Below are 53,710 nucleotides of genomic sequence, written 5' to 3' on the forward strand. Positions count from 1 at the left end.
GACTTCCTATACATTATTTTTTTAGATTGTGGTAAAAAACACATAACAAAATTTATCTCCTTAACCCAATACACTACTTTTAATGATGATAAAATGTTATTAAACAAACACAGCACATTCCTCCATTGTTGGAAGTTTAGAATGTTTCAAATTTTTCACTGTTAACAATGACTCTGCAATTAAAATACTCGTAAGAAATATTTGTCCACATTTCAACTTATTTTCCTAGGCTAGATTTCTAAAGTAGAATTATAGGTCAAAGAACATGGTTATTCCAAAGCCCTTTATATATATATATATATTGCCAAATTACTTTGCCCTCCTATTATCACTCTATAAAATGTCCATTCCACCGCAGTCTTATTAGTATAACAGGCTGATAAAAATGGGGCCATTTTTTTTTTTAATGGCACTATTTTAATATCAATTTGGTTAAGGTCTCTGGAGTGAATTGTGAAACTAGATAACTGGTTTTGCAACCCTTTGCTGACTTCTAGCCAATAAATGGGGTTGGAGAGTCTGAGAGGAGTTAAAGATTAGAAGAGGATTCTGGAGAGTTTTTCATATATTATGAGTTCCATTTACTCTCAAGAAGGAAGGATCAGATGTATTCCCTCTTACAGATGATCATCTATAAGCCAAGGATAAGGGGCCTAGAACAGATCCTTCCTTCCCACCCCTCAAAAGGCACCAACCCTGCTAACACCTTAATATCGAACTTCAAGCCTCCAGAACTGTGAGCCAATACATTTCTGTTGGTTAGGCCACTCAGGTTGTAGCACTTTTTTACATTAGCCCTAGCAAAGTAATACACAACTAGTGCTGAGCATTGAAGCTTGATTATGAAATCTTGAAGTTCAGTATAGGAAGTGCAATCATCCTAGAGAAAACAGGAAAATCCAGTCCTAACAACTATTGCAACTTCCATTACAGAACAAGAGACTGGAAAAAAAAAAAAGATTTTATTTATTTATTTAGAGCATGAGCGGGAGGGGGTTGGCAGAGGGAGAGGGAGAAAGAATTTCAAGCAGATTCCACCTGAAGCCTGATTCAGGGCTCAACCTCAGGACCCTGAGATCATAACCTGAGCTGAAATCAAGAGTCAGATGCTCAACTGACTGAACTACTCAGGTGCCCCAGAACAAGGACTTTTATATATTTTTAAGCATATATTCATTGTTTTAATTTCCCTTCCACTATAATGTGTCATAAAGTTTAAATGATGATTTTTCTGCATCCCTAAATTCTAACTCCATAGCTTAACTTTTCAAGATCTTTGACAATATGATCTTAATCTAACTTTTCATGCTTTTATCTCACTGTCATTTTTCATAAACTACATGGCTCAGTCAAATTGGGACACCAATCCCAAAATAGGCCTGGATATTCTTGTCTTTGTTCTCTTCATCTCTCTATTTAGAATGGTCTTTCCATTCCTCATCATCACACATTGAAAAATCCAAAGTTAAAATCTTCCTTCAGTGCCCAATAGAAAGACCATCACTTCTAAGACTTTTTCTTTTCAATCTAAATATTTCTGAACTTCCATTGCATATTTTTTGTTTCACTGATTTTTATTTTAGTTATCTGGATTCAGGTAATAGCCTCTGATTGACTTTAAGTTTCTTAGGGCAAGAAGCAACTAGTACATGTCTCATTTGGGTTTCTTCTTCCAAAAGTGGAAACTGAGACAAGAGCTTTGTGTACAGGTCATTTGGAGAAGTAATGTCAGGGATCAAGAGTAAGGGAACTGGGAAGAATGAGGCAAGGAAGAAGATAAAAGCCAATCTCAGAGTGAGTAAATCTCAGTCCTACTGGGGACTCATTGAGGAATGGTGTAGAACATAACTCATTTGTTAACCCAAGAATAAAAGAAAGCAATATTTATCTAATGGCTCCCTTCCCTTAAGTGGTCAAGGATCTCCTTAGGGGATGTCTCTGCCACTTCCAGGTTTGTGCATATACCAGAATGGCTGAACGGGCTTCTATGAACATCACATGCAGGGGTATCATTGAAGCCACAGGGCATAAAGTGAGAGATATGTGGTGCAGCTATGACAAGATGCTATCTGATTATACCTTCCCAGAGCTGGCAGCTGGACTAAAAGGATAGACCGGGAGAATGATTGATGAGTATAAAAAAAATCTGATAAAATGATGCTAGGAAAATATATCTAATATAGCCCATTCCTTGCAATGTTCCAATCTGCTCATGCCCTGCTTATGCCCTGCTCATGTGTAATAGTTCCCAAAGACAAGAATGCTATGCATAAAAACAGTACACATGGACTATATTCCTCCTTCTGATCAAAAGAGCAAAGTCTCTTGTGCATGCTAGGTGTCAGGCAACTAGAATCTCAGCAAGATCTCCAGCCACAGAAAACCAGACTCAGAATTTCCATTTGGCCTGAGATGTAATTCAAGAACTCTTGGTTTGGGTTCCCCCAGGTGCAGACCCTGAGACAATTATTCAACTACAAGTAGTTTATTTCAGAAAACACCCTTAGAGGAATGAGGATATGATAAAAGTATAGAAAGGAAGGAATAGAGTATATAAGTATAAGAATAGTATAGTAGAGAATAAGTATAGAAAGGAAGCCAATGAAAAATACATTTATCAAGCTGTTTCCACCATGGAGAATTAGAATTCCATTCTACTGGGGAACTCAGGGATAGTGTAAAGCACACCTCAGATTTATCCCCAAAATGGGTGAGAAATTTGGGGCGTCTATCCAACAATTCTGTCCCTGATATTCATTGAGAGCTCCTTCCAAGAAAAATCTCCAGCACTTCTTGGGGCGCCTGGTGCCGCAGTTGGTTAAGAGTGTGACTCTTGGTTTCAGCTCAGGTTGTGATCTCAGGGTCCTGAGATCAAGCCCCATGTTGGGCTCCATGCTCAGCATAGAGTCTGCCTGAATTTCTCTCTCCCTCTCCCTCTGCCCCTTCCACTTGTGCTCTCTCTCTCTCTCTCTCAAATAAATAAATCTTTTTAAAAATCTCCAGAACTTCTAAATTGCCCTTTGTGTAAGCCAAGTAGGTTCTCATGGCCAGGAGAAAACCCTCCAGGCAAAGAGTGCAGCATTAGGAATAAGTGGCCTTCAACATGCAAGGACAAATGCTGAGTAAAAACAAGAAAGGCACCAATAGCTACAGATATCTGTTATAGAAACTAAAGTTATTTATTTATTTATTTATTCATTCATTCATTCATTCATTCATTCATTTATTCATTTGAGACACAGAGATACAGAGAGAGAGAGAGAGAGAAAGCATGAGCAGGGAGAAGCAGGCTCCTCACTGAGCCAAGAGCCCGATGTGGGGCTTGATCCCAGGACCCTGGGATCATGACCTGAGCCGAAGGCAGACGCTTAACCATCTGAGCCACCCAGGCACCCTAAAGTTATTTAAATAGGTACTTGTCTTGATTACATGATGCATTCAATGAATTCAGTCCTAGAAAAGAAAAAGATTAATTCCTCATGGGTTAGAAATTAACTACTTAAATAAAAATTATATCATTGTATTAATTTTTATTACCATATATAAATGGTGAACTGGAGAGCCTGAAAGTACACATTTTATCTACATCATATATTCAAAATGGCATTTAGATTTGTGTTGATGCAAAATAATCACTGTTGGAATCTCCAAAAGCAGCAACATTTTTCCAAAAGCGGCAAAGGAATTGTTTTAGATCTATGTGTGATCTATTTTTTTTGCTTGCTCCATCAATTTAATATTAATAGATGCTCTTAGGTTAGCCCAAAAAAGTCCATGTTTGCTCTTCTCCTTGGGCCATTCCAAGTAAGTCCTTTGTGCCATAAGATTTTTGAGCTTGTGATAGCTGCTAGGAATGGAATACTGTGGAATGGGTTCCAGCAAGATCAAGATTAAGTTATCAAAAGCTTCATGAAAGAGATTGTGGTGGGCAAAGTAGAGTTCATAATGGCACCACTCACTCTGGACAAAGTTGGGAGACAAAACAAAGATGGACTTGTAACTCCTCTCAATGCAGTTTATGATATTTTCCACAATGCTCTTGCCAGGAACAAAGTTTCTCTCATGGAGACAAATCCTTATATCTTCTTTTTCTAGGTTTGGTAGTAATTCATTCTTCACCCAGGCAGAATCATGCCCACTGTATGAAATAAAAGCATGGAACTGGAGGGTTCTTTGGAGTTCTTCTAAGGGTGTGTTCCTTGCCCTGTGCCGGGTCTGGGTCCACCGATACACCATCCTGAGATACCAGGGCAGATCAAAGTAGATACAGAGGGCAGTCACAGTAACAGTCAACACCAGCACAGTGACCCCAATGGTAACAAGCAGCAGAGTTGTGTTGCAGGATAACTGAGATATGTGAAAGTCCTTCAGTGGAGTTCCCTTATAGTTTTCTGGAGAGTCACACTTATAAGAATCAGGCCAACCCTCTACCACTTCACTTGATACTTGGCCTAGACTTTGGACAAATTCTCTTAGCTCACATGTACATTGGAATGGATTGTTCCCTGCTCTTATGGACCTAATCTTTTGGCAGCTCTGGAAGAAATCAGCCGATGGGTTGGAAATTGAATTAGAGTCAACAATCAGTACAGAAAGGCTGCTAAAAGCATCACAGTTAGGAAGGTGGGCTAAAGAATTGGAAGCAACATTGAGTTCTTGTAAAGCTTCTAGTTTCATGATTGATTTAGGAATGCTCCTTATTCTGTTATTGTGAAGATCAAGTACCTTGACCTTGGGAGGTAAACATCTGAAAACAGAGTCAGCAAGTATGTTTGAAGACATATTTAAACTTAATAAACTTTTAGTCCAAGCACAATTTCCTTCATTTTCATCATACCTCAGAGAATTCTGGCTAATATCCAATTGTTGTAGAGATTTCATTTCCTTGGTCATATTAACTATAATTGCAAATTCTTTTAATTGATTCATTCGTAAATTAAGTGTCTCCAGTTTAGTCAAGTTTCCACAATTTTTAAAAATCATGTCTGTTAAGAGATTATTAGAAAAATCCAAATACAGAAATGGGCTAATTTGGGATGGGCAAACCATGTGGATCATGTGTGTACCAAACACTGTTAAATTTTGGATGTTCATATTTGAAAAGAGTCCATAGATATAACTTTGTGGCAAAGTGAACACATCACTGACAACATGGTGTATCGATAAGGCCTTCAGTGAAGTGTTGGAATAATCAAAATATCTTATGGTAAGGTAATCTTGTAGTTTTACATTTGAAATTGAGAAATACTCTATGCTTGTATGCCAAACCAACTGGAGGATCGTAATGAAAAAATTCCAAGTTGTTTCAATGTTGTTTAAGGTAAGAGTTGATAACCTTGAATTCTTTTGAAGTTTTGACAGAACATTTTGGAAATAAGAACATCCATTATCATCTAGCACACATTTGATATTAGATAGTTCCAGACGCACTGCTGTGCTGACTGATACATCCAAAGTAAACTTGAATTCCTTTCTTCTGGGGAAAACAATGTGTAGACTTTCTGTGTTAAGGTTTCGAAGGCTCTCAGCATCTTCTTTTTCCCTGTAAGCATCTCCTAAGACTAGTAACACCTTACTTATATGCAAAGGAGCAATGGGAAACACGCTAGATTTTTGTAACTGTGTGGCACTTAATCCCAGAAATTCCAGGTGAGACATGTTGCCAAACTCTTTGCATATGGGCAGATCATCAAATGCATTAAACGAGAGGTCTAAGTGCGTAAGGTTCACAGTAGGATGGCAAGAAATCTTCCCCAACTCATTGTGGGACAAATCCAAGTATTCCAATTCCTGGTTGAATTTGAAAACACTGATATCAAGATGTTGAATTCTATTATAAGAAACTATTAAAATCCTCAGCTTTGATAATGATAGGATGTCAGAAGTCTGAAGCTCAGATATATAGTTTTGTGATATATCTAAGATTGTTGTTTTCAAGGATAGGTCTTTGGGAACATGAAAGAGACCTGTGTTTGATCTGTTAACTAGAAATTCACTTTCATCTGACAATTGGATTCTGATCTCAAATATTAACATGACGATTATGGCAAAATGGAAGATGCTAGAATTAGTTTTCATCATTTTGTAACACTAGACATTCCTAAGCGTTGTTGCTATTCCTCAGAGCATCTTGATACAGGTACAGATCCTTAAAAAAACAAAACAAAACAAAACACTGTAAATGACTGTATTAAACTAGGCATGGCTGACAAACATTTTTTCCTAGAGACTCATAAAATGAAGGCTGTGTTTTTGGAGTCACATAACTGAAACCAGGGAAATATACGTATTGATAAAAAATTATACTACCTCTAATCAAATAACTTTTAATATGGAAGGTGTAATGGGTTGAATGGTGGCTCCACCCAAAGGATATATCCACCTTCTAACCCTGTCCTAATCACCAGAAACTGTGAATATTACCTAATTTGGAAAAAGGGTTTTTGTAGAGATAATTAGGTTAAGGATCTGTAGATGAGGGGATCATCCTGGATTATCCAGCTGGTCTTTAAATCCAGTGACAAGTGTTCTCATAAAAGAAAGGCAGAGGGATATTTGATGGAGACAACAGAGACACAGAGAAGGCCATCTGAAGGAGGCAGAGACTGGAGCAGATACACCCACAAACCAAGGAATACTGATAGTACTGGAAGTTGGAAGAGATTTTAGGGAGAGTTTAGTGCTACCAACACCTTGATTTTAGACTTCTGGTCTCCAGAACCACGAGAGAATGAATTTCTTTTGTTTTTAGCCACCAAGTTTATGGTTACTTGTTATAGCAGCCACAGGATACTAATACAGATGGTTTTACTTATTTATGGAAAGTCCACTGACCCCAACCCTCCCGAGATCATATAGAACTCAAGCTAGGATTCACGGCTGGTGTATTTTTCTACCTTTGACATGCACCACCTCATGGCTTTCTTAAGAGTTCCTTTCCCATGGGGTTCAATTTGGACTCTTCTTGCATTACTTTCTATTACCTACACGTGGTTTCATGACTAACTTTGGTCTTATTCAAAAGGTAATTAGATCATGATAAAAGGTCTCTCAGAAAATCCATTTATTCATCCATTTATTTATTCAACCACTATTTATTGATAATCTACTGGCCATGTTTTAGAAACTAGAGATAAAACAGTGAACAAAATAAAGCCCTAATTCTCAAGGAGCTTATTATCTAGTGGGGAGATGGAAAATAAATGACTAAATGTAATTTCATGTAGTATTAAATATTATATAGAAAATTTAAGCAGAGGGGCACCTGGATGGCTCCATCGGTTGAGCACCCAACTCTTGGTTTTAGCTCAGGCTGTGGGACTGAGCCCCGTCTTGGGCTCTGTGCTGAGCATGGAACCTGCTTAAGAGTCTCTCCCTCTCCTCTCCGTCTGTCCACCCCAGCTTGCATGTGCTCTCTCAAAAAAAAAAAAAAAAAGAAAGAAAAATTGAGCAGAGTAAATGAATCAAGAATAATGGTAGGTATGTAACAGCAGTTGGTGGATTTTTTAGATTGATTGGTCAGAGAGGACTTTTCTGAGAAGTTGCCATTGTGGTGTAAACCAGAATGGAGTGAATGAGTAATCTATGGGAAGATCTGGGGGGAAAGCATTTCTGACAAAGAAAAAGGCAAGTACAAAAGTCCTGAGATGGGACTGAGGCTGGCTTATCTGAGGCATAGTAAGGTGGTCAATGTTAGTATGGAATGAATGAGGATGAGAGGAAGTAGAGCCAAGATTGTACAAGATGCAGATCATTGCAAGGAGTTGGGATTCTAGTTTGAGAGTCATGAGGGAATGGTGAGCACTGAAACGCTGCAAGGATAGTAGTTTCCTCCTCTTCAGAAAAATTTTGTTCATCCATCAAATATGTATTTATTCCCTATGAAGTGCTAGGCGTTATTCTAGGTTATGCTTATTGCACTAGTTATCAACCCACTGTAGCCCAGACCTATTTTGTTATCAAGATTCTAATGACACGGGAGACCAGAGGGAGTTGTGTTGGGATGAACCCTAGAGTGTGATCCACATCCCCCTAATCTGCCCCACCCAGACCCCTTCAGCTGGGGCTACATAGCTACATGGATCTTTCAGGGAAATTATTCAATCTCTTGGGTCTGCATTAGACAGGCAAACCATCAATATCAGCAAAGAGTCAAATTCCTCTTCACATATCCCCTCACATCTCTCAGTGGGCACAAAAGGACCTCAGTAATTAAAGTCCCAGAAAAAACTCTAAGTTGTAAAAATTCCTCAAGGTACATGTAGTATTTGGAGCACTGTTTGGACTTACCCTTTTGTAGAGGTATCCAGTGATGCCTTGGTTATTTTGATTTCTTCAAACATATGAGACGGCCCAGTATACCCCTTTCGTCACCATTCATGTAAACTCTGTGCAAGGAAAGGAACCCAGCCATTAAAATGCATGTTAAAAGGAAAGGTGGCATCCAAAAGACACATGAAAAGATGCTTAACACCACTAACCATCAATGAAATGCAAATCAAAACCATAATGAGATATCACTTTGCACGTGTCAGAATGGCTAATATAAAAAAGACAAAAAATAAGAAGTGTTGGCAAGGATGTGGAGAAAAGAGAACTGTTATACACTGTTGGTGGGAATGTACATTGGTGCAGCTACTGTGGAAAACAGTATGGAGTTTCCCCAAAGGATTAAAGGTAGAAATACCATATGATCCGGGGGCACCTGGGTGGCTCAGTTGGTTAAGTGTCTGCCTTTGGCTCAAGTCACAATCTCAGGGTCCTGAGAAGGAGCCCCACAATGGGCTCCATGTTCAGCAGGGAGTCTGCTTGTCCCTCTGCCCCTTCCCCTGCTCATTCTTTCCCTCTCTCCCTCTCTCTCTCCCTCCCTCTCTCTCTCTCTCCTTCCCCCCTCTCTCTCAAATAAATAAATAAAACCTTAAAAAAAAAAAAAGAAATACCATATGATCCAATAATCCACTACTGGGTATTTACCCAAAGAAAATGAAAACACTATTCGAAAAGATAAATGCAGTCCTATGTTTATTTCAGCATTATTTACAATAGCCAAGATATGGAAGCAACCCAAGTGTCCATTGATAGATGAATGGATAAAGAAGACACACACACACACACACACACACACGGAAAAATATATATACACAATGGAATATTACTCAGCCATTAAAAAGAATGAGATCTTGCCATTTACAACAACATGGATGGACCTAAAGGATATTATGCTAAGTAAAATAAGTCAAACAGAGAAAAACAAATACCATGTGATTTCACTTATATGTGAATCTAAAAAACAAAACAAAGAAAAAACAGAAATAGAATCATAAATACAGAGAATAAACTGGTGGTTGCCAAAGGGAACAGGGTTGGGAGGATGGGCAAAATAGCTGAAGGGGAATAAGAGATACCAACTTCCAGTTATAAAATAAATAAGTCACTGGGATGAAAAGTACAGCCTTAGAACTATAGTCAATAATATTGTAATAACATTTTATGGTGACAGATGGTAATTATACTTATGGTGAGCACAGTTTATTGTATAGAATTGCTGAATCACTAGGTTGTACACCTGAAATTAATATAACATTGTATGTCAACTATACTTAAGGTCTAAATTAAAAAAAAAAGTAAAGGTGGCATTTTTATGGCATTGGTTATATTTGGCTGAAAGACCCAGAAATTTCCCAATTTTTTTCTCTCCAGCTTCCTGAAAGAGCTACTCATACAAGTAAAAATACTTAAGTAAGAATCAAAATTATACCCAATTACTGTCTGGGCCAGTGCCCAATCTCTCAAAACAGAACCAGCTAGTAAAAGCTAGGTCAAAGTAAAAGTGGCTTGGATTTAAGGTTCACATGGGATTTCTTGTCTTATTCCTTAGCCTGAATCCAAATCTGGGGATCTTTCTAACTTCTGGCCAACTCTAGGGTTGAAGGTAAGCAGTGATCAGCATAATCAGGCATGGTTCAGGAGAGTGACAAGAGAGACAAGGAACAGAGACAGGGCCCCATGCATGGACATGAGTGCCTACTTAGCACACAGTGAACCCTCCACAAACAAGATGAAAAAAGTTGTCCTTCTTTTCTTAAAAAACTGCCTATCTCGAGCATTTACTGAAAGCACGGCTTCAGTTTTCTATCTAGCTAAATTAATTGACTTAAATAGCCTCTATTTTCCCAGCCTCCATTCTGTCCTTTATAATCGTCAATTTAAAGTACTCGGTTTATGAAACCACTTTTATTTCTGTGATTAAGAAGTGAAAGTATTGTACACATGAGGAATTGACTTTTGGGTACTTACGGGATCTTTAAATTTCATATACCAAACTTGCTAAATCAGCGAAAATCAATTTTTTTTTTAATCGAAGTCCTGATGGCCAGCACTGAATCTCCAAACTATTTTACTACCAAATAAAATAATTATTTGCTAACTTGGTTAGTAAAAGGAAGATTTATTCAAAAGTATAGAAGTATCTCTAGGTGTGTTTATGTCAATTTTAATGATTATGATAGAGTTGGCTTCACTTTATATGATACAATGCATCAATACATTTGAGTTGTCTTTAGAGATTGGTGTAATAAAATCAGGACTTTGACTTGACTTCATGAGTAAAATCCATACAATCAACCTGGCCTATTAAGTTCAATACCACGAATAGTAATTGTGAGTCTTCTCTACACAAGGCCAACTAGCTTTTAGGTTGAAAGGATCGGAACCAGTTCAAGAGTGTTTTGGCATTATTTCCTATGTGGTTTTGTAAACTTTTGCTTTTTATTGTAAAGATGTACTTATTTTCAATTCTTTTGATCAAATTGGGTGTAGCCTGGGAAACATTTTCAAAATCTACAGTTGCACCTGACTAGTAGCACCCAGAATAGTCTCAGTGGCTTGAGAAAACGGAAAAGAATATTTAGTGGGAACAGCCCAGAGGAAAAATTAAAATCAACCTGTCCATAAAAACAGAGAGGTTGTTCAGCAGCACTGCCTCCAGGAGTAATTTACCTACACCCGCATCTTCCTCAGCATTCTCACTGCAAAGGGAGAACTGGGAGCAATAGGTTGAAGACCAGTGCCACCTGAGACCAACAGCTAGTGGCTCTGTAAAAAAACCGTGAGACGTTGCGATCCAAATATTCCTCTCCCGACTCAGATACAGTTTCTGAATGCAAGCCATGCATGAGATGAGGTGTCATCCAAAGAAAAACAAATGACACACAAAGAAAAACAAACACACACACACACACACACACACACACACACAAACCCCTTTCTCTGAGTTAGGATGAGAAACTGAGGAACAAATGGTAGTTCAAACCACAGTAAGCACATATGAGCAATAATATATTTAGAAAAACACCCCAAACCCACAGTATGTCTTAATCATAGAGACTTTTGAGATTTTTGTGTCCAAAACAACTAGATAGACCATTTATTTTCTTTTATAGAATTAAAAAAAAAATGTTGCTTACCAACACAACCTGCCCGTCTGTCACGTTGGCAGTCTGTAGGAAATTTAAGTACTTCCTCAAACATTGATTTCACTAGTAATTACATTTAAATGTTAGGGGGTGGAGAGAAAAACTCTTTTATGCCATCTACTGAATCCCACTGAAATTACATACTACGTATAAACCTATTTTCTTCTATTCACATGTAGAATAGGGCCTGGCGGGTTGACTGATAGACCTGTATTTTTTTTTTTTTAAGATTTTATTTATTTTTGAGAGAGAATGAGAGAGAGAGTACATGAGAGTGTGGAGGGTTAGAGGGAGAAGCAGGCCCCTCGCCGAGCAGGGAGCCCAATGCGGAACTCGATCCCGGGACTCCAGGAGCATAACCTGAGCCGAAGGTAGTTGCTTAACCGACTGAGTCACCCAGGCGCCCTGTATTTAAACAGAATTTTTGTGGTTCTCTATTTCCCTATAGTCAGCTCACTCTTGTCGACTAACGAAATGAAGGAGGTGGTGTTAATAACCACAAATGATTATTGACTGAATTCAAAATGCGTATGGTTGCAGCTGTGCTGATTGATGGAGTACAGGTCCGGGTTTACATCAGGTGCTTTGCTTTTCATCTTGCCTCTTGATCAGTCCACTTTTAAAAGTGACTGAGAGAGGAAAGAGGAAGGGTTCAAGATCAAAGTTCTGCTCAAACTCATAAAGAGGGAAGATCATTCATGTGCTGATATAGAATGGATGCCAATCATGTCTTTTTCTTTAACAAATTGGTTTTCAGAGAAAACGTGTGCTCAGATTTTTTCCACTGATATTTTCAAACTTTCTTCAAAAAGTGATTTTTCAAAACTCCATGTGAAAAACATGCTATCTAATAATCTCTTTTGTCCAATCAGGTCTAAGACATCTCCTTCGGGTTAGTTACCTGCACACTCAAGGAATCCATCCTGACAGCTCCACTCTTTTAAAATAACAAAAAGCAACAATAACAGATGGGCAGACAAGGCTAAGAAATGCCCACTGTCTGCCTCAGAACGTGTCCCCAGCCTGGGACTCCATGATGTGCGGTCATAGACTGGATACAGTTTTTTGCTGTCATCAGCTTTTTCTTCCACAGTGAGCAAGGCCAACTTCCCTCTCACTGTCACTCTCTCTGTGTTTCCGCCTACCCCGTCACGATTCAGTAGGGGAAATGTGTCTATAAATATATTTCTGAAGCTGAAAGAATGAACCTCCTTCTCCTCCATGTCAACCATTTCTTCCCTCGGACCCCTAACAGGAAATGAGGGTCATCTTTGACTAAGGATTCAGCTTCTGGCTCCCAAAGATACTTGACTGTGAACCAGGTGCAGAGAGGGGGCACTTGAATATTCTACCGTCCTGTGCTTCCCCTCCAACTCCTCCCCACCACTCTGAGTTGCCCACCTGCCTCTTATTTTCCTCCCTCTTGTCATTGGATGAACTTGTAATCATGTCTACTTGTAATCATGCATGGATCCACATGTCCTTAAAAAAAACTTTAATTCTCAGAGAATATGGCTTCTTTGTAAAATTTTAAATATTTTACTTAACCTAATAGGTCCAAAATATTACTTCAACATGCAATCAATATAAAACATTACTAATGAGATCTTTTATATGTGCTTTATTCTAAGTCTTAAAAATCCAGTGTGTGTCTTATACCTACAGCACATCTCATTTGGACTACCCGCATTTCAGGTGCTCAATGGTCACACTGGGCTGGTGGCTACCCTATGGGAGAGCCCAGGTCTAGATGCAGTCATCACAGCCATGCAAATGAGGACAAGCCTAAGTCTAGTTAATAGCAGCCCCGAGAATGAACTCCAGGTAGAGCTTCCTTCCTTATCTTAGACTCTAGGCTCTCCTTACCTACTCTCAATAGCAGTTTCTGCCCACCCCCTACCCAGGCATTTCCTTTTGGATCTAGGGCATTGTAAATATCCTGCCAATTAGATTTGACCTGTAGTTGTTTTCTTCTTTTTTAAACAAAAGCTTTATTGAGATATAATTCACATACCATAAAAAAAGTTCACCCATTTAAAGTATATAATTCAATGGCTTTAAGTAATTCGTAGAATAGTGCGACCATTATCACAATCAATTTAGAAGACTTCATCACCCTAAAGAGATACACCACACCTCTTCACTGTCACCCTTCACTCCTACATATGCCCCAGCCTTAGAAAATCATGATACATTGTACTAATCCCTATAGATTTGCCTATTCTGGACATTTCATGTAAATGGAATCTATATGTATTTCTTTGTAATTGGTTTCTTTCACTTACCTTGATGTTTTCAAGTTTTATCCATGTAGGCTGGTATCAGTGTTTCATTTTTTTTGCTGTTAAATAATTTTCTATTGTATGGATATCCCACGTTTTCTTATTTGTCAGTTGATGGATGATTGGGTTGCTTGCACTTAACAGCTTTTATGAATAATGCTGTGAATATTGTGTACAGGTTTTTCTATAGACATATTTTCTCTTGGGTATATATCTAGGGGTAGAGTTGCTGCATCATATGGTAACTATGTTTAGCCTTTTGGAAAGTTCTGGGCTGTTTCCAAAGCAGCTGCACCATTTTACGTTCCCACCAGCAGTGTGTAAGTCTTCTAAATTCCCCACATCCTTGCTAACACTTGTTATTATCTGACTTTTATTATAGCCTTCTTAGTGGGAATGAAGTGGTATCTCATTATGGTTTTATTTTGCATTTCCCTGATGCCTAATGATGTGGAGCATCTTTTCATGTGCAGATTGGCCTTTTGTACATCTTCTCTGCAACCTTGCGGAAACTGTTTGTTAGTTCTAATTAGTTTTTTAGTGGTTTCCTAAATATTTCTACAAACAAGATCATGTCATCTGTAAAATATCATCTTTCTTCCCAATATGGATGCCATTTTATAATATGTTCTTGCCTCATTGTCATGGCTAGCATTTCTAGGACAATGTCGAACAGAAGTGGTGAGACCAGACATCCTCATCTTGTTCCTGATGTTAGGGGGAAAGTTTTGAGTATTTCATCATTAAGGATGATGTTAGCTATGAGTGTTTCATTGATACTTTTTACCAGGTTGAAGAAGTTTCCATCTAGTCCTTGTTTGTTTAGTGCTTTTATCAGGAAGGGGTAGAGAATATGGTTTCTTAATCAATGAGAAAGAGGACAATGCTATGACCACAGTGCCCTGCTTTGGGGACTGTGCCTCTGCTTCCTTCCTGCCCTCCCTATTTTTTTCACACCACTGTTCTGCCTACCCACCTGACCCTGGAGCTCAAATCGTGCCGCATCAAGCCGGCTGGGAATAAAAATGGCATCACTTGGACATTTGCCTTAAAATTAATTCTGCCTTAATTACTTAAAGTTTTACAGCCAGAGTTTTGAAACAGCCACCTGAGTAAATTATAGGCCAAGGCCAGCCTTGTCTCCAGCTATTTACCTGATGAGAGGTTCCCTCTTTCAGTTTCGTAAAATGTCAACAAGCACCTTTGTACACAAACTTGGTTGCAGTTTTTTACGGTTGTCTAAGGATGAACGTTTGAAAGGAATGAATAGGTTAAAGGGCATGGACAACTTTATGTTCTTGATGCATAACTGCCAAAGTGCTCTCTGTTAAGTTTGTGCCGATTTGCCTGCCCCCAAGGGTGTCAGAATACTCTCCACATTCTCCACAAAAGTAGCATTTTGGAGACAATTTCATACATGAAGAGGATATCTTGTTATTGTTTCATTTTTATTTTCTTTTTATTATAAGTGTCTCAGATGGTGTTTCATGTTTATTGCCAATTTGTACCTTTTAGTGAATTAACTATTCACATCATTTGCCCATTTCTCTATCAGGTTCTATTTAATTATACATTCTCTTTTATGTTCCTGACACTAACTCTCTGTCAAACTTTTTGCAAACGTCTTCCCCCGTTATTTACTTCTCATTTCATGATCTTTTGAATCAATAAATACATATTTTTATATAAACAAGTAAGTTGACTTTTTCTTTGCTATCACTATCATTCAGTTGTGTTCTAGTAAACCAAATTACTCACCACCCCCCCAAAAAAGCCTGATTTGTAGCACTTGCCAATATCTGCCCTGTAAACCTTTCCACAATAGTTGATTTCTAGCCGCCAACTGACTTGCTTGCAAAATTTCTGAATATTTAACAGTTGGCTCTCACAACATATACAAACTCCAGCAGACCACTGCTACATTGCTTCTAGGTTTAGAAAATTCTACTCTGTAACAAGGTCCGAGAAATATATGTGTATATGTTCTTTCCAAGCATAATTTTTTAGTTAATTTTTTTATTATCCAAGTAATAAATGTTTACTGAAAAGAAATCAGAAAATATAAATCAATGAAAAGAAAAAAATTAAATCAACAATAATCTCACCATAGAGAGATACACCAGTATCATTTTTGTAGCAAAATGCAGACTTTTTTTATGTAAATAACATGAATTAGCAGTCTTGATGGCTACTAAACTGTTGTTCAGAAAGTTTGTACCACTTTACACACACACACACACACACACACACACACACTCAAATGGCTTTAGACTATGTATGCTGTTTTGTTATCTCTTTTACTTAATTTATAATACATCATAAATATCTTTTCATGTCAGTAAATATCTATCTACTGATGTGATGTGGGCCAGGAGCAAATGGTCAAGAAAGCAGTCTTGAGATGTTTCTGGGACAGGACACTGTGGGCAGGAAGAGCTGCATTGGGATTGTGAGGAAGGCTTGATTATATACTTTTAAACTGGGCGGTAAAGACAGAGGAAGTTTCCAAAAGGCTTTTCATATGTTAAAGAAGACTTACTAGGATCCTGGAGATCTGGCTATTGTCAATCTAAGCTTGCATTTTGCCTCTGGCAAAGCATTCACATTAAGGCAGTTGTGAGTTCCTTGAGGAATGTCACACTCTGCCTGTCTCAGGTATTTATCAATGGGCTGCAAGTTGTAAGGAAATGTAGTTTTATCTGTATTTCTTTTGCCTTTGTTCCCCTTACCATCAGACATGCCTGCAATACCCGTAGACTTGGGTGAATTCCTCTTCTTGAGGTCCCCCAAATATCCTGAAGTTTCTGCACCTGCCAGGAAGTGACATTCTTTACTCACTTAGTAAGGCTGCCGGGAACTCTGTAAGCAAGGTGTCAAGCTAATGTGTCCAAGGGGCTCTATTGTCTTCATGCTTCATACAATCAGTCTTTCTTCCTTAAAGCTGTACGGGCCATATCTGATCTACGTACTGTCTCTCAAGTATGACATTCCAGTCAAAGCCTCAGTAAAATAACCAATGTTTCCAATGGTGTCCTGTTATAAAGAGAACAGATTTTTATTGAACTTACGCAAATAATTATAATTGCCATGAAAGAAAAAACACTCACTGAGAGTTTTGCATTTCATGGTTCAGGTAAAGAGAAAAGTTAAATGCTTCAATCTGTTCACAAAGGAATATTTTATCATATTTCTGTGTATCATGGACATCCTAAAGAAAGTTTCCTTAATCTAGAAGAGCAAACATTCATGAACCAACAGTGTTTCAAACGAGAGTCACAAAAACTATAATCATCTTCCTCAATTTATTTAGTCCCATGTTACTAATTCTTGTTCAGTTTGAATACAGCTTTTTTTTAGTTAGTTTTGGAAATTCTTACCCATTTTATCTTTTATGATTTTAAAGATGTCAAAAACCTATATTTGTCAAAAGTCCATTTTATGAATCTCCTTGAAGGTGAAACACATTTTGAAAGAGAATAAGGACAGTAACCATAAATGACAAAGGCTCAAAAATGCACATGGTGAAAGATCTGATAGGATAGTTCATTACAATATAGCTGGTAAGGAAATCCAGTTATTTCTATGACACATAACACTTCAATAATCAGAATATCAAGTAATGGCCTTATGCCAAAACATATTAAAACTTCAGGAATTCCATACCATTTCTAGAATAGCTATAGTATTTACCCAAACAATATAACCTAAGGTTATCATTATTTAACAGTGCTTCTGAAGTAATTTAACATGCCAAATAAAAAGGCCTAACTAGTCAAAAAGACTTCACTGACAATTCAAATCTTGGGGAAGTTTGTTTAAAGCCTCAGAAAGTTATAAAGCACATGCCTAAATAGGATTACAGATCATTACAAAACTTGAAACTTATTTATTTAACTAAGGTGGCAATAAAAGTTTCCAAAGGCAAGTATGTAGAGTTATATAGTTGTTAGAAAAACTTAGCTCCATTAATATTGAGAAGTTTTAACCGTCTTAAGTAATCAAAGACCTGATAAAGACAAAGCATAAAAGTTTTGGTTTTCCAGGCAGACAAAAGAGGAAAAAAAACTTTATTTACATTTTCTTTTTTTTTTTTTTAGGCTTATTTCTTAAAGATTTTATTTATTTATTTATTTATTTATTTGGGAGAGAGGGGAGCAGGGAGCACAGAGGGAGAGGAGCAGAGGGCCCGATGTGGGACTCAATCGCAGGACCTTGAGATCATGACCTGAGCCAAAGGTAGACACCTAACCGACTAAGCCACCCACGTGCCCTATTTATATTTTCTTATCAAGAGCAGACCAGCAATCCAAGAAAACCTTGTCTTTTTAACAGAGAGTCAATTTTATACCAGTGTACTTTTTAAAAAGGATTTATTTATTTGTTTGTTTGTTTGTTCATTGGGAGAGCATGCCCAGAAGCAGTGGTAGGGGCAGAAGGAGCGAGAGAATCTCCAGCAGACTCTGCTGAGTGCAGAGCCTGACACAGGGCTCAATCCCACAACCCCAAGATCATGACCAGAGCTGAAATCAAGAGTTGGACACTTAACTAACTGAGCCACCCAGGCTCCCCAGTATACCCGTGTACTTTTAAAATCTATCCATTTCAACCTCAGTCCTGACCACACATAAAATTCCTTTCCAAAGATTTCCCTTCATAAATCTTCTACAAACTTCTTTTTCATTCAGATTTTATCCTAAGCCTTTCTGTCCAAACAACCAGTCTCATTTTAGGAGGAAATTACTTTCATATCAATAAAATGTATTCCCATTCCTTATATCTTTCTTGTATATCTCCTACTTTCCTACATACAGAGTTGCTTTCCTTATTTCCATCAGGCTTAATTACATTTAGCAGACTCTTAGAAACTTAGTCTCCAGGGAAAATTAAGTAGGAACCAATTGTGAACTGTCTGTTATACCAGAAGTCTTTAGACCTGAAATTTATGAGTAGATTTCATAATTTTTAAAAAAACATGTTTTTCCATAGTACAATCTTTTAATAAAGCACAAAGCATGTTTACCAACAGACCCAAGTACCCTCAGCTTTTCTGCAGTAAGAAGCCAAAAACACAAACCTACATTCTGTAATCAATGCTTTAGTGTTTTATCTTATTTGGAAAAGACTTAAATGTCCAGCAGATTCAATCCAATTTACCATCCAAGCAAAACTTTAAAATTTCAAGGTTACCAAAGACTTTGAAAGCTGTCTTAACAATTACCCACAAAAACTTGAGACAGACAAAAATTAAGCATCATTTTAAGTCATCTTTTTTTTTTATTTAATTGACAGAGAGAGAGAGAGACAGCGTGAGAGGGAACACAAGCAGGGGGCATGGGAGAGGGAGAAGCAGGCTTCCCGCTGAGCAGGGAGCCTGATGCGGGGCTCGATCCCAGGACCTTGGGATCATGACCTGAGCCGAAGGCAGTTGCTTAACCAATTGAGCCACCCAGGCACCCCTTAAGTCATCTTTTTGCTGACAAATTATAACAGAGATAACAGGAGCTTATTTGACTTTAGTAAACCTGAGTAGAATAAATTTTTATATTTAATGCTGATAACTCTAAAGATAGATCTGTCTTAATTAAAGTTAACAAACTGTATTTATTTATTTTTAAAGATTTATTTACTTATTTGACAGAGAGAGACACAGTGAGAGAGGGAACACAAGCAGGGGAGTGGAAGAGGGAGAAGCAGGCTTCCTGCCGAGCAGGGAGCCCAGTGCGGGACTCAATCCCAGGACCCTGGGATCATGACCTGAACTGAAGACAGACGCCCAACCGACTGAGCCACCCAGGTGCCCCAACAAACTTAATTTAAATACCGAATATGTCCCACCTTAAAAGTCAGTCCACTTAAAAGTCCATCAATTTGTTCCCCATTGTCAGTTTTTACCTGGGGCACCAGTGGGGTAATCTGAAGTGGGTGATGTAGGTCCAAGGGGGTGCACTCCTTGATGGCAAGGGTGGGAGGGGGAGCCAATGGTGTTGGAGGCACCCAGGACCGTGTAGGAACCAGTTATGCAAGTCACACCCAAGCTGGTGCAGAAACAGGAGGGGGAGGGGAAGGCAGAAAAGGTGAGGTGCTGCCAGCAAGGCTGGAGGTGGATAAAAGCCCAGAGGGCAGATAAAGTGGACTCCTGGTCCTAAAGCTCATCAGCTGGGACAGATGAGAAGACATGTTTTCTTTCCACCAACAAGTGAAAATAGGCAGTCCACATCAGGCCAGAGAAGATAGGGGACTTTCCTGAAACAAAAGGAATTTGGCAGCTGCTTGGGAATTTTCCTTAAAGTCCCTGTCCCAAGGTAGACTAGCCAGAGACAATTAGCTCCAATTATCATAGCCTTTTACCCAGGAAATGAATGAGGGAGAAGCCCCCACATAGAAGAGTAACCTGGGTCTATTAGGAGGAGGAACAGTGAGAGAGTCGGTGTCTGCTTTGTTAGGGATCACCTGTGATTCCTCCAGCAACTTGGGTTTATTAGGAGGAGGGAGGCCTGTTTAGACCATCATCATCCAATGTATTGGGAGGGGACTTATTATCCTGGTTAGTGGCCAAACACATTCTGCAAGAGGCCCTTAGGTCAGGGTCCTGATTTAGGGTCATGCAGGCCTGGACATAGGGTACCTCAGTTCATTTGCCCTCTTTCCTGCAGAAGAGATCTAAACAATAGATCATATTGAAGTTTAATGTCCCATTAATGGACCATTTTTCCTTATTTCCTAAGGAGTACTAGAGCCATGCAGTGTTAGGGAAGGACCATTACCAAGAAAATCCCCCAGACTCCCAGGTGGTGTCCCACGCAGGATATGTCAGAGGTTCCTAGTATCAAAGCGACTGGAAGCATCTCTTGAATGAAATTGCTATGAACACGGCCTTGTCTTGTAGGAAAGATGCTGGCCTTCCCCCCACTTCTCCATTGCATCCTAGGCTAGAAATGGGTACCAGTGAATGGACTGAAGAAAAACCTACCATTTTAACCCATGGAAATCACTAGAAAAACTTTACAAGGGGAAATTACCCAACATTGTGACTTTAGTAGTTAGTAGGGGACACTGATGGAAAACAGTTAAGATAGAACTCTGTCATGGTCTAAGCGACATTCCAACACATGTAGTCTTTCCAGCTGACTTCCCTAGGAAACAGTCCCTGGTTGGGTTTTAATTCAATCTGGTACAGGTTTTGGCCAGCTCCTAGTGGAGGTGTTGTAGCCAGGGTGGCTAGACCAAAGATGTGGAGGGAATCGCATTAGACCAGTGAGGAGGAAATAACACACGGGAGTTTTAAGGTTGGCAGCCATCCTAGTGACTTAGGTGGCTATCCATGCCCAAGAAAGACAACTTTGTACGATAATAAGAATAAAGAGAGGGCATCAAGTTTCTGGGTCTTATTCCCATTCTGGCCAGAGGACTAGCTTCCAGGTGAAAGGCAGGCTTTTCTTCCTTCATAGAGTAGCCACAGGCTAGAGGATTGCAGCCTAAGCAATCGACATGAAAGTGTTCCAATAAGACCATACTCCTTAAAAAGCTCCCAAAGTGAAAGTAAAGGAAGAGAAGCAGGAGTCCCCACCAAGTGTGCACCAAGGCTTGGAGTCCCGATGAGAAGACTCAGGTCCCACAGTGGGCATCAAGATGATGTGATATGGCCCAGCAGCAAATGGTCAAGAAAGCATTCTTGAGATGTTTTTGGTGCAAAACAGTATTTTTCTTAAAGCACAGGGACAGGACCTGTGGGCAGGAAGAGCTGCACTGGGATTGTGAGGAAGGATTGATTATACACTTTTAAGTTGGGCGGTAAAGACAAAGGAAGTTCCTAAAAGGATTTTCATATGTTAAAGAAGACGTACAAGGATCCTGGAGATCTGTCTACTGTCAGGCTAAGGCTGTGTTTTGCTTGTGGCAAAGCATTAACACTAAGGCAGTTGTTGAGTTCCTTGAGGAATGTCATACTCTGCCTGTCTCAAGTATTTGTCAATGGGCTGCAAGTTGTAAGAAAATGCAATTTTACCTACATTTTTTTTTGCCTTTATTCTTCTCATCATCTACAATTTTACTATTGGCTAAATAATATTCCATCTTATGTACAATGTATATTTTAATTGACAATGTATTTAACAAATCTGTTGTTGGGCATTTCAGCTATTTTCAATTTTTGCTATTATAAACAACTCTGCAATAAACAACATGTTCATACATTTCCTTAAGATGTGTTTGAACAATTATTTCTTTAGGATATATTCCATGGGGGTGCCGGGGTGGTTCAGTTGGTTAAGCATCCAACTCTTCATTTCAGCTCAGTTCATGATCTCAGGGTCATGGGATTGGGCCCTATGTCGGGCTCCATGCTCAGCTGGGAGTCTGCTTGAAATTCTCTTCCCCTTCTTCTGTCCCTCCCCCCACTTGTGCATGCATTCACGTGCTCTCTCTCTGTCTCTGTCTCTCTCTCAAATAAATAAATAAATCTTAAAAAAAAAAAAAAAGGATATACTCCATGAAGTGGACTTTCTTCACCAATGGACATAAATCTATGCCATTTTTCTCTGCTTTTTCTTCTACTACCATGAATGATATACCTTTTTTTATGATTATTTAGTCCAAATTTAGGATAGAATTTTAAGTTGCTCATCTGCTATGTAATGCCATAGCCCACCAACAATTTCAATTTCCCTTCCCATCTGTTGGTCCTACTGATAACATAATACAGTGTTGACTGGAATTTTCCCTATGATTTGGATCCAAAACTGAAAACAAGTGTTATATACTGCATGTTCTTAAGAGAGCTGTCAACAGCTGGGGCCAAGCATCTTACTAAGGGCATTCTAAAAAGCAGTTGAGCCAGACACTAGCCATTCCCACCATTACCTCACCCTCATGGGAAACAGAGCCAACTAGCCAGTCTGAGCTTTTGAATGACTTTGTGGAGTAGACACTGCTACTTATCCTAGACCTCCTGACTATATTTGACTTACATTTAAGAAAGAAAGAAACTTCTATCTTATTTAAGCCCCTGTGTTTGAGGTCTCCTCATTCCATACCTTAACCAACACAATTATAGAAAAGGACATCTGCCTTCCTACCCCTCACCCCTGGTCCTTACATCAGGTCTTTTAAGAGGGAGTGGCAGGAAGTATGTATCTCAGACCACGTCCACCTCCCATATATATGCCAAGATTGAGCTATAAGCTCCGCCTATGATATGGAGAAAGGAGATGAGCTTTAGATGGAGACGGAGATTAAAATTTTAAAACGAGGTTGTGATATTAATACCTCAAAAGGACTAGAGAGCTATGAAGTCTGCTCATCACTAAGGGGTGAGAAGGGGAGAGTTTCAGAATCCAGTTGACTGAATGGGGAAAAGTAAAAACTACATATTTACATGTGGCTCTCTTGAGATTTCTCATAAACTAACTATGATTAAAAACCTCTAGAAAGTCCCTGTGGCTGGGGCGCCTGGGTGGCTCAGTCAACGAAGCATCTGACTCTTGGTTTCAACTCAGGTCATGATCTCAAGGTGGTGGGATTGAGCCCCACATAGGGCTCCACACTCAGCGGGGAGTCTGCTTGGGATTCTCTTGTTTCCTCTGCCTCTGCCCCTCCCCCTGCATGCTCTCTCTCTCTCTCTCAAAATATATAAATAAATCTTAAAAAAAAAAAAAGTTCCTGTGATTTTGACTTCTGGTCTCTGAAACTCTAAGAGAATCAATTTCTGGTGTTTTAAGCTACTCAGTTTGTGGTAATTGGTTCTGGTGGCCCTAGAAAACCAATACATCCAGCAAGGCTGCCAGGTAGATGCTTTCTTTGCTCACAGCTCCCTTTCAATTCCAACTCTGTGCCCAATGTAGCTCCCTTTGAAGGGCCTCCCCAGCCAAAGCCTCAGGGCCTTTATGCTGCCCCAGCCTTGCCCAAAATTTTTCAAGCCAGCAGTACTCCCTAATCATCCTTGCCATGGCCTATTCCTTCTAACCTGTCACCTTATTGAGGTACTTAGTTTTCATTCTCTTCATGGTGCTAACAGTGAGAAACGTATTAAGACAAACTTCTCAAATTATGGCAATGGATTTGGAGCAGGTAAATGCACTGAACAAATATGAAGGAAGGGGACACTCTATTTGCATGGGGTTTTAAGATAAAAATGAGGATTTCAAAGCCATTTTATGCTTGTGGCCATTCAGAGCTATTCCTTCACCCAACAAGTTGTACTAAAGATCTACAATGGACCACACTGTTCTTAGCACTGGGGATGAGAAGAAAACAAGAGGCAGATGGTTCTTCTTCTCCTGGAGCTTATATTTTAGTGGACAGAAACAGAAAACAAGTAAACAAGATAATTTAGAGAGTGACGTGTGCTGTAAAGAAAACCAAAGGGAGCAGGGTGCCAGAGTGACTGGGAGGAATGTTTCCTTGGGTTGGGAATTCCAGGAGGTCTCTCTGAGGAGGTGACATTTAAGTTGAGACACAAATGGCAAGAACAAGCTAGGCATGTTCTGAGGAAAGAATAATCTCAACAGAGAGAGTAGCAAGTGCCAGGTAAAGAGGGGACAGAGCGGACAGAGGGGGGAATCAATGTGGCACATTGGGGAAGAGCCAGAGGCAGCTGTAGCTGGAGTGTGGCAGACAAGGGGAGACAGGAAAAAGATGCACAGGTAAGTTCAGAGCGGGAGGAAGGCAGACCATGATGACAGGTCATGAGGGGCTTGGCTTTTGTTCTAACTGTAAGGGGAGGTCATTAGAAGGTTTAAAGCAGGGGAATAGCTTGATAGAACTTACATTATAAAAACAATCCCTCCAATTGCTGTTTGGAGAATATGTGAGGAAAGAGTAAAAGCAAGGAGGACAGTTAGGAGGCCAGAGGTTGTCCAAGTGACAGGTATTGGTGGCTTAGTCAGGTTGGCAGGGGTTGTAGAATGGACTATACACACTCTCCTCGCATAATAGGTATACACAGGGAGGAAAATATCAAAGGCTGTACCACTGCCTATGGGGCATTAATGACTGTATCCATGAGGGTGCAGATGAGGATGCTGTGTCGAAAGATCCAGAACATATTTAGTTTAAACAAGGTGCAGGTTTACTTCTGCCTCACGTAACAGAGGTGAGCACTCCAGGGCTGGGTGAGAGGCTGGCCTGAAAAGCACAAAAGTGGTACACCGAGGAGCATGCCCTCCATATGTGGCTTTCATCTCCAGGTTCTGGACTGATCCTCTAGTTCTGTATCTCCTGTCCAGTAGAAGGGTAGAAGGGGTAATTTTCTTAGAGATAGGACCCGAGTGGCACACAGTTTCCAGCTACATCCCACACCCATAATTCAGTCATGTGTCCACATGAAGCTGCAAGGGAGGCTGGGCAATGTACTCTCTAGCTGGGTTGTCAGCTGCTCTGAAAAAACTCACACATTAATTAAATAAAGGGCGAAGGAATATTGGTGACAACTACAGTCTCTCTCACAACATTTTTAATTTATCTGCATAGTCATCTGTTATGGACTGAATTGTGTCCCCTCCAAAATTCACATGTTGAAGCCCTCACCCCCAGTACCTTAGAATGTGACTCTGTTTGGAGAAAGGGACTTTGAAGAGCTAATTAAGGTTAAATGGGGTCATAAGGGTGGGACCCTAATTCAATATGATTGGTGTCCTTATTAGAAGAGGAAGAGACACCAGGATGTGTGCACACAGAGGAAAGGCCATCTGAGGACACAGCAAGAAGGCAGCCATTTGCTAAAATTCTAAGACAACCAGAAAAAGTCCTATTCAATAACCAGTTATAAATAAATGTGGCTCTGAGTTTCCTTTGTAAGCAAATAAATCCACGTCTTTGCCCTCAATAGCCTGTGACTGAAGTCTATACAGTTGACCCTTGAACAATGTGGGGGTTAGGAATGCTGACTGTCTGTGAAGTCAAAAGTCTGTGTATAACATTTAACACCCCCAAAACTTAGTCAAAAATTTGTGTATAACTTTTAACACCCCCAAAACTTAATCACTATTGGCCACCTGTTGACAAGAAGCCTTACCAATAACATAAACAGTCAATCAACACATATTGTATATGTTATATGTATTACATATTGTATTCTCAAAATAAAATAAACTAGAAAAAAAAACCAAAACTGTAAGAAAATCATAAGGAAGAGAAAATATATTTATAGTATTGCACTGTAAAAAAGTCCATGTACAAGTGGATCCGTGCAGTTCAAACCCCTGTTGTTCAGGAGTCAACTGTATTTTCCTTTATATACATAAATTATTAAGTCATAAGTCCCCACTGGTTAACTACAAATTTGTGTAGCAGGGTCAAAAATTTAATAATATACTCAGATGTGAACAAAAAATCTTTATTTTTCATAACTGGTCTAATTTTTTCCCAAGCTCTGAAGTTGAACAGGATGACAAAGCTCACCCAGAGGCCAGTGAGGCTCCATAAGACACTCCAAGGGCCACTGTGTACATTTCAGAGGTTGACCCTTGCCTTGCTGCCATGAAGTTCCACAAACTCCTGCTCACACAGAATCCATTTGGGAAAGAATAAGGGAGAGCAAAGGTCCTTGAATGAGCATTTACTCAAGAGTGTTTCCATTTGAAAAAGAATGGTTGAACCAGAAGGGCCTGAGGTACCTGTAATAGGCAAGTTTGAGCACCAACTCAGCCTTCAGCCTTGCTCACTAGCTTAGATGAAATACAGTTTTCATTAAGTCTTCCCTGAATGTGTGGCACTAATAAAGGCACCACCTAGAGAGCAACTCAAAACCATTGTGTTCATCAGAATCCAAGTTAATGACGGGTTCTTAAATAGAATTTCCTGACTTTTTTTTTTTTTTAAAGATTTTATTTATTTATTCATGAGAGACAGAGAGAGAGAGAGAGGCAGAGGGAGAAGCAGGCTCCCAAGGAGCAGGGAGCCCGATGCAGGGCTCGATCCCAGGACCCTGGGATCATGACCTGAGCCAAAGGCAGACGCTTAACCATCTGAGCCACCCAGGTGCCCCCTGACTTTTTTTTTAAGTTTCTGCATCATTGTTTTCAGCAATTAATTCTAACTTCATATTAAAAGCAGCTCTAATATTAGCCCAAAAAAGTCCATGTTTGCTCTTCTCCTTGGGCCATTCCAAGTAAGTCCGCTGTGTCATAAGAGCCTTCAGCTTGTGATACTTGCTGGGAATGCATTTCTGTGGAATGGGTTCCAGCAAGATCAAGATTAAGTTATTAGAGCCTTCATGAAAGAGATTGTGGTGGGCAAAGTAGAGTTCATAATGGCACCATTCACTCTGGACAAAGTTGGGAGACAAAACAAAGATGGACTTGTAACTCCTCTCAATGCAGTTTATGATATTTTCCACAATGCTCTTGCCAGGAACAAAGTTTCTCTCATGGAGACAAATCCTTATATCTTCTTTTTCTAGGCAAGGTACCAGTTCGTTCTTCACCCAGGCAGAATCATGTTCACTGTATGAAATAAAAGCATGGAACTGGAGGGTTCTTTGGAGTTCTTCTAAAGATACGTTCCTTGCCCTGTGCCGGGTCTGGGTCCACTGACACACCATCCTGAGATACCAGGGCAGATCAAAGTAGATACAGAGGGCAGTCACAGTAACAGCCAACACCAGCACAGTGACCCCAATGGTAACAAGCAGCAGAGTTGTGTTGCAGGATAACTGAGATATGTGAAAGTCCTTCAGTGGAGTTCCCTTATAGTTTTCTGGAGAGTCACACTTATAAGAATCAGGCCAACCCTCTACCACTTCACTTGATACTTGGCCTAGACTTTGGACAAATTCTCTTAGCTCACATGTACATTGGAATGGATTGTTCCCTGCTCTTATGGACCTAATCTTCTGGCAGCTCTGGAAGAAATCAGCCGATGGGTTGGAAATTGAATTAGAGTCAACAATCAGTACAGAAAGGCTGCTAAAAGTATCACAGTCAGGAAGGTAGGCTAAAGAATTGGAAGCAACATTGAGTTCTTGTAAAGCTTCTAGTTTCATGATTGATTTAGGAATGCTCCTTATTCTGTTATCGTGAAGATCAAGTACCTTCACCTTAGGAGGTAAACATCTGAAAACAGAGTCAGCAAGTATATTTGAAGACAAATTTAACACCACTATACTCCCAACCCAAGTGCAATCTCCATCATGCCTATTACATTCCAAAGAATTCCCACTAACATCCAATATTTCCAAAGATGTCATATGCTTAGTCATGAGACCTACTTTGTAAAGGTCTTTTAATTTATTCTTTCGTAAGATAAGTGTTTCCAATCTAACTAGTTGGGAACAATTTTGAAAAACACTATCTGTGAAAACATTCTGGGTAAAGTTCAAAAACTTAAATGTGTTTGATGGCGGAGGACAAAGCATGTGTATAAAAGGTGTATCTGATATGGTTAACATCATAATGTTCATCTCAGAAAAAATTGTGTATAACACTGTCTGTGAAAAAATAAAAACTTCATTTTTAACATGCTCTATTTTCAATGCTTTCAGTGCTGTTTTAGAATAATGAAAATCTTCTTTATCAATCTTTTCAACTATTGTTAAATTATAAATATTGAGATATTCTATAGGTTTGGGCCAAAGAAATTGAAAAATTCCAACCAGGCATTTCCAAGTTGTTTTCACATGTTCGAGAGTAAAATTCAGTAAAGTTGGCCCTCTAGTGAGTCCTGATAAAAATTTAATTAAAACTTCACAGTTGTTATTATTCAATTTAATATTAGTCAGTTGTAAGCACCCTAAACTATTAACTGATATGTTCACTTGAACAGAGAATAACTGATTTGGATGGAAAACAAGGTGAAGTGTTTTTGTATTCAGAATTTGAAGACTTTCTGTTTCTTTTGCATAATAACCTTCTAAATCCAGAAGGATATAACTTAGATGCAGATGAGCAATTGGTAGCAGATCTAGTTGTCGTAACTTTGTAGCACTTAATCCTAAGAAATGCAGTTGCGTCAAATTGCCAAATTCCTTGCAGATGGGCAGAACATCAAAGTCATTGAATGAGAGGTCTAAATGCTTGAGACTTGTGATAAGATGGCAGGATATATTCTGTAACTGATTATAAGATAAATCCAAATATTCCAAATCCTGGTTGAACTTGAAAATGCTAAAATCAAGGCACCAGATTCTATTATGAGAAAGTCTCAATACTTTTAGCCCTGAGAGATAGCTCATGTCAGAGATGTGAAGCTCAGATATGTTGTTCTGAGACATATCTAAGATTTTGGTTTTTGGTGGCAGGTCTTTTGGGACATGAATAAGCTTCATATTTGACATGTCTACTGCAAATTCACTTTCATCAGAGACCTGGACTATGGTTCCAACTATTAAGGTCGCAATGTACACAAAATGAAAGCTTCCTGTGATAGATTCTTTGTCTTTGGTCATGATGTTGAAATGGCTATTCCCCAAATGGTTGTTGCTGTTCTTCAGAACATCTTGATATGTGTCCAAATTCTAGAAATATAATACACATTAAGATGTATAAATATTGGATGATTGCTCTCAAACCTCCACTTTTAAAACACAAAATCTCAATGATCTTTTCATTCACTATCAGAGTCTTTTCTGTCCACATAATTGTGATATTTTCCCAGTTATGCAGCCTGCTGGTGCCAGGGGAGGCAATACAGACATTATTACCAAAGAATTATGGCTCTGTGTTTTATCCTGTCTGGGCACTCTCTGAGGGATCCACTCAGAGGCTCAGCTTTGTTTCACCCTCTTCAGAATTTTCTCAGGGCTGGAGCAGCCTCCTGGGTAATGTCTATTGAAAATCTTTAAAGGCAAACATACTAGCCACAAGCACCTGGAACAAGGAATAACAAATGTGACAAACAGCACACACACCAAAAAGCCAGGGAAAGAAGAGCTTGGGAAAGGAGATGGGTGGGGGGGGGGCGGGGGGGAGGCCTTTGGAAAACTCTATGTATACCATGAAATCTAGAAAGCTACACATATGTCCAGGGCTGTATGGAAGCTCAGAAGACCTAAGAAAATCCTAAACTTTCACCTCTGGCTGACCTTTGGCTCTGTGAAAGCAGAAAGTGAAGGCTAAGGCAGAGTTGTAAATAGCCTGGGTAAGCATTGAGGAAATGCATCAACACAGAGCCAATCTACAAAGATCAGAAGTTTTGTTTTATTTTTTTTCTAGGTGTTTAAGAAAATCTCCATCAAAGCACTAGCTAGCCAATAAGCTAATGGAGTAGAGAATTCAATGGCCACACATAAAGAATACAGTCCTTACACAATAGTTCAGAGCAGTCACTAAGCAACCCACCAACCACACCCCGTGACAAGCAGCAACAACAAACCCCGGGAGTGAGGAGAATCTGAGTTTCTACATTGTCATATTTCCGGAGTTACCACATTACAACATTCAAAATGCCTACTTTATTTTTTTTAAGATTTTATTTATTCATTTGAGACAGAGAGAAGAGAGAGAGCATGAGCAGGGGGGCAGCGGCAGAGGGAGAAGGAGAAGCAGACTCTCTGCTGAGCCGGGAGCCCAGCGCAGGGCTCGAGCCCAGGACCTGGAGGTCATGACCTTAGCCAAAGGCAGATGCCTAGCCATCTGAACCACCCAGGTGCCCCCAAAATGCCTACTTTAAACAATAGAAGGCATGCAAATAAATTACAAAGTATTATCCATCTAGAGGAGAAAAAAAAGAACAAAGAGAAGTGACACTACCCAACATCAAGACTCCCTATAAAGCTACAGTAAACAAGACAATATGGTATTGGTGAAAGAATGGACAGAGAGATCAATGCACCATGAATAAGTCAGAAATAGGCCCACACAAATATAGCCAACTGGTCTTTGACAAAGAAGCAAAGGCAACTCAGTAAAGAAAAGACAGTCTTTCCAACAAATGGTGCTGGAACTATAAGACATCCACATGCAACAACAAGAATAAAAAAAAAAAAAAGGAGGGGAGGGTCTAACACAGACCTTACACTTTTCACAAAAATTAGCCCCAAATGGATCATAAATCTAAATGTAAACTCTAAAACTAGAAAACTTCTAGGGGATAATACAGAGAAAAAACTAGGTGACCTTGGGTTTGGAGATGACTTTTTAGATACAACATCAAAAACACAATTCATGAGAGAAAACATTGTTAAGTTGGACTTCACTAAAATTAAAATTTTCTACTTTGCAAAAGACATCATTAAAACAATGAAAAGACAAGCCCCTGGCTGGGAAAAAATATTTACACAACACATATCTGATAAAGGACTTGTGTTCAAAATGTACAATAAACTCTTAAATTCAGCAATAAGAAAAGAGCAATTTAAAAATGGACAAAAGAGGGGCACCTGGGTGGCTCAGTCGTTAAGCGTCCGCCTTCGCCTCAGGTCATATTCCCAGGGTCCTGGGTTCGAGCCCTGCATCAGGTTCCCTGCTCAGTGGGAAGCCTACCTCTCTCTCTCCCACTCCCCCTAGCTTGTATTCCCTCTCTCACTGTCTCTCTCTCTCTCTCTCTGTCAAATAAATAAATAAAATCTTAAAATAAATAAATAATTTTAAAAATGGACAAAAGATCTGAACAGTGACCTCACCAAATAGCAAATTACCATATGAAAAGATACTCAATATCATATGTCATCAGAGAATTGCAAATTAAAATAATGAGATACCATTAGAGTGGCCAAAATCCTGAAACAACACCAAATATTGGTGAGGCTATGGGGCAACAGGGACTTTCAGTCATTGTTGGTGGGAATTCAAAATGGTACAGACACTTTGGAAGACAGTCTGCCAGTTTCTTACAAAGATAAATATACTCTGACCATATGATTCATCAGTCACACTCCTAGGTATTTACTGAAATGAACTGAAAATCTAGTCCACTGAAAAAGTTTGCATGTAGATGTTTTAGCAGCTTTATTCACAACTACCAAAAACTGAAAGCAACAAGATGTCCTTCAGTAGGTAGAAAGGTAAACAAACTGTGGTATATCCATACAATGGAATATTATTCAGTGCTGAAAAGAAAGGAGTGATCAAGCCGCAAAAAGAAATGGAAGAACCAAATGCATATTTCTAAGTAAAAGAAACAAATATGAAAAGGCTACATGCTGTATAATTCAAACTTTATGGCATTCATAAAAAGGCAGAACTAAAGAGAAAACAAAAAGATCAATGTTTGCTACTGTTTGGGAGAAGAGGGGGATGAATAACCAGGGCACAGAGGATTTTTAGGACAGTGAAACTGTTCCATGTGATATTGTAATGGTGGATACAGGACCTTCTGCATTTGTCAAAGCCTACAGAACTATACAACACAAAGACTGAAACCAAATGTAAATTATGGACCTTAACTAGTTAACAATAATATATCAATTATATAATGTACCACACTAATGCAAAATGTTGTAATAGTAAAAGTATACAGAGTGGAGAAGGGGTCCATGGGAACTCCTGGACTATGTGCTCAATTTTTCTATAAAACTGAAACTTCTCTAAAAAAATAGAGTCCATTAATTTAAAAAGAGGAGAAGTATATAGAAGTGCAACAAATTTCTGAATATTAATTTTGTATCCTGCAACTTTACTGAATTCATTTAACAATTCTAGCAGTTTTTTTGATGGACTCTTTAGGGTTTTCTATGTATATAATCATGTCATCTGCAAATAGTGAAAACTGTACTTCTTCCTTACCAATTTGGATGCCTTTATTTCTTTTCCTTGTCTGATTGCTATGGCTAGGACTTCCAGTATCATGTTGAATAAGAGTGGTGAGAATGGACATCCTGTATTGTTCCTGATCTTAGAGGAAAAGCTCTCAGTTTTTCACCATTGAGTATGATGTTAGCTGTGGGCTTTTCATATAAGACCTTTATTATGTTGATGTATGTTCTCTGTAAACCTACTTTGATTTGAGAGTTTTTATCATGCATCAGATGCTTTTTCTGCATCTATTGAGATGATCATATGGTTTTATCCTTTCTCTTGATGTGATGTATCACATTAATTGTTTTGCAAATACTGAACCACCCTTACATCCCTCGAATAAATCCCACTTGATAGTGATGAGTGATTTTTTTAAATGTATTATTGGATTCAGTTTGCTTGTATTTTGATGAGGATTGTTGCATCTATGTTCATCACAGATATTGGCTTGTAGTTCTTTTTTTGTAGTGTCTTTATCTGGTTTAGTTTCAGGGTAATGCTGGTCTCATAGAATGAATTTGGAAGCTTTTCTTCCTCTTCTATTTTTTGGAATAATTTGAGAAGACCAAATATTAATTCTTCTTTAAAGTTTGGTAGAATTTGTCTGTGAACCCATCTGTTCCTGGAGTTTTGTTGGGAGTTTTTTGAATACTGATCTAATTTTATTGCTAGTAATCAGTCTGTTTAAATTTTCTATTTCTTCCTGATTCAGTTTTGGAAGGTTACAAATTCTTCTGTTGTCCAATTTGAAATTAAGAGAAACAATCCCATTTACAATTGCACCAAAAATAATAAAATACCTAGGAATAAACTTAACCAAGGAGGTGAAAGGTCTGTACTCCAAAAACTATGAAACATTGATGAATTAAATTGAAGATAACACAAATTAAAAAATATTCCATGCTCATGGATTAGAAGAACCAATATTAAAATGTCCATGCTACCCAAGGCAATCTACAGATTTAATGCAATCCCTATCAACATACCAACATCATTTCACAGAACTAGAGCAAATAACACTAAAATTTGTGTGGAACAACAAAAGACCCTAAATAGCCAAAGCAATCTTGAGAAAAAAGAACAAGGCAGAGGTATCACAGCCTCAGATTTCAAGATATACTACAAAGCTGTAGTAATAAAAAAAACGATACTTACACAAAAATAGATGCATAGATCAATTGGACAGAAAAGAGAGCCCAGAAGTAAACCCACATTTATATGGTCCATTCATCTACAATAAAGAAGGCAAGACTATACAATGGGGAAAAGACAGTCTCTTCAAAAAATGGTGTTGGGAAAACTGGACCACTTCTTACACCATACACAAAAATAAAATCAAAATGGATTTTTAGAAATAGGAAAAAAAGGAGAAGAAAAAATTAATAGAAATGGTTACTGAAGAAGCACAGGCATTGACTTACTAGACAAAGGTTTTAAATTAATTGTCTTAAAAGTTAACTACATGACTATTGTCTCTTTTCATTGGACTTAGAGGATACTTTCTTCTCTTTTAAAATGCAGTCCTTTAGCCCTCCAAAAGGTTATATCACTCAGTTTGATAATCTAAAATTGTATAAAAGGGCCATCAAGGAGTTATTTCCAGAAACTACAAGACATTCTCAAGAGTCTACACCAGTATTCAATTTGGCACTAGACTCAGCCATCTGCTGCAACCAGTGACTTCTCATGGGTCAAGGGCCAACAAACCCATTTATCTCTTTCTCCAGTGACTAATCTTACCTAGGGTTAACTTTCTAGCTCTTTTCTGAAAACCTGACATACATAGAATGTCCACTGTGTTACCAGAAAACATTAGATGAGTGTGAGATAAGCTCCTGGTGGTCACTGTGAAGCCATGCACGCAGTTGGCCAGACTTTCAGATCCTCCACTCAGTTTGACCAAGGCAACATGAGATAAAAGGAATGGGGGGCATCTGGGTGGCTCAGTTGGTTGAGTGTTCAGCTCTTGATTTTAGCTCAGATCATGATCTCAGGGTCCTGGAATCGAGTCCCACATTGGGCTCCATGCTCAGCAGGGAGTCTACTTGAGGATTCTCTCTCCCTCTCCCACTGTCCCACCCCCTGCTCATGCTCACATGCTCTCTCTCTCAACAAAAAACAAATCTTTTAAAAAGAGGAATGGGGAGGAAGGTGGGTGAAGGTTGGAAGGTCCATCCACCTGTGGCCTGATGCCTAAATGTCTGTGGTACATAACAGGATAAATCCTTTTGTGAGGGTGAAGATTGGAATAAGGCCAAGTTTGTGTCACAAGGAAGAACCACCTACTCCCTCCATCTCCATGAATTGGACCTCACCAATACCAGTCGTGGCTGGGCTGGGAGAGATGACACCCACTGTTCATGGAGCCATTTGAGAAGATATGGTTAAGACACACCAAACTGGACATTTATGACTGGCTGAGGGGTAGAAGCAGGCACAGCAGCCCACAGACCCCATGTTTGTGACAGAGACAAAGCAGTGGGACTATAATTGTGCAAAAGATCAAGCAAGAAGCTAGTCCCAGAAACTAAGACAAACACTCGTGAGTCTATACCATTCCAGCTTTGATCTGCACAGAAAAGCATTTATGAGCCCCTGCAGGGAACAATAGATAGCAGGACAGACAGGGTTCCCCAGCTGCCTAAATCCCACTGCAGCATCCTAAAAGCAGCAATGACAGCTGTGATGTCCACAGGCCAGGCATCCTGCACCTACGCCAGAGTGCCCACAGCCACACCTGCCTGGAACCACCTACACGTAGACGTTAGAGGTACTCTTACAGACCGGGAAGAGGCAGATGAGATAACATAAACACTCCACCCTTTGTGGCCATGGGAAATTTTTTTAGTCACAGGATCTCATTCTTTGACACAATTCCCATAAAAATGGATTTGTGTTTTTCCAATTCACACTAGACCAAAAGTAACAAATTGAGAGAGATAGGAATTGGCATTTGATAATCTGAAAACATCAAGTTCCTACAGTTGACATGCTGATAAAACAGGAAAAGAGAGTGAAATATTAAAAAGTACATTGAGGAAGTCAGAAGGCATGTCAATTTGAAGCTGCTGTATGTATGGGATAACAGTTTTCCCAGAGCCCAGAAAGTCTTACTGTACTACAGCAGATTAGAGGCGTTGATGTTCATGATGCTGATGCTGAGTGAATGAGTAAAAATTACCTGTTTGAAGAGTGGAGGCAGGTGCGCGAAGCCACAGATGCCATACTTGAGACTGGTACACAGGATTGGAATGTGAGGTTCAGTATACCCTACTCAAGAGCTGATCTACTCAGGTAAACATCTAGAAGCTCCCAGGTGACAAGAGGAGACATTTCTTAAGTAGGGCCTTGTGTAGCAGGAACAATTGAAAGCAGATGTTGACTACTTGTTGTTCAGTTTTATTAACAAAAGGACCCACTCTTCATCACCTGGAGGTATACTGGAAATAGTAAACCACTTAAGAGGTAAGTAGGGTTTCAATGAACCATTCTTTGGAAGAGTAAAACTCTTCTGGGCTGGAGAATTTCATTACAAAATGGCATATGATTAAAAGTCCCTAGGGGTGCCTGGGTGGTTCAGTCGGTTATGTGTCCCACTCTTGGTTTCGACTTAGGTCATGATCTCAGGGTCATGAGATCAAGCTGCACCTCGGCTCTTCACTCATCATGGAGTCTGCTTGAGATTCTTTTCCCCTCCTTCTCCCTCCCCCTCTGCTCACCCCCCCCAACCACACACACACACACACACACACACACACACACACACATACACACTCTTTCTCTCTCTCTCTCTCTCTCTCTCTCTCTCTCTCCCCTCTCTAAAAATAAATAAATAAATAAATAAATAATAGAATTTTTAAAAGTCCCTCATTGCTCCTCTTCTACAGCCTCTCCCAACTGCCACTAAAACACCCATGAAAACACAGAAACTTCTAAAAACCCACCTTGCCATCAAAAACAAAGGATAGAAAATTGATGGTGGGATCCAAAAGCATCTACACACATGGAAAGGTATCAGGAGCCATTTTAAGGAAAATCCATCATACTCAAGCTTTGTCTTGGGAAAATAGACTCCTTGACAAAAGGTGGGAAGGAATTTTGTCCCTCCTTCTGTTTGCATATCTGTTTGCAGATGTATGATCTTATATGTAGAGAATCTGAATGACTTCAGGAAAAAACTGTTAGAACTATTAAATTCAGTAAGCTTGCAGATACAAAGCCAACATACAAACAGTTGCATATCTATGTATTAACAACAAACTATCTGAAAAAGAAATAAAAAAAAATCCCATTTACAAATGCATCAAAAAGACTAAAATACCTGGGAATAATTTTAACCAAGGAGGTGAAAGACCTGTATACTGAAAACTATAAGACATTGATGAAAGAAGTTGAAGAAGACACAATATCCAGTATTCACTGATCAGAAGAATTATACTGTTACAATGTTCATACTACCCAAAGCCATCTATAGATTCAGTGCAATCTCTATTAAAATTCCAAGGGCATTTTTCACAAAAGTGGAAAAGAGAATTCTAAAATTCATATGAAATTACAAAAGACTCCAACTGTCAAAGCAATCCTAAGGCAGAACAAAGAGGCATCACACTTCATGATTTAAAACTATACTACAAAGCCATAGTAATCAAAACAGTATGGTGTTGGCATAAAAGCAGACATGTAGACCAGTGGAACAGAATCAAGAACCCAGAAATAAACCCATGCTTATACAGTCAACTAATATTTGACAAGGCAGTCAAAAATACTTGAAAATGTAGTCTCTTCAGTGGTGAATGGTATTGGGAAAACTGGATATGCACATGTAAAAGAATTGGACCCCTATCTTACCCACTTACAAAAAAGCTTACTCCAAGTGGATTAAAAACTTAACTAAGAGACCCGAAATCATAAAGTTCCAAGAAGAATATATAGGGGAAAAGCTCCCTGACATTAGTCTTGGCAATAATTTTTTGGATCTGACACCAAAAACATAGGCAACAAAAACAAAAATAAACAAATGAAAGTACATCAAACTAAAAGCACTGTACAACAAAAGAAACAAGCAGCAAAATGCAAAGTCAACCTACAAAACTGGAGAAAATATTTATAAATCATATTATCTGATAAGGGATTAATATCCAAAATATATAAGGAACTCAGAGAACTCAATAGGAAATAATAATAACAATAATAATAAATTTTAAAAAATAATTTGATTAAGAAATGGACAGAAGACCTGAAAAGACATTTTTCCAAAGAAGACATACAGATAGCCAACTAGTATATCAGAAGATGCTCAACATCACTGATCATCAGGGAAATGCAAATCAAAACCACAATGAGCTATCACCTCACACTTGTTAGAATGGATCTCAAAAAGACAAAGATAACCAGGTGTTGACAGGATGTAGAGAGAAGGGAACCCTTGTGCACCATTGGTGGGAAGGTAAATTGGTACAGCCATTGTGGAAAACAGTAGTTTCCTCAAAAAATTAAAAATAGAATTAGCATATGATCCAGCAATCCCACTTCTGGGCATATATCCAAAGGCAATGAAATCACTGTCTCAAAAAATCATGCTTCACCATATTCATTGCAGCATTATTCACAATAGCCAGGACATGAAAACAACATAGGTGTCCAATGGCAGATGAATAGGTAAAGAAAATGTGAGATATATATATATAAAATGGAATATTATTTAGCCATAAAAAGAAGGAAAGCCTGCCATTTGTGACAACATGGATAGAACTTGAGGGCATTATGCTAAGTGAAATAAAGTCAGACTGAGAAAAATAAATACTGTATGATCTCACTTATATGAGAATCTAAAAAAGCCAAACTGATAGAAACAGAGAGTAGAAAGGGGGTTGCCAAGGGCTTGGAGACAGGGGAAATGAGGAGATGTTGGTCAAAGGGTACAAACTTCCAGATATAAGATGAATGAGTTCTGGGAATCTAATGTGCAGCCTGATGACTATCGTTAACAGTACTGTATTATATACTTGAGAGTTGCTAAGAGAGCAGATGTTCACAACCGAAAATAAAAGGTCATTATGTGAGTTGATGGATATGTTAACCTTATTGTGGTAACCATTTTGTAATACATACATATATATTGTTATATGTGTGTATATATTGCTATATATATGTATGTATCAAATTATCACATTGTAGATCTTAAATTTACACAGTGTTATATGTTAATTATATCTCAATAAATCTAGGGGGGGAAGAACTGAATAAGAGGTAGGGAGGGACTTTAGGGTGGGTACATATTGCATTCTGAGACGTGTAAGCCATACAACAATACTTGTAAAAGGGCAAAGATAAGAACACTAGGGGCTGTATTCATCAGGAATTGCAGTTTGTATATATAATACTCCATTAGGTCAAAGTATCAGAGAAGTGGGCAATGAGGATAAAAGAGTTTACTACTTCATACTGGTTAAAACAAATAGCTCACAGTGAAAATATAACAGAGAAAGACACTTCACAGTGAATAACTGCATCAAAATTTACAAAGCAAAAATGCTAAAAACACAAGGAGATATTGATAGTGAAGACATGTAGTGCATTTCTCTGGGTCACAATTAGATCAAGCACATAAGATATGCATATGAGGATTTGAATAAAATAATTAATAAAGGATTTAATAGAGACTTTGAACCTATAGAAAGAGAATATTGTACTAAGTCCCCTTTCATGGAGCATTTGCTAATATTGATTCTTAAGTCAAATAAATTTTTTAATAAATACTCCAAAGCAGAAATTTGTAAAGTCATTTATCAGACTACAAAATAAACTTTTTAAACCACTTTTTAAAAATGTTCTAAACATCTTCTAGATCAAGAAAATCACATTTTCAATTACAGACATTAAAAACTATGAGAGTCAACAATGTGGTGTGCACATACTCTAGCCTCCTCCTCTTGCCCTAAATCCCCTAAATGATGGGGGAGAAAAATACACACACTTACACACACACACATATTTAAAGTCAGGAAGAGAAGTCTTTAGGGGAACTGAAACCAAGAGAAGTCTCTGAAAATTACAAGCAGATTAGACTATGATAGAGTACTAGCTTTTGAAAGATGTCTACCTCCTAACCCCAGAACTTGCAAATATGCTATTACATGGAAAAAGGGAATTCAAGTTGAAGATGGAATTAAATTTGCTAATTCACTGACCTTAAAATAAGAGGGTTATCCTGGATTATTCAAGTAGAACCAGTGTAATTACAAGGGTCCTTAAAAACAGAAGAGGGAGGCAGAAGAGGGGGTCAGAGTGACCTGATGTGAGAAGGGCTTGAGTTGCCATGAGGAAGGGGCCATGAGCCAAGAAATGCAGGTAGCATTCAGAAACTCAAAAAGGCAAGTAAATGGATTCTACCCTAGAGCCTCCAGAAGGAATGCAGCCTTGCCAACACCTTTATATAAGCCCAACAAGACCTATGTTGGAGTACTAATTTACATAACTGTAAGATAATAGATGTGTTTTTTAAGCCACTGAATTTGTGATAATTTGCTACAGCAGCAATATAAAATTAATACAGACTAGTTTGGCCCACCCTTCTGACGAACAGGCTGTGAAAACAGATCAACAAGCAGTTTGACATGGAGCTTCAACCACAATTTGGGTTGCACAATCAAAAAGCATGACACCATGATGGAAAGGAACCAAACTCAAGATATAAGAGAAGTTAACACCTAAACAACTATTTTAAAATGGAAAAAAAAAAAGAGAGAGAAGTTAACCCCCAAGGAAACAGAGATGAAAGAGCTGAATAGCCATTGATAATAGATAGATATCCTCAGAGAGAGGTAAGTATTCTAAAAACGAATGGAGTAGGGATCATGGAAATTAAAAACTTAATAACTGAAATGGAAAACTCATTGTATGAGTTGAGTTGCAGAGTGTCAATGCTGATGTGAGAATTTGTGAGATGGAAGACCAAGGAGGGAATTTTCCCAAAACACAGCACAAGAGGCCAAAGTGATGATATAAAGAAGAAATACGAAAAGACTTGGAAGACAGATCCACTATCTGAATTACCAGAGGACAGACTATCCTTTGAAAAATAAACTGACTCCCCCCCACACACACACAAAAAGGCAATAAAGGGGACCCAAGAAGGAATACTTTGCAAAGAAGGTAGGAAAAATTAGTGCTAAATTCCAATAAGTATGGATGACAAAAATTTTAACAAAAATATGGAACTAAAATTGCCAACAATTACAAGAGAGTTAGTAGACAGTGGGGGAGAGGGAGAGAGTGAACTAAAAGCATGCTATGTCCTTGCCTGATTAAGGAGTTAATTCAAGATGTTACTAGAAAAATACAAGTTAATTAGATAGATACCAGTTAATTCAAGATGTTACTAGATACCAGTTAATTCAAGATGTTACTAGAAAAATACAAGTCTAAGTATGTATATTATAAAATTAAGAGTAATTACTAGAAAATACAAATAAAAGAGATAAATTCCAATCATTTGGTGGTGGGGAGAAGCTCAGAATGAAGAAATCCTAATCCATCTAGCTCCTAACTGAAGGAGTAATACATAATGATTAATTAGGGTTTTCCTAATACTGTAAGAATGGCTTATTATTATTAACAAATCTATGATGATATTTGCAACAACGTGGATGGACCTGTAATGCTGAGTAAAGTCAGTCAGACAAAGACAAATACCCTATGATTTCACTTATATGTAGAATCTAAAAAACAAACAAATAAATGACAAAAAGTAAAAAACAGACCCATAAATACAGAGAACAAACAGGTGGTGGCCCAGAGGCGAGAGGGGTGGGAAGATGGGCAAAATGGGTGAAGTGGAGTGGGAGGTATGGGCTTCCAGTTATGGAATGAATACATCAAGGTGATAAAAGGTACATCATAGGGGATATAGTCAATGTCATTGTAATAGTATCATACGGTGACAGACGGTAACCGCACTGGGGATGAGCACTGCATAACATTTAGACTTGTTGAGTCACTATGTTGTGAACTGATACTAATGTATTAAAACTAATGTAACACTGCCTGTCAACCATACTTGAATTTTTAAAAAATGCATATTAAAACAAGACAGGACCTAACATGTAGATGAATCATGTTCTGGATCTCAGTTTAGACAGACCCAGCAAAGAGGTTACTTGAATAACAAAGGAAGAAGGGATTTTAGGATGGACCCAGCATTGGAGTCTATTAAAAAATAATAAATGTTAATTTTTGATAATGTGCTTTGGCCATGTAGGAAAATGTACTTCTTTTAGAGATATAGAATGAAGCATTTACAGAGAGAATGTTATGATGTCTATAATTTATTTAAGCATAAAAAGATAAAGTGAATCAAATGGGAATTCTTGTTTCTTCAAGATTAAAAAAAGTATGATTATTTTTACCTACCAAACTGGAAGAATTAAAAAATATAATAGCCAGCATTGGTAGGTGTGACTAAAATAAGAACTCTTGTTTACTACTGGCAGAAATGAAAAATTAGTACAAGCTTTCTGAAGGGCAATTTGGTCACATACAGAAATTCCTTAAAAACATGCTTCCCCTTATTTTAGCAATTCCACTCCTCAGAATTTTCTCCTAAAGGAATTATCAGAAATACACAAAACTATTACTATGAAAATGCTTGTGACATGATGAAAAATTGAAAAAAAAATAAAGTCCAGTCTAGAAAACAGTTTAATCAGTTATTGTATACCTATAAAACTGAATAGGTAGCCTCATGCAGCCTCAAATATTGTACTTTTGAAGTAATATATGTTATGTAAATATAATTTATATTTATATTAAATATAAGCTATAAATAATATAATGAATAAAAGAATACAAAATCGTGTTTGTAGTAGGACTTGAATTTTGTAAAATATGATTAAAACCTGACAAAATACACAAAGCCTTGGGAAAAAGAGATTAGGAGGGAATATACCAAATGCTAATAGTGGTTATCTCTGGATCTCTGAATCATAGATACATTTAATTTGCTTTCTTATACTTTTGTATATAGTTGTAAAATTTCTAATTTTGAACATTTTGTAACTCAAAAGGTTTGTCTCAAAATATAGCTAATGTAAAAATATTTTATATTTAAAGAAACCTGCTTATATTATTTGGAATATTGATACATACAGAGAACTTTTTCCACACGATAGTAGATCGTTGACACTCATGGATGAGAACGCACCGAGAGGTCCCTCCATGGTGTCTGTTCAGGGGACTGAAACTCCACTACCATGTAGGAAAGTTGACCAGCTGCCCTGAGAACATCCTCCCCCGCCCCCCAATATTCCTCCAAGAGCATTTGTATTCTCAAGCAGCTCCTAGTGTATATACTTAACAAGCCAGCCAGGAGCTTTTCTATTTAAGCAAAATAAAGGAGAGGGAAAAGAGGGAGCAGACGGTCAGAGAGTTCATAATTTGCTTTAAAAGCAAGTAAAAAGAGATCAAAGGTAAAAGTTTTTTTTTCTTTAATGCATCCAACAAAAAGAGGGAAAAAAAAAGACAGATGAAAGAAGCTCTATTTCAAGGGGGGGGAACCTCTGGCGGATAGGATCTATGAAAATTAAAACTACGAAAAAGACACGATGAACAAAACATTGAGGTAAGTGTGAATCCATAGTTAAGTTAACTAAGAAAGAAAGAAAGGCATTGCTTTATTTGCCGAAGTTTAGGTAAGAGACCTGGAAGACAGTAGTGCTAGACCCATCCCTGCCACTTCCACCATTTAATAAATGTTTATTCAGAGCGCACGTACCGTGCCAGGTGTCAGGAGCCAGGGCTGGACATACGAAGAGCGCTGACATAATCCCTGCTTTCAAAGTGCTGCTACCTGAGTGACAGATCCGAAGGAACTACAGCCCCACGTCACGGGGGAGATCAAAGGCTCCCGTCCGTCTCCTATAAAAACACATAACTTGCCCGCGCGAGGGGCAGAAACTGCTGTAAACGTTACTGGAAGCCAGCAACTAGACAGAGGTGAGAAATGTAGACGGAAACAGAAGAAATAACATCAGTGTTTTCCCTGAACGATGGCTGCAAGTGCTAGTTGTTTTTACGTCTTTTCAAGACAGCCCGGGAAGACACCCCCACTTTTTTTTTATCGTTCTTGGAAATTAAAAGGACACTGAAAATCATCTGGCAAACATTTCCAAGAAGCGGTACCTGTCTCCGGTGTCGCCATCGTTGGCATTCTCTGGCGTATTTGAGGTACTCGATGCCGTAATGTGAACAAGCCACAAAAGCCTGCTTACTTACCAGGAGGTTTCTTTCCCAGAAGAGAAGGTAACTTTCAAAAACGCACGGAGAAAGCAAATGCAGGTCCTTGGTTTATGTACCGCGGTGCCACAGAAACGATTTTATGCCATCTGTTGAGCCTTCCTGGAATTACACCGACATAGGAATTTCCTCTTTGAGGATCATGTGAAAAGCACGCGGGTCAGCAAGTTGTTGTTTTTTTTTGGTCTGGGCTACGGACTCAAACAGTAATCCAATTTCTAAGCTCCTACGAGCACACAGTTCAGGACAATTTCATTGGGAAGGAAAATGTTTCTTCTAAGGTAAGATTTATCTGTAAGAGTTTGCAGCCAGAGTGTTAAAGTGTCACCAGGGTAGGGTTATTGAAGGTGGCCTGTTTTCTATGATCAGCATATTTAACATTTCCAAAATAATTGCAACCACCCTTATCAAGCTATTTTGGAGCATTACTTTAGCTGGATGAGGTACCGTAAAGTAAAATAAACTTAGGGCTAACATTTGGGGTTTTTTTGGAAAAATCAACTTTCAAGGAAAGTTTAGTAGTTGATACCTATGTATATAGCCACAGCTGGGGGAAGTTGCATCCTGTTTCCCCACCTTCCGACCAACATTTGGTATTATTAGATGGATTAATTCTTTTTTTTTTTTTACTATTAATCACATTTATTGGGCTTTCATTGTGTACTACACACTGTGTTATTGACTTTCTATGCCATTTATCACATTTGATGGTAATAACGATCCCTCGAGGTAGATATTATGATTGTGCCCATTTTGTAGATGAGGAAACTAAGCCTTGGGCTGCAGAATTTGCCCAAAGTCACGCAGCTAGTAAGGGCCAATAGATGCATGAATTCTTAATTCTAGAATAATAAATGACCCTGAGATGCTGTGGGACTAAATAAAAATCAATCTTCTAAAGGCCATTTAGAATAATTTTAGAACAGTCAACAAAGGTTGATACAAAAAGAAGCTGTCTGGTTAACCAGACGCTTCAGGCAGCCAGGATATCCAAGTCCCAAGACTTTCCACTTAATCAAGATCCTATAAAGAACTGAACATATGAGTTAAATAATTATTCTAGGATCGATCCCACTGTCCAGCATTACCTCATCTTTATGAAAAACAAGTTAAGACCCTACAATCTGGCCCCTAACAAAGTGAGAAATTTGGGTAAGAATCACTTCTGCTTTCAGGAGGAAGGGACAGGCTAGCTTCTTACTATTCATTCTTACTCATCAACCATAACAGGAAGTCTTCTCAGGCCCAGGGAGGGCCAGCAAGGAGCGGATGGGTCTCTGATGGGCCAGCAAAAGGGAATAGCGAGGGAGCCACAAGGTATCTGTGGCACTGGGAGGCCAGCTTTGTGAAACAGGCAGAGGAGAAGGGGGCCAGCTGAGGTTTTAAGGGAATTTCAAGCAACACTGGACTGAAGTGTTTAAGAAAATACACACACACATTTACATATACGACGTGCATGCACACACATTGACCCATCACTGTAGATTTGGTTACATCGCTCGATGATTTAACAAACACTCGTAAGGACATTTCACAATGCCGGTTTTCGGGAACAGGGAGACTATTCCTGTTGAGGCTGTTAGAATTCAGACAAATGACAGGATCACAGTGAAACAGACAGTACTGGGCTGAACTCACAATACCAAGAACATCTTGGGCAAGTTGCTTGACCTCACAGAGTTTCCATTTATTTATCCCGAATGGGAGTATTTGTGATTTTGGGGGGAGATAATGAATATAAAGTGGCTGGAATCGTGCTTGACACAGAAGAGTAGTTATTATAGTAAGGAGCTTTGGAATTCTATACAAGCCTTACATTTTTACATGTTGAGATGGAAAGACTTCAGGATATACTATTAAGTGAAGAAAAACAAGGAGAGTGTGATATCATTTGCACAAAATCTGGTCTGTCAGATATTTACTTAGGTTATCTTCTGTCCAGGCATTGTTCTGAGTACTTTACAAATATTACCTCACTTTACCCTCAGAAAGGTGCTGAGGGGAGGAACCATCAGGTAACTGTCCAAGGTTGTGCATACTGGGGCCGGGGGTCTGAACCCAGATGAAATCCAGCCCCAGCATCTGTGTGCTTCTGCACCACACCAGGCTGCCGTGGAAGATACCACATGTCCTTACAAGACCCACAGAGGAGAGACAGAGAGAGCGGAGCAGGCGGGAAAACAGGCAGAGATTGGAGTGCAGCCACAAGCCAAGGAATGCCTGGGACCATCAGAAGCCAACAGCCCTGCGAACACCTTGATTTTGGACTTCCGGCCTCCAGAACTGGGAGAGAATGAACCTCTCTGTTGTTTTAAGCTACGCAGTTTGTGGGAATTTGTTATGACACCCACAGGAAACTGGCACCAGGGTCTACATACATATGCTGGTATATGCATAAAAATCTTAAGAAACTGTTACCTTTGAGCAGAAGAACCAAAGGAGAGAGAGATTTTTACTCACCGTTTCATGCTCTTTTGTCCTTTTTGAATTTTTTTTACTAGGTACATGCATTGGCTTTATTTTTAAAACAGCGACAGAGTGCCTGGGTGGCTCAGTCAGTTAAATGTCCCACTCTTGATTTCAGCTCAGGTCATGACCTCGGAGTTGTGAGATCAAACCCCAAGTTAGGCTCCACGCTCAGCACAGAGTCTGCTTGTCCCTCTCCCTCTGCCCCTCCCCCTGCTCTCTCTCTCAAATAAATAAATAAAATCTTAAAAAAACAAAACAAAACAGTGTCATAGTGGGATAGGTAAAATAACAGTCTAAGAATGGCAAATATACTATCCCAATGTAGACAGAGCAAAACATTATTTTGATGATTTTTACTTTTTAAAAAACTGCCTTTCTCTTTCCCTGGAAAATCAATCAATAAATACTTGTGTTTACCAACAGCTTTAAAACAAGCTACATGAAAATTATATCATAAAATATACAAACCACTAGAAATAAAATTGGTAATTTAAATATTGATATTAAAATCCAAATCTGCTGAATAAAAAAAAAAAGGCAAGCCACATGCAGGAAAAAGATATTTGCAACACATATAACCACAAAAGGGTTAATATCCAAAATATATCATGAGTTTTTAGAAGCCAATAGGAAAATTACTAACAAACCCAGTGGGGGAAAATTAGCAAAGGATATAAACAGATGGACAACAGGAAAGTAAACAGATCAAAGATATAAAGAATGCATCCTCATTAGGATATGGGAAAATACAAATTAAGACACCCAGGAGACACCATTGTACACACCTGGGACGGACAACAATGAAAACATCTGATAATACCAAATATTGGTCAGAATGTGAGGAAACAGGAACTCTCACACATGTTCAGGGATTCTGATTTAAATGGTCTGGGATGGCACCAGGCATCTGTATTATTTTAAAAGCTCTAAAAAATGAAATAAAATAATCTCTTCAGGTGATCTAGTTCCGAAGGAACAGGGCACTCTGAGATCTAAATGCCATCCCGAGCACACCCCCCTCTAGTGGTCCGTACTGTCCTCAACCGCAGCCCTCATACCTCAGGGCCTGGAGGTGACGGCGTCCTGACTGCCACTGCGAATTCCAGATCGCCGTTCCTCCCTCCAACCCTTGAAACCTACCCCTCCTGGGTGCACTCATCCACAGAGGCCTATCACTCCCTCATTCACTGAGCATTTCAGCGCTACTCACCCTCCCAAAGCAACACTACCCCTACCATAATTCTAGTGATTTTAATAGCTATGTAGAGATTCTTTCATTCCCCCAGCTTCTTAGTTCTTGGATATTCTCTCCTCTAATAGATCTTTAACTGCAACCTACCTCAGCGCTGCATTCCCTCATGATACGCTAGGTATTATTATTATCAATGGCCATATCCTCTCCATAATCTCAATCGCCAGCACCCCACTCTCCAGCTACCACCTCCAACTCTTTCCCTCTGCTGCCAACAATTCCTCAGCCCCACTGCACTGGACTGCGGGCATCCTTTTAATCATCCTTCTGCATTCACCCTCAACTCCTTTCCTCCTCTGTCCTCTACCCAGGTTAAATCCAACTCATCCCTGGACTGACTATACTGAGCCTGAGCAGCTGGTTGCAATTGGAGAAAATACACATCCATGCTGACTTGTTTTACTTGAAATTCATGACTGGGTCCCAACCTCAAGAGGGAGCAGCAATCCTACTACCCTTTCTACTCCCCTTCCCTAGCCCATTCACTCTCTCTTATACCTCCTTCCCTCTCTTATGCTTCCAACACCTCCTTCCTTCCCCTCTCTCAGCAGATGATGCTTCATTTTTCATGCAGAAAATAAATGCAACCAGAAGAGCATTTCCTCATCCTCCCCACAAAACTCTACTAGCCTACTTGCCCCTGTCTACCAGTACTTTCCTCTCCTCTCCTGAATGAACTTTGTCAAGAGCCAACACCTCCCCGTTGAGCACTGAATTCCATCCCTGCTTGTCTACTCAAGAAAACCACTCTTTCACTCTAGCAATTATCTTTCCTCTACTATATCATCATTGTTTTGCTCTAATATATGGTTCTAATCAGCATATAATGCTACAATTTCTCTCATATTTGAACTCCCAATCTCTTTATCTTTGCTCCTCTTTACACCAGAACTCCTTGAAAAAGTCACTTTAGTCACTGTCTCTAAATATTGTCCTTCCATTCTCTCAAACCTACTCCAGTCTGGTTTCTTTCTCCACCACTCCAGAGACATTGTTCTTGTTAATACTCCATATTGCCAAATCCAAGGGTCAATTCTCAGTGTTCATCGGAACTCTCGGAAGTATTTAACACAGTTCAAAGATCTTGAGAAGTTTTCTTTCTTGGCTTCTGGGACCCCATACTCCCTTCTTCCACTCTCACTCCCACACACCTCCCTCCCAACTTCGTTCTAAATCACTACATTCCTTCCCAGTCTCCTTCTGGGTCCTCCTTCTCTCTCTGACTTGGCACAGCCAAGACTCCGTCTTGACCCTCCTCTCTTCTGCAACTCCATGCCCTCTCATCCTGGTTCATGGCTTCAAAACTACCAATTTGCTGATGATTCCCCAGTTACTATCTCCAGCCCAGACTTCTCCCCTGAACTCCAGACTCTTACATCCAACTGCCTACTAAACATTCGCTAAACTTTTCTTGTTAAAAATCAAATGCTTGAATCCTCACTACCTCAGACCCCAAACCTGTCCCTTTTGCATCCTTCCTGATCTCAATAAGTGATACTTCTATTTAAAAAAAAAAAAAAGATTTATTTATTTATTTTGAGAGAGCGCACAGGGAAGGCAGAGGGAGAAGTAGAGAGAATCTCAAGCAGACTCCAGGCTCAGTGTGGAGCCCGATGTGGGGCTTGATCTCCTGACCCTGAGAGCACAACCTGAGCCAAAACCAAGAGTTGGATGCTTAACTGACTATGCACCCGGGTGCCCTGTGATACTTCTATTCTATTCTATTCTATTCTATTCTATTCTATTCTATTCTATTCTATTTTTCTATCATTCAGGTCAAAATCCTTGGACTAACGTGTGACTTCTTTCTTTTCCTCCAACTCCACATCCAGTCCTTCAGCAAATTTTATTGGGTGTTTCTTTGAAATATCTCCATAAGCAAAACACCTCTCCTCTCATGCCCTCCCCCACTCCCATGGTGGCCAAATCCATAGTCATCTCTCACATGGATAACCACAATGGCCTCCTAACTGGTCTGTCTGCCTCTGCTCTTCCCTCCACGCACCCACCTTCATCCTCTCCCAAACCACTTGGAATCAGACACTAGAATCATGGCACACACCTACTCAAAAATCTGTAAGGATTCTCTTCTCATTCAAAGTATAAGCCCAAATCCCTACTGTGGTTTGCAAGACACTGACTAGTCTGCCTCTCGTCTTAGACTCCACTACCGCTATGGCCTCATTCCTTCCACTCTGGCCCACCCTCCCTCTGCTCCAGCCACACTGGCCACTTTCCCATTCTGTGAATGCACCAAGCATGTTCCCACACTGCTCTTGCAGTTCCCTCTGCCTAAAATGGTCCCCACATATCACCATTGTTCACTCCCTTACTTCTTTAAAATCTACCCTGAAATATCACTTCATTGCCATGGCCTTCCCAGATCACAGTTGCTCCCACCCATCATTCTGTGGGCCTATGGACACTACATCCTGCTTGATGTCACCACCTGATATGTTATCTAGTTAGGGTCTCTCCCTTTCAACAGAATGTAAGTTCTTTGAGAGCAGGACTTTGCTTGACTCCTTAATGTATTCCCAGCATCTAGAGAAGATCTAGGAACATAGTATACTCACAAAAGTTTTGTTTAATTGGGGCACCCAGCTGGCTCAGTCAGAAGAGCATGTGACTCTTGATCTCAGGGTCATGAGTTTGAGGCCCATACTGGGTGTAGAGATTACTTAAATAAACAAATAAATAAAATCTTAAAAAAAAGTTTTGTTTAATGAATGGTTGTGATGTGGGCAGGATGGGGCCAAGGACCCAGAGGGGGTCCCACAGGACCAGCCAAGAGGGTCCTTGGCTGTGTGCAGGATAGAAATCAAATGTGAGCCAGGAAAGAGTGAGAGCAGAGTTTATTAAGGATATAGAGAGAGTGGTGCAGTTACAGATAGAGTATCGGGGAGACTCAGAAAGGAAAAGGAAAGAGAGTCTCTTTTTTGTTCCAGGCCTGGGGTTTTTATTGAGGATTATGGTCTAGTGTATGTGTCCACTCAGGCATCCAAGAACTGGTCAGAGCAAAGACAAGGGTCCAGGTGTGCTCTGTAAGTCACTTATCGCTCGGAGCCAGGGGGTCTTGGCATTGAGATGACTAGAGCCAGTGATCTGCAATACGGTTTTGTCTGGTCATTTGCACCCAGTCCTTTCTTAGATGTTATCTATGGTGCTGGAAGCCTAAAGAAATCATTAACTCCTTGTCTCTTACCAGGAAGACCATGTACTATTTGTACTCTGAAATACATGTAAGGTGGGGGTGCAGGCCCTAGCAAGAATAGAAGCAGGAAAAGGAGCAAAAAGCAGATTTTTATGGAGACTCTTCAGCTTCTTCATCTCAGTTGAACCACACAACAGAACAGACAATTTCATATATCTAGTAAAGGTGGCCTGGCTATTCCATTTCTAGCCTGAGATACCAGGAAGCATACACAAAGATGGCCATATGCAGCACTTTGTGCAATAGTGAAACATGAAATACATCAAATATCCATCAATTGGGGAATAGAAAAATTGTGGCTATTCATACAGTGGAATCCTATTAAGACTTTGAAATCAATGTACTAGATCTACATATATGAACATAAATGATTCTCAAAAATATGTTGAGTAAACAAATGTATAGGATGTTATTTATAAAATTTTAAAATATTGAAAAAAATTCTATTTAGTATTTATGTGATGTGGGAAACAAAGGCAGAAGAACAATTATTAAATTTCCTTACTATCTACAGCCTATTGAAACAGGCAGAGTGACATTCCTCTAGGGACTCAACTGCCTCAATGTTAATACTTTGCTAAGAGCAAAAGGCAATGTTAGCCCGACCCTCCAGGATCCTGTAAATCTACTTTAACATATAAAAATTCCTTTGGAAACCTCCTTTATCTCTATCCCCCAAGATACATGTTGGCAATCATCCCCCAAGCATATGACCCGCCGATATACATCTGAAGGGTCTCATGACTCAGGTTTTATTAGATGGTAATAAATGACTTTTTCCCAACAAGAGCTAGCCCCATCAAAGTCCTGGAAACCGTGCTTCCAAAATTCCTTACAGACTTACGCTATCCCGAACCCCCTCCCAACTTGAAAGTATATAATGGGCCACTTCTCATGACCCCGGTGCTGCTCTTTCTGCCCACGGGTCTTGTGCCCATGCTTTAATAAAACCACCTTTTTGCACCAAAGACGTCCCCAGAATTCTTTCTTGGCCGTCAGCTTCAAACCCTAACATCTTTCCTACATCATATGGATAAAGGTATGTGCAGTAAAGTATAGAAATATGGGTGGGAAGGATATACAGCAACCTCAGGACAGTGGTTACCTTCAGGGAAGGTGGAGAATGCAAGGGAAAGGATTTCCAACATATCTTTAACATTTTTTTCTTTTAAAAGAAGGTTCTAAAATAAATATGACAAAAAGAAAAGTTGTTTAAACTACCTATTGTCATAATATTCTCTACTTTTTTTCTTACGCAAACAAGTATTTGTCATATTTTTTCTCTTTAAATTTTTTTATTGTTATGTTAATCACCATACACCATTAGTTTTTGATGTAGTGTTCCATGATTCATTGTTTGTGCATAACACCCAGTGCTCCATGCAGAACGTGCCCTCTTTAATACCCATCACCAGGCTAACCCATCAGTTTGTTTTTCAGAGTCCATCATCTCTCATGGTTCATCTCCCCCTCCGATTTCCCCCCCTTCGTTCTTCCCTTCCTATCTTTTTTTTTTCTTAACATATATTGCATTATTTGTTTCAGAGGTACAGATCTGTGATTCCACAGTCTTGCACAATTCACAGCGCTCACCATAGCACATACCCTTCCCAATGTCTATCACCCAGCCACCCCATCCCTCCCACCCCACCCCCACTCCAGCAACCCTCAGTTTTTTTCCTGAGATTAAGAATTCCTCATATCAATGAGGTCATATGATACATGTCTCTCTCTGATTGACTTATTTCACTCAGCATAACACCCTCCAGTTCCATCCACGTCGTTGCAAATGGCAAGATCTCATTCCTTTTGATGGCTGCATAATATTCCATTGTGTATATATACCACGTCTTCTTTATCCATTCATCTGTCGATGGACATCTTGGCTCTTTCCACAGTTTGGCTATTGTGGACATTGCTGCTATAAACATCGGGGTGCACGTACCCCTTCGGATCCCTACATTTGTATCTTTGTGGTAAATACCCAGGAGTGCAATTGCTGGATCATATGGTAGCTCTATTTTCAACTGTTTGAGGAACCTCCATACTGTTTTCTAGAGTGGCTGCACCAGCTTGCAGTCCCACCAACAGTGTAGGAGTGTTCCCCTTTCTCCGCATCCCTGCCAAACCTGTCCTTTCCTGACTTGTTAATTTTAGCCCTTCTGACTGGTGTGAGGTGGTATCTCATTGAGGTTTTGATTTGGATTTCCCTGATGCCGAGCGATGTTGAGCACTTTTTCATAATACTGACAAGTATTTGTCGTATTATGCTCTGCTTTTCTGTATGTTTTAAAGACTCCGGAATTTTTTAAATGAATAAAGAATTTTTAAGTTGCAAAAAAATCAGTTTTTGAAATAAAACCTGGTGGGCTTGGAAGTAGCAGCAGTTGAGGAAAAAGGCGTCATTTGCGGTCAGCAACGACCACTTGTTGCTGGAGTTGCTTGTTTGATAGGCTTTTATTGGAAAGGTGTGGTTTGGGTCAAAGGAGCAAAGGAAACCAGCCCTTCAAAGGGAATGTCTGATTGCGCTTTGCCGTTCTGCGCAGCAGGGGGCGCAGGTGGGGCAAAGGTACTTGCTGTTCCGTAGGCGGGCGCGGCAGTCACAGGCACGGTGTTTGTGTCCACGGTACGCCAGAACACACCTGTCACACCTTTTGAACAAAATTTGCTAACACTCAGAATTGCAGCACTCGGAAAGAATCCGTTTTTAAAATTGTATTTTCCCTAACTTATATATGTATATACATACAGATGTACTTACAAAAGAAAATATTTACACTATACACACGCTTTTGTAAACTTTCCCCGGTCTCGACTTAAAATTTGGCTATGGCCTGCCTTCTTTGCATGCCAACAAATTGAATGGATAGTTAATAATTTTTAATGGCTGCAGCATATGCGACTGTTGGAAGCTGCTATAATTTACTTAACCAATCGTTTATTGTGGGACGGATTATGTCCGCGTTTTTCGGGCATAAACAACAATAAATATCCTTGTACATACACATTTGACTGTTTACTTAAGACACATTTGCGATGTGGAATTCCTGGGCCAAAGC

At 39.2% G+C, this 53,710-nt stretch overlaps 2 protein-coding genes across 10 annotated transcripts; both read right to left on the reverse strand.

The window, feature by feature from the left end:
* Nucleotides 1–3,365: 3,365 nt before the first annotated feature.
* TLR1 (toll like receptor 1) lies at nt 3,366–43,783 on the reverse strand. Of its 7 annotated transcripts, none has more exons than XM_035726259.1 (4): nt 43,696–43,773; nt 16,595–16,789; nt 8,290–8,387; nt 3,366–6,148 (listed from the first exon to the last, which is right to left on the reverse strand). In XM_035726259.1, the coding sequence occupies exon 4, from the start codon at nt 6,079–6,081 to the stop codon at nt 3,697–3,699; it is 2,385 nt and encodes a 794-aa protein (XP_035582152.1). In that variant the 5' UTR covers nt 6,082–6,148; nt 8,290–8,387; nt 16,595–16,789; nt 43,696–43,773; the 3' UTR covers nt 3,366–3,696. The 7 variants fall into 7 exon arrangements, with proteins under 7 accessions (XP_035582152.1, XP_035582151.1, XP_035582150.1 ...); XM_035726258.1 differs by having other exon boundaries at nt 43,603–43,714; XM_035726257.1 differs by lacking the exon at nt 43,696–43,773 and adding an exon at nt 43,196–43,310.
* On the reverse strand, nt 26,626–43,809 carry TLR6 (toll like receptor 6). 3 transcript variants are annotated; one of them, XM_035726265.1, is made up of 2 exons: nt 43,696–43,809; nt 26,626–29,204 (listed from the first exon to the last, which is right to left on the reverse strand). In XM_035726265.1, the coding sequence occupies exon 2, from the start codon at nt 29,133–29,135 to the stop codon at nt 26,751–26,753; it is 2,385 nt and encodes a 794-aa protein (XP_035582158.1). In that variant the 5' UTR covers nt 29,136–29,204; nt 43,696–43,809; the 3' UTR covers nt 26,626–26,750. The 3 variants fall into 3 exon arrangements, with proteins under 3 accessions (XP_035582158.1, XP_035582159.1, XP_035582157.1); XM_035726266.1 differs by having other exon boundaries at nt 43,603–43,733; XM_035726264.1 differs by lacking the exon at nt 43,696–43,809 and adding an exon at nt 43,196–43,334 and having other exon boundaries at nt 26,627–29,204.
* Between the last annotated feature and the right edge of the window lie 9,901 nt (nt 43,810–53,710).

The sequence above is a fragment of the Zalophus californianus genome, chromosome 2, assembly GCF_009762305.2.
Source record: "Zalophus californianus isolate mZalCal1 chromosome 2, mZalCal1.pri.v2, whole genome shotgun sequence".
Taxonomy (NCBI): domain Eukaryota; kingdom Metazoa; phylum Chordata; class Mammalia; order Carnivora; family Otariidae; genus Zalophus; species Zalophus californianus.

Excerpts from the sequence above, each read along its gene's own strand:
- TLR1 (XM_035726261.1), bottom strand. The coding sequence starts at position 6,081 with ATGATGAAAACTAATTCTAGCATCTTCCATTTTGCCATAATCGTCATG.
- TLR6 (XM_035726265.1), bottom strand. The coding sequence starts at position 29,135 with ATGACCAAAGACAAAGAATCTATCACAGGAAGCTTTCATTTTGTGTAC.